Source organism: Centroberyx affinis, unplaced genomic scaffold, assembly GCF_046629955.1.
Source record: "Centroberyx affinis isolate AG114_WGS23_722 - 3 ecotype Tasmania unplaced genomic scaffold, CSIRO-AGI_Caff_v1 ptg002101l_1, whole genome shotgun sequence".
NCBI lineage: Eukaryota > Metazoa > Chordata > Actinopteri > Beryciformes > Berycidae > Centroberyx > Centroberyx affinis.
This window is the reverse complement of record NW_027280427.1, coordinates 18177-79382: the sequence shown is the minus strand read 5'-3', so window position 1 is coordinate 79382 and position 61206 is coordinate 18177. Positions and strand designations below refer to the sequence as shown.

The following is a 61206-nucleotide window of genomic DNA, read 5'->3' as shown; positions in this document are numbered from 1 at the left end:
CCAGTTTGAGTTTTAGACCTTCGGAGCGAGGACCTTTTGGCCAGTCTTCACTTCACTGATTCAGGTTTAGGGTTAAGGTTAGAATAGAATGAGGCTTAGGGTAAGGAATAAGGTCAGGCATGTAGGGGGGGGGGGGTTGAGTTTAGGGAATGAATCATAATGATAGAAGTATAAGGGTGTGTGTGTGTGCGTGTAACTGCGCAATAATCCCTCAGAGCAGTGTCATCAGTGATGGCAATGGACAGTCATAGGTAAGTATTTTGCATGTGTCTATTGAGTTTTATTTCTGAGTAAACTCCACACCATGAACTAGAGTCATGACTCCGAACATGAAATGCCTTGAACTGAAGGGTGGATGCAAGCATTGATTTTGCAAAGCCAATGGTTTGTTGCAAGAGGGAATGTCTATACAAGGCAAATATTTAAGTTCAGCAGATGTTACATTCTTCATGAGTGAACCCGGGCACTAAAACAGAAAGTAAGGCATGATGAATGATTCCAGGTATTCATCTTTATCCTCCACACCACTGAAGGATAAAGTGAATCTTTAATCTTGAACATAAACATTTTCTTTTCAAGATTTCTATCATAGTTTGTTCAGAGCACAGAATTTTGTGTCATCATTCAAAACTTTAAACTGATATCTATATTATGTGTTAATATTGCTTGACGTGTGGACGTTACTGAATCACGTCTGTTGCATTCCTTCATATGACCTGTCAGTGACCTAACATGTTTTCACTGTAAGGTTGGAATAAGGCTCTTCTCTTAAATGGATGTTAGTGTGAAAATATTATGACTGATTTTATTTTAAATTAAATTAACTATTATCTTATGGTAATTACATTGCAATCCCCTTTGGCATACTGTAGTGCAATGGCTGCAGAACAAAAGGTATCTATGCCAATGTCCATATTGACATGATCTTATTACATATGTGTTGATAATAATCATCTGATAATCATAATCATCAAGATTTACTATGGATTACTATGTTCTTTATTTGTGGTCTATTTATTTTTCATTCATTTTCATTAAATAAAATTTTCTTTTCTTTACTTATTTCTATTCAGGGTCATGCTGTGCTGGAGCCTATCCCAGCATGCACTGGGCTGAAGGCAGGGGAAAAGGTGACCAGTCTCCCATTCACACCTATGAGGAATTTAGAGTCTCTGATCCGCCTGACCTGTATGTCTTTGGACCATGCCACCCATATACAGTATACAATATGTGTGGAAAAAATAAAAAATTGGCAGAAGTACATCATTTACCAATATAGAGCGACCATCTTTCATTGTACCACCTTTCCACTGCTCCTGACATTTGACAATACTGTCAGGAGAGTAGTTCATCTGTGATGAGGCCATGATGTACTGCTAATGCCCACCTGAAGTACGTTGCTCTAAATACATCATCTTACATGAGTGTTGGCAGTATGCTCGCACGCACACACACACACACACACACACACAGTCGTATATGCACACAGGAGCCCAAGATGAATGATGGAGAGCAGGACGCTTCATTAAAAGCCCGCTGTTAGACAGACTGTGATTACCAGCTGTGATTTCCACCTTCAATTTGTTTTAACCTTTTCAAACGTACAGAGCCCCATTTCATTTTAATCACAATTGATGAGATGGCATAGAATCAATTAAGTCATGTTGTTGCCGCGCTTGTTTTCCTTCCCCACCCGCAGCTCCTGCTCTCCTCTTCTGCTCTTTTCCCCTCTTTCTCTCCCCTGCATGGCTGGTGTATATTGCTGTATCCATTTCAGCCCTGCCTGGGGGTGATCCTGTCTCAATAGATTGTGGGAGATATGCGTCCGTAATCAGATTTGGTCTCCTCAGGTCCTGAGAGTGAGTGAGCGGCCTCTGTTTGTGGACAGAAGCTGGCACGGCGAGGCCTCATACGGATGGGGGACTCACCGTGCAGAGTTGGAAGGAAAGGTCAGAGCCGACAGGCCTGGCCGCTAATTGATGTGGCACTATCGAGTGCCTCAATTTCACCAGGTGGCTCGGCTCACTCAGGCAAGACGAGGATGAGTCCTGAGTTCCACTCCACAAGTTAAGATCCAATCAGCCATTCATTTCACCAACTTTGAGGATATTCACCTACTGTATGTTGTTGAAGAGTTTGGCTTGTAGATGGAAGATATGTTATTTTTACAACTTTTTTAACACATTGTAGCCCAAACTGCGGGTGTATTTTACACCCAGTGTACACAGTCTACATTTGAGTGTGTGCCTGTAACCCTCCCTATACTCCCGCAACTACTCCCACTGGCCATTAATGAAAATAAGTGCTTTTAGTCAACTTGCCTTAAATGTGGCTTGAACAAGGTTCCACAGGTTTAGTGAAAATTTCACATTGAAACTCAATCTGTAAAATGTAATTTAAAGGGGCTTAATGGAATGAATCAACATTTTATTAAGCCGCTAAACCATCATGAGGTCTAGATAGGCCATGGACAATGTGCAATAAGGGAGTTCTAAGCAATCTCCCTCTTTCTCTTTTCTCTGCACACACACACACACACACACACACACACGATAATAATAACAGAGCTGATATGGCTGTGGGGCGGCTGGTCAAAACTATCTAAAGTAATAAATTAACTCTGATGGGTGTGTTCTTACAGATACATAGTCTCAGAGTTAATTAACACTGATAATTTTTTGCAGCCATGTCTGCACTCAAACACCCACCCACACACACACAGACACACACACACGCACATACACATCTTGCACCACCCGTGACTCCTGCGGTCTTGAACCTGGCAAGCGCTCTGCTAGCTTAGAGTTCAGCCCTTCAGGGTGGGCCTCAAAACCTCATTGTTAAGGTTTCCTCATCGCACCAGATGACACCTTGTTGATTCTCTATTCTATTATTCCATCAGGAAGGTGATTGTTCCTCATTTCCTGTGTGATGGTTTGGGAGAACAGTGAAAGGTCCGGGTGAGGGCAAAGTGTTTGGGAATGGTCTGAAACATCAGTGGTCCGCCACCGGTATGTGCTCACACAGATTTGTTTTCTTGCTCATTGTTTCCCATCTCTGCCAGTGTGTGTGTGTGTGTGTGTGTGTGTGTGTGTGTGTGTGTGTGTGTTGTGTGTGTGATTCTTGCCCAGATGACTGCTTGGAAGATGAACAGCAACTTTTCCTGTGTAATTATTAAAGGTTGGGTCAGTGTGAGGTTGGAGGAACTTTCATGGACTTTCATGAAGATGGATGTTTTGGCTTTTACTGTCCAGTGAAGGAGGCCAAAGCAGTGGCGCTTTATAAATTCCAAATGAATTTCAAATGCACTCCTGAATAGTCAGTGTGAGGCCCTGAGCCCGACACAAGAAAAAGCATGTTTAATCAGGGTCAGAAAAGTGTTCCTCCTTGGACTTCTAGGAACCAAGTGAGGAAAAGTGGTGATGATGCGTTGATGATTGTGCAACAATATTCTATTCGTCTGACATAAAAGAAAACCTGAAATTTGAATAGGGAAATATGGCACCTGTGTGTCTTACAGCAGGCGTGAGCTAAAAGTGGGGTATGGGTGAATCTGAATGCAGGAGACAGCTATGATCCTCATTCTGTACCTTGACACCTGTCAATCAATCAGGGATTTTTTTTTCTTTTTTCAGGGACTCTCAAGAGGACAGACAGCAATTACGCCTTATGAGAGAGCTAGAAGAAAACTCTGGTCTGTCAATCATCCCGCTGTCAAGCCTCCCCTTCTGTTTGCCCCCTAATTACTACCCATCACTCTAACTCGTACCCTTGTATACCCCCTATTGCTTCCCTCATTCCCCAATCAATCAGAAGTTTGATAGGTGTGACCTGTGTCTTCCTACCAAAAGATATAACCCTTTGAAAATAGAGTGTCTGCATTTTACCATGTTTCAAGCAACTACTTTGTGTCAAAATGCCAGAAATGTTTTAAATAAAACCCTGAGTGGTTTGGAAGTCTTATCTGTCCTCCACATTATAATTCTCTGTGCCTCACCTTTACATGAAAGTCAGACAAACTGTGACGCAGGGATCAGTCAACAGTAACGTTACCCTCATTGATTAATGTGGTGCTGCCAAAAAACAAGTACTACTTCTGCCATTATGCCCTGTTTTAACCCTGCAAGTTTTGCCATGGCGTCTCAAGTGTCTGATATTATAGTAGATGGAAGAGATTTCCAAACTAACCAGGTTCTTATTTGAAGCATTTTTTGTGGTCAATGAGACCACATACAGTATTTAAGCAGTTGTTGTTTAGGGACTGGCTGGAGCATGGCATACCGCTGAAGTTTTTATTGTACTGGCTTACACCTCTTGGTGGACACACACAAGCCACACTTTTCAAATGTGCTACATGCCTCTAAGTTAAGAAAAGTTGCTTTCCAAGACTGGACATCTGAATCCCATTGATTTTTTCTCACTGCATGTGTGCATGAATGAAATAAGACTTAACATTGCTGAGGTGCTTAAATCTTTACATATATCGTTAAAGCCCATGCAGAGAAGCTTATTGACAAGTGGGACACAACAAAACTTAAAAGACCCTCAAGGGGGTGCAGAACAAAACAAACCCCACTCCTTGCTAATACCATTGCCTATTTGCCATGTGGCTGTCAGCATGACCTAGTATTTTAAGTGCATGGAATAACAGCACAAGTGTTATTGTGTGAGTGACACTTAAAATTTTTCCTATGTTTATATCAAAGGTCCTCAGTGTTAGAATGTCTCTCTTTTAGTGAAATTTCAACAAAACAAGCACTTTCCAAATGTAAAACATAGGTTCACATACATAATTCGTACACACAATTTGTGTCAATAAAAAGGTGTCGTAAAACATCTGAGGAGTGGCTTAGTCATTCTGCTTCACACTGCAGAGTTAATAGGCTTTTTTTTCCAATGTGAGGTTGACATAAACAACAGAGTTAGCATGTATTACGGAGAGTGAAACTGTGAGGCCATCTAAATACTCAGAGCAGTGGGGGAGAGGTGATGGCGGTGTGTGTGTGTGTGTGTGTGTGTGTGTGTGTGTGTGTGTGTGTGTGTGTGTGTGTGTGTGGAAGGCGCGGGATTATAATTCCTTTGATGGCAATGGCTTATTTGGCGATGTAAAGAAGCAGAGGTACGTATTTGTGCACACATCAGTTTGTGTGCACTTTGTAAGGCATGACTGGGAGACTGAGAGAGAGAGAGAGAGAGAGAGAGAGAGAGAGAGCACGGGAAAAAAGTGGGAAAGGCAGAAAGACAGAAAGAGATGGAAGTAGAGATCTGTGTTGTGACCCCAAGCGGATGCCTGGGTCACATCCACAGGGTCATGCTGTGACTGCTGAGAGGCAATGTCTTGTCTCATTAGCCTCTACTCCTGAGGTCAACATGTGGCCCAAGGCTGAAGGGAGAGATGGGAGCACAGTAGAGGTCTTAAGGATTGTATGCAGCGAGAACAGGACCCCAGTGGATGATAGAGATAAAAGGTGAAGGATGACATCATTCTGCCTTGAGCAGTCCTGTATACCTCAAATGGTAGGCCACGGTTGCCAGGGTTAGGGGTTCAATTCCCACTCGGGCTTGCCCATTCTCAAAATGTACGCACTTACAGTTCTGTAAGACGAAAAGTGTCCACCAAATGGCGTATGCTATGTTCCTGTTGCCTTGGAAAGGGAGGAAACCCATGGTGACAGATGTGTTGTGGACTGGATCAAACAGGTTCATATTTAGGATCACACTCCCCAGTGAGGCTACCATCACAGTAGTAAGTCAAGCACAAATTCAACAGCTCTGCACACACAGTATCATTGGATTAACAAAACCTTAAAAATTTAAATTTACTTGACTACACAACACAAAACGCAGAGGAATACATCTGAGTCGAAAGAAAACAACACTAATAACACATTATCCTTCCTTATTACCTGGTGCTTTGCTTTACCATCACTTCAGTTATTCAATCTTCACAAACAAAACGCCCAAAACCAGCCCTCTTAAGGTTTTATAAAACAAGCACTGGAGAACCTTAAGAGGACATTCATTGACTTTAATGGGATGAACTGATCAACCATATCTAATAGAAATCGTTGCCCTTGGCAAAAGCTGGTGTAGAATCCAATTACACATGGAACACAGTGCTTTTACCGCTTCTTAGAAAACTCTAATTCAATCTGTTTAGTACAGAGAAGAAACAGATAAATAAAGTCAAAATTAAAACAGTTTTTAGAAAAAAAGTTTTCTTGTAATATGTGCAATTCAAGCACTAATATATAGAGCTAAACATAAAGAGATAGTAAGCTATGTATCTTGTAATATGTTAAATTCAAGCACCAATATAAAGCTTTTGTGTGGTTGCCAAAATGTTAACGTGGAAAAGTTAAAATAGCCTTTTCATCAAAAAAAATAAACAGCCTATAGCCTACAACGATATGCCATCAAAGTGTTCTGCATTGAATATTAGATTTGTAGAATATGTAAAGTCATCATTTCATGTTCCATTTTCCATGGATTAATCTTAATGCGCTCCCTGTGTCTGGTTTTGCAATGTGAAGTCAGGAGCAGAACTTCAGCTCAGACAAACAGCGGGCACGGCAAGTCGGCAACAAACTGGAGAAAAAGTGTTCAATTATAAAATATCACGTGGAAGAGAGAGAGGAAACTGATTTAAAAGCTCACATTTTATATCGTCTATGCTGGAGAAGGCGAGTCTTCAAGTTCCTTCAGAATGGGCAGTCTTCCCTCAGACGCATCTGGACAACAGCAGCGGCGGGTCATGGAGAAGTGTCCCTAGCTTTACAAGTATGGACTAAGCCTTTTCGACTTCACGGCTTTAAATGGCTTTAGCAACGATGACATATGCAACTAACTATTTACTTCTCTGGTTATCTGTATGAATAATGTTTTTTTAAGGTAATGCTTTGATTCAGTAAACTGTTAAAGGGCAGAATGCGCTCCATGCGCGCAGTGACGTTGTGAGAAGTTAGCTGTGGAGTACCTTTCACTCGGCACCTGCTATTGGTGCGCATTACAGATACAATGTTTCATCTTTTAATACTATACCGTTATTAGTTCAGTGATAGATGTCAGGTCTGTGTTATTTAGGAGGAAAATGTAACCCATTTCCCTCCTAACACCCTAACAAAATGTTTCTCCCTGTGCGTAATTCTATTCAGGGAAACTTTACGCACATCACCCCAAACCTCTCCAAACTTCTTGTTTCTCTTTCTCCCTCTTCAGCCCATGTATGCGGAGGTGTCAGCTGTATTTTCCGGGGAGAACAGTCGCTCATGCGGAGTTTGCCAGCGGGATTTCCTTCGTTATCACTGTTCAAACTCAGCAACACCGACATCACCCTCGCCAATTCCTCGGGGGCCGTGAGAGCACCGGGCCGGCGTGGGCTTCGTACGCACCGCAGAGAAGATGAACATCCAGGTTCTGCCAGAACATAAACTCTCGTCGGTGGCCCCGCTGAAACAGTGCAATGTGGAGAAAAAAGAGGTAGAACTGATACTGGTGAAGGACCAGAATGGCGTCCAGTACACCAGTTCCTCCATCATTCCCACCCCCAGCACCCACGCTGGTCCTCCCGGGTCCTCCTCCGAGGACGAACGGGAAACTTGGGGCAAGAAAATAGACTTTCTCCTGTCGGTCATTGGCTTCGCAGTGGACCTGGCCAATGTTTGGAGATTTCCTTACCTGTGCTACAAAAATGGAGGAGGTGAGTGAAACAAACTAAACGTGGGGTCTTAACTTTCTAATCGGTCTGTGCGCGCACACAAATAGCTCAAATTTTAGAACACAAAACTTTTTTTTTAACCTAAGAAAATCCTTTCACTATTGATTACAGACACACTATAAGTCCATATAGTAATATCATAGTGATTTTTCGTTAGGGGTGTTCTGTGTCTACTCTAATTTAGCGCTGAAGGACCAGCAATTTTCTATTTTTAGTTTCAAACGTTTCGAGATAAGGGTCAAAACCCCCTTTAGCAGCCTCCTAAATAAAGCAGCGGTGCTATTTTAGAGTTGCTAGTAATGTTGTGCCAATTGCAATTATTTTAATCCTGTAATAGCCTTAGGCGTATTAACGGGAAAGTGTCTTTAGCTTACATGATGAAGGAAATGCCTCATTCCGTCAAGTCATGTACATGGCAACCCCCCCCCCCCCCCCCCCCCCCCAAAAAAAAAAAAAAATCGCATGAATGCAGTGTAGTGAGTGCCACTGAAAGATTTGACCTGCAACCTTTCAGACCATAAGATGACTCCTGGCAAGTTTCAGCATCTCTAAGCAAATGATTCATGATTCAGTTCATGAAAAGCTGCTTTTGAAATAGACCTATTGTACGAACAGTTACCAAACAAGAACACGCTGTATTGTCAAAGTAATAAATGTATGGACAACAAACAAATGAAAGGAATCCAAGCTCGTTTGATGACAGATTCTTCGATGAAATCACAAGTGACCAGGCTTGGAGTCACTCAAAGTCCAAATACAAGAAGTTATTGATTGCCAACCAGGACTTCTTTTTTCAGAACTACTGAAAAGTGAAGCTGTCCTGTTGTGAAACTGTACTACTGTACCTATTGCATGTGTATTGAATGAACAAAGGGCCGTTTTAATCACAGTGCTGTCTTAGCCTTCAACACTCATGACAACAGAGTGCTCACTAGAAAGTGTGCCCCTGTCCTGTGATTGCCTGCATGTCCATTCACATGGCGAAAATAAACATGTTGTACTGAGTGGCCCTAGGGGTCAGCTCCACAGCCGGGCTGTCATACTCTGTTTGACCCTCACCAAAATGTATTCATTACCGTATATAATATGGCATTTGTCATGAACAATACCGTGAACAATTCAATTACGAGAGGTCATTTCCTTGTTGACTGATGTGCAACTACGCCATAGCATGAAAATAGCTGTGAGCGTTCCTGCTTGGACTATATGATGTATTGTTCTTCCTAGAATGTCAAAAGTTCCCCGCTGCTCTTTTTCCCCGCTGCGCACCTGGTTTTACTACTTTGTGTTGCCCGGCACTTATTTCATTAACTAGCACTTCTCTATCATACCTGATCTACACTTTAGATTAGGGAACACATATTAACTATTAACTATGGGTTTTCCCTCAATAGTTTAATAATTTCTCTCAATAATATGTGATATTAGCACCTTATAAGCCCCATACTGAGCAAAGCACACTAAAAGCCCAATTCATGTGCAACAACTTCCTTACTGACTGCTATAAGCACTAATTAGGAGGCTATTGAGGGAAAACTCATAGTTTATGGGGTATACTTAATGCAATAGTGCAGAATAAGGTGCAGAATAAGGTGCTAATAAGTGGTTTGTAATGACTAATAATGAACCAATACACGTATGGTTGCATGTTATGTACGTTATGTTATAACGTTATGTTATAACGTATTAATAGTTAAGTGTTCCCTAATCTAAAGTGTTACACATAGGGATGTGGGCGCTGTGGATCTGACCCTTGCACTCCTTACTATTGGTGGTTTGTAATGTTGCCAGTCCAGGGATTTAAGATCATTTTGCTTTTGTGCTCATTGTGAGTGTCGCTTTGGATGAGTGTAAACATCAAAAGTTGCTCAAAATGTATTTATTCCTCTCTCTCCAGGTGCCTTTTTGATCCCCTACATTCTGTTCTTGGTCATTGCGGGGATGCCATTGTTCTACATGGAACTCGCCTTGGGCCAATACAACAGGGAAGGGGCAGCTACAGTCTGGAAAATATGCCCCGTCTTTAAAGGTGAGCTGCAACACACACACACACACACACACACACACACACACACACACACACACATACACACACACACAGATACATGCACGTCTCTTCACCTCTGCCTCTCTCTCTCACCTCTTCACCTATGCCACTTGCCGCTGACTCATGTGCTCTTCTTGCTTTCTTTCAGTGTCGCGCCCTTCCATTTCATCCCACCTTGACTGTCCTTTCCCCTTCGCAGGTTCATGAGTGTCACCTGTAACTACTAATCTTCCTGTCACATCTCCCTTGGCTTAGTTTCACCTCTCCATGCTTTTCTGACCTCTCTCTGCTTGTTCTTGCAACCTTTTCCCCTTTTTCAAATGCCACAAAGAGATGAGAGTTGGGCCACACAGAGCCATGGTAGTGCCCACGGTATGCTGAGCAACAAGGTTGGGGTCAATTCACTTGCAAGTCAATCAATTCAAAATATTAACAGAATGTAAACTGCTGTTCAATTGCTAATGATAGCACATTAATTATCAATCATTTGTTAAAAGTTTAGATAGGACAACCTTCGTGAGCCAAACGTTTTAGAAGCGTTCTGCTGCAAAACTCTTTAAGTGTTGAATGCACAAACTTTCTCTTATATCAACATGTCGGTTAATGTGATTTATGAAACCTCCCTTATATTACTGTTTTTCTATATTCTGTTATCTTGGGATGGGAGGTTGGGCGTGGCAGGGAGATACCTTATTACATGTCACAAGAGCAGATATACACTGTGTGCACCTGAAAAAACACAAATAAGGGAATGTTAAAACTGTGCTCATCCACCATAAGTTTTCATATCACACCATCACTTACACAAGTGATGAGTGACATGACGAACATTATAGAACGGGTTGTTTCAACCACGCAGTCTGATTGGTCAGTTTCGACCGTCTCGACCGGCTAGCCATGCTTTATTAGCTGCTTGGCTAACTCTTGTGGTAACAGTGGGGGTAGTTAGCGAACTATCCTCTTTTCTCCTGGTTTTTATTCTTATGTATGTATACTGCTTTGAGGGAACCTTTTCAGTCAGTATGCATTCATTGTTAATCGTTGTGTAAAAGCCATAATACCTGTAAGTACATTCTTTACTGATTATTTGTAATTAAGTGATGCCAATATTACTTGAGTGTACCATATACCTAATGCATCACTGGGAAACCCATTAGAACACTAAAGAAGGCCCACTACAGGTTGGTCCAGCTAAATTTTTTTATAGGCCAACCTGGAAGTTAGCTCCGCCATGGTTCATTGGTGGCCGCCCCACTATAACTTCAATGGGCTTTTGAATGTGGTTTTGGATTGATGCCGAAAATAAGCTCTGTGATTAACACAGGCTTATGATATTCATTACGTTTTGTCATGTGCCATAATTTTCACAAATCAACACTGCCTTTACAAGTTTTAAAGCATAAATGTAATCGATGTTAGTAAAAAGCTAACGCTAGGCTAACCTGTGAAAAAATGAACTCCAGCAGAGGTCGCATTGCTCCAGCGTCACGAACATTCAAAGCTAAAGGTAACACATTAACTAGCTGGCTAACGGTACACAAGCTAAATCTATATCGGAATATCATTAAATTAAAAAGAGTGTGAGTAGTAGAGCTTATGGCTTTAAGTTGGACTATTCAGTGTAATGACAAGATAATTTTGGAACAAACCCACTGTAATTCAATTCAAGTTTACTGTAGTTCAAGACAGCTAGACATTTGTTAGCAACTTACTTATATATAAAAGCTTCAAACTTCACAAATTGGATGTTTAATGCTTTATTTTATCTCACAGAACGAAATGTGAAACTGTCTTAACTGTCTTACACAGACCTTATTTCAGGCTTTCAACCAAAAGCCCCAATCAAATCATAACCACTTTTCAGCCGGGGGAACCCATGGCTCAAACATGCTAACTCACTTCCGAGTTTTAGGACTCAAAACTGGACCGCTCTATTGCTAGAATAATGAACTGCAGGTGTAGAAACTACACAGTGTTGTACAGATGTTATAGCAGTACAGTATAAGACATGCAAAAACATTTGGTTAATAATGAATAGCATAGCAATAAACAGCATGGCAACAAATCACAGCATCATTTTGTTCTCCCCCACTAATAAGCCTGTGCTCCTCAGGTGTGGGCTACACTGTGATCCTCATAGCCCTGTATGTCGGCTTCTACTACAACGTCATCATCGCCTGGTCCCTCCACTACCTGTTCTCCTCCATGACCAGCGAGCTGCCCTGGCTCAACTGTGACAACAGCTGGAACAGTGAGAACTGCACCGACCCCAAGTACATCAATGGGTCCTTCCTGGGCAATGGGACGTCCTACGCCAAGTACAAGATCACGCCGGCGGCGGAGTACTATGAGTGAGTGATTTCCAAAAATGCCTTTTATTGCTCTGTGATTTGTGTTCTATGCCACACACAAACACATATACACAGACACAAACACAGACGCACACACAAACACACATACACAGACACACATGCGTGCATTTTCAGTGACAATGCTATAGGCATGTTCTCCACTGGCACTTTTGATGTGAGAGCAGTGGAGACCAAAACATCAGACTGGTGAATAAAGTCTAAAACTGACTCAAGCAGATAAGAATCAGACTTCTTAGAATTGCTACCTCATTGAATTATGACAATAATTCGATTGTTATATTGTGTCGTAAAAGTTTCCATATATATTCATTTTTTGTATATTTTTTTTGTGTGTGTAATTTTTTCATGGGGAGGATCTTTTTTCCTTTACCAGCACAGTTAGTCAAAAAAATCAATATAAAGAAAAGGAAAACAATTCTTTAATATTTTCAAAATGAGAATTAAATCCTGTCCCACCTCAACCTCCATCACCGCCACCTAGTCAAATGGTCGGAGGGCAATTTAGGAATCGAAATGAATCAGGTGGCAACCTCTGTAGACTATTGAAGTGATTCATAAATGGTTTCCACCTTTGGAAAAACTTGTCAACTGAACCTCTCAGAGAGAACATAACAGTTTGAGGGAGAAGTGGGAGATTTTCAGGTGAGAAGAATTCAAGAATATCTGCTTGTTCAAGGGCCAGGTGTTAATGAGGATCGGTTCCCTGGGACTCCAGAGATGGCAACCAAATAGCAAGGCTTCATTTCAATTTTGAAAACCCTCAGACCAGTAGTTTTGAATCCTAGGACAAAGGGCGAACATATGGCTACGTTTGCAGGGTATATTATGGCATTGGTAACATCTATTATCAACATTTGAGTATATTTCAGAAAGTCTGGGCTGTAACATATGAATCCTGTGTAAAACCTTGAATTGCATAAGCCCCAATTGGCACAGGAGGTTGTAGAATTATTCTATGGACTGCTTTGCTCCACTAGTCATCAGTGAATTCAACCCCCAGCTCCCATTACCAAGAGGCTTTGCTTTTACTTAGAGGAATCTTAGTAAAATATACGATACCGTTTTATATTTGAGAAATAAGTGCTTTCTGGTGAGGCTTGCACATAAAGAGATCATCCGTAAGTTGTTTGGGAGGCTGCGAAGGGAATTCAGGAAACACATTTACAACACTGTAAGTAGCGCGAGAGATGGGATGGGGGGCAAGCTATATTTGTCGAACAGATGGCAAAAAGGAATAATCTTTATATTATTTATACACAATGAAGAGACTGTTGTGTGCCTGCTCCACAGTAGGCTACAAGCAGCATCAATTGTATTTCTCATTTAACATTTTACATTTTAAGCTGATGCTCTTATCCAGAGAGATTTTGCAAAAGAAGTAACAAAATATAACAAAAATCAATTGCAATCATACTGCTATCTTAGTATTTCCGTTGCTCCCATGTAACTTTGTTGCAATTTATGTAGTGCTGCGATTTAAGACATGAAGGTTGAATCTAAACAGGGACACTATTTATAAAAATGAATAAGGCAAGGTATGTTGGGCAAGTGTCACAACGTAATGACCTTAATCATTGTAGCATAACTAGATTCTACTGTTTATATATTTTAATCACAGTATTTTCATGATCGCAGAGAGATCAAAGTATTGGTATGCATCTACAAGTAACTAGTAACTATAAAGCTGTGTATTTTTGGACTTTGGTTCATTGTGATTGTCTATTTGTAGATGTTTGTATGGTTACAGTCTGCCATAGGTTTGTTAATTTGGCTGAGTCAGACTGGTTAATAAATATTGAATACAATACGGCCAACAACAAACACTTCCACATGGAAGAGATGCTTTCTTGTTTTGTCTGAATGGTACAGGTACAGTTTGTATAACCCCACCCAAACACCCTCCGTGTGTAGAGGTGACTCTACACCCCAAAATTGTTCAGTGGTCCACCCATAAATGTTTGCATTATAAGAGGCACGTATATATAAAAAGCTCAAATGCAGTGTTTGAAGTGCATGAAAAAAGCCCCATCCGTTTGCACTTCAAAGACGGCAATTCTGTCTCAGCTTGTGTGAAGATTGACTGTGCGGCCCAGAGGAAGTCTGTGGGATGAATGGGACAATACAAGGGACTTATCCTCAGCTGATGTGCTAAGAGTGGGGCACAAACAAAACACAGAGCGTGCGTCAGAGGCAACAATTGAGCACATTAAAGTTCCACTTCCATACCGCTGTGCTGCATTGATGTCTCACATGTTTATTTAATTCATATTCCTGGTTTCCCTTCAACTTTCTCTCTCATCAAACCCCTCAAAACTTCATATAGTGATGCGAGAGATGAGTAAACCAGGTCTCACTGCACTTAGTTGGAAAGTTCTGCCTTTACTTTAACGCTCCATCCTTGAGAGTTAATGTGTGTATCATAATTCATCACAGGCTTTGAGAAAAGTGATGTAAGATTGCTCAAAGAACAGAAACTACCATGGTCCGTAGTGTCAGTGTGAGTACTATTGATTCCAGGTGGACTACAACCCTCCATTCATAGAGATCATTGCAGTAGATGTGGTCAGAACAGGCTCAGGATAATACAGGTGCCTTTTTCTGTGAAAGCAATAGTAATCTCAGTGTACAGACCTTGTATGGGGCCCCGGCTCTGTTGGGGACTACAAATCCTCCTGCTCATGGCAGGCTTGGAGTACAGGAGCAAGGCCAAGGCACAGCATGGGAGAGCAGGGACAACCGAGTCAACAACTAACTCTCTCGCTTCATCTCCTACTCTGTTACAAACTCTCTTGTGCCCAGTGTTCTCATTTGATTCTAATTTATGAGAACATTCAACAGTAAAACTTTTTACTCATGATATAAAATGAAACACCCTTTAGTCCAAGACAGGACAGGTGTGCTTTGCAAGTGCTTGTTGATTTTGAACTCATTGAGCAAGGTTGCCCTGTGCTTAGAATTTACAACTATTTGTCTCTTATTCTAGCTGATAGTCATACATGAGCTATTAGATCGGATCTAGATTATTTAAACAGTAAACAAACCAAACAGAGTATACCTACTTAATTACCTCAGCAATTTGTGTTAAAATTTGACTGAGAGTGGCACATTTATCAGTTAAAATTGTATCTTGACCAATGTTTTCATATGTCCCATGCAATGGCATACAGAAGGGAGTATATTTTGTACCAGCAACAATGGGATACAATGGGATATGGGATACAATGTTCACATGCCTCAGTATACCTGCTTATATAGCATCATATCTCAGCTACCATATCGTCCCAGTCAGGCAAAAACTAATATCCAATACTAAATACTAGTATATCCATAATGTCAACTTTTCAGGAACTAAAAGCCTTGTTTTTAGCTTGACCACCATGCATTTTAGAGTTTTTTCCAGTGGGGTTTTGAAAGGGTTTCATAAGTTCAAGGTTTGTAGAATTTTCTCAATCCATAGGGGAGCATGTAATGTAGCCTAATTCAGTTGAAGTGAAGAAATGAAAATGATCAATGGAATTACAAGCTTTTCACATGACAACTATATTCAACAATTCAACAATTTTCCAAGACAGATCACTAAGTTCCTACTGGTTTGGTCAGAGTTGAGTTGATTTTTGCATTTTCTGCAGTATTCGGTTAGGGAAGCTCATTCCCCAGCTCATTCATGGAAAAACATTCACATTGCTGCTTTTGGATGTTACTGAGCATCATGCTTTCAGTCCTGTTTTCAAGTGTCAATCAACATGCCATTTTGTTTCTTCAGCTGTGTGTTTTATCCAAATTGGGTAACATATGTCATTCTTAATATTAGTCCCCCAAGATTCACTTCACTTCACGTCATATTGTTGTAACCAACAGGGAATAGAGGTGGCAGTCTGTGAAAACTGCAGACGAGGTCAAGGGCCAACTGCAGTTTTGAGTATTGACTTATGAACGTTGCCTCTGTAGAAATTTCCAGAATATGGCTAAATAGTAATATTCTTTGAGTAGTCAAATATAATTTTGAGTAGACTTTTACTTTCCTTCACCTTAAAAGGAAAAACAAAAAGTTTCCCAAGCTTTTGATGATCACTGTTGTCCAGCTGACACTCCACTCCACTTGTCCTGTCATGCTTTCGTTGAGCACATAGCTCTGGCTCTTACTTATCAGTCTACTTTGATGTGTGTCCTCCACTCCTCAGCTGTCTGAGGATGGGCTAAGACCTAATGTCCTCTACTATTAGGTCTTTATTATTGGCTTCATTGATCACTGCTGCCCTACAATCTTTTGGTGGCACATTGCAAATGGCCTGTGAGAACAGTCATTAGTTCTCATGTCCCGCTCTGGGGCAGACGCAGAGCAGGTGTCACTTACAATGCATGCTCAGTCACATACAAAAGCACTAATGACAGACTTGGAATCATAAAGGAGAACATAAAGGAGAACCACAAGACGAAACCCAGGAGCCACACAGCAGTCTGTGTTGAAGTGTCAGACTTTTAGAGAATATAAAGTTTATGCAATTACATTGGCTTGCTTGACATTGTAAATGTATTGGACTTAATACAAAATCATTGAAGAGGCTAATGAAAGGTTATTATGATGAAAGATCTAGTAATAATAATACTGCTTTGTGATTCGCGTCTTGTGGCACTGGTTGAAGCACCTGATTTATTAAACTGCATGTTTCCCTTTAATAAAACCCAATCAACTTGGAAATTTGCGCACGTGAACAAGCCTCACTCCCACCCTGTTAAGTCCCAAAATTAGCCATTATTGAAAAACACTTAATGAAAATTGATATGCATATACAGTAAATGTGCTTGTCATTCTGTTCTCTTTGTGTGAGAAAATGATTTGACAAAAAAAAAAAGAAAAACACATAAGACTTAAGAACAGACTTAAGTTTTTAGATTTTTTGATTCCTCCTATGGACTGTAATAAATTACAAGTCCATGTAATTTGATATGGAGCATTAAGAATTTTAAAGACTTTATTTCTCTGCTTTGACATCGACGTTTCCATTTCACAGTGCGTCCAAAATGTGCGTATGCACGGGTCTAAGTGGACGCACATTCTCACGTCAAGTTTGTTTTTTATAAATTGCGTGGAAATTGTGTGGAAAGTGCCATACGCATCTTTCAAGTCCCAATTGTGTGTACGCAACATTTATAAGTGATGCTACTGGTGAAGTAATTGTTGAGTTGTTGGTATTGATCAACAACCCTATCAACCCCCGCAGATATATTATGATCATTTTGTGCTATGGGCCAGTAAAAACCTTACTTATTACCTTTTTAAGCAAACTCTTGTATATTCTCTTCATTATGACATTCAATTAAATTCAATTCCATACTTATTTTAAAGCAAAATATTACGTATTTTCATTAAGTGTAATGTGTTGGGACTCAGCAAGATAATATCCACCCATGAGCGCTGCATGAAATCCCCTAGTTTGTCCCCCACACTGCAATCTGTGGAGCAGTTGGGATTGCAGTTGGAGCAGCGTAGCACGGCAGAAGCAGCTCTGCAGGATTGGCTTCACCGCCTCCGCCTTCAGCTGTCCTGAAAAAAAAAAAAAAAAGATCTTTGGAAAGTCTCCAAGCAAAAAAGGAGGGTGATAAGCAGCGCAATAAAACAAGAATAAACATGTTTCATTAGGGGTGTCCTGGTGGCTCAGTGGGCTAAGTCGCTAAACACAACTTACTGGGTTGGAATCGATCTTTGTTTCATGTCATGCCCCTCTCTCTTTCCTGTTTTTCTCTACTTTGAACTGTCGAATTTAAATGCAAAAAAAAAAACATTACAATTGTGGTAATATTTCAATAGTATTGCAGAGTCAGCATGGCAAGAAGCAATAGACTTGGACAAATATTGGATCCTAGCTATAAAGCTGTATTATTTGTGATTCATGTGTCTTCACTGAATCATGTTTACCATCGGACAGTAACATTGGACAGTAATACCATTGGACCATTGGACATGTTGATAAGAAAAGACAGGGAGTCAATAGCTGTATATTGCAATAAAAATTTGAAGCATACAGGCCTAAGATGCTACTAACATTTCATGTGTAAATTAAGCAAGCAATGAGGATAAATAGGTCCCTGGTTCTTTTGCTTGTGAGTTCAGGATGAATTGTGATAATTACCATTGGAGTTAGGTACTATAATTCCTACAGGCTATTCTCTTGTGTCATATTTAATAAGTTTAATAACTTTTATTGATTTTGATTAATCCTCAAAATGATCAAATTCAACCAAATGATCAGAGCAGCTCAGTATGGCCACTGTTTCTTAGGGTTTGGGTTGGTGACACATTTATTGCTATCATTAGAATGTATCACCAATTTTGACAGAATTTTATTTGAAACAAATCCTATTCTTAGAAACTTTACATCATTCACAAGCTGTGTTAAAATCATCAGGAAGCCTCAACCAAATTCAATTACACATTTGACATTTCTTTTAAATGCTGTTATCATAATACAAAAGGTTAAAACAACCAGGCCATTTCTAATTGAACAAAGAAGCTGTTCTATAATCAATACCTTGTGTGCCATTTGCAAGCGCAAAGCACTGTAAGGTGAATGCAGGGATCATCCAGTACCACCAAATATGTCCCATAATGACAAGAAAACTAGCGCAATGTATCAATATGAATTAGCAGTGTATTAACTTAGCTGATTTCAAATGCATTGACCAGTTATAATGCGGGACACATAACTTCTACAGAGATTTTCACTTCAGCCCGGTATTTCACTCCTCAATGACCTATGAAGTCTAAGACCATCTGACCCCATTTAACTCATACGCTGATTTCATCCTGTCCTCTCTCCTCTAAAAGCGATCTCATACAATAGGTGATGAGAAGGTTTATAATGATTTACACCATTGTAGCTACATGTAGCGTTAAAAAGCAATTAGGATTTTGCATCAGTGAGGCATCACAGTCTTTAATTTCAATTATACAGCATTGTAAAGTCTGTCAACGGCTTTCATTGTGGGAACATTTTGACACGCATTTAAAAGGGTAAATTACACAAAGCATCAAGTCCACCATTTTGGAGCAAGTTACAGACTAATACATGTTTCCTGCTCTAACAGGATATTTTCTTTCTTTTCAATTGTCCTTGCTTTGAAAAGGATTAAAAACCCAGACGATGTTCCAGTGAATATTCTCAGTCAAAATCATTGTGACCAGGATGAACAAGCTGGTGTGACTTCAACATAATAGGTGTGGATTTAACATATTCATACAAACTTCCAGATGGCTTCACTTTCTGTTTGAGTGATAGTTATTATGAAAGTGAATACCAAAACATGTGACTGGGTTTGTTTGGAAGATGTGAAGTGGAAGAGGCTATGTGAGGACAGCCAAAAATCTGGGCTCTGCCAAAAAGCTGACCTGGGACCAGAGGTTTAGGTATTCCTCTGAGACTAATTTGACAACTTGCCACGAGAGATGAATGAAACCTCCCAGAATCTGTTGTTATACCCCACAGGGATGATTCATAGAACAATCTGTAATGTCTTGCCGACTACTCTATATTATATCTGTTATTTTAATAACTTTACAGAATTCATCACACGAGAGGCCTGAGGTTTTTCAACATGAAAACTATTTGAGTGCTTAAAGCAGAGGTATACAAATCACTAAGCGGTTGGTAATGATGCGCGGATCGGCTCTGACGCCATCCGAATCCGCATGTACGCATAAATCATCCACCCGCCACCCACCCGAACAAATTATTTTCTACGATTTGTAGACCCCCACCCGCCCCGCACCCGCATGGACATTTCACTCCACCTCTATATTGCCTTTTAAATTATGTCGAGCAGCATGAGCTTTCTATGTGATTTCTTTATATTGTGTTTGTTGTATTGATATATGAGTGTTTTCTTAACGATTTAATTTAAAGATTAGAGAGGCTGCTTTCAGTAATTAAACGTTTCTATTGTGAACTGTGCCTTTGCAATACAGTTTCATGTTTATGCTGCGGTCCCGTTTCTCTCTTGTGTAATAACTGTGAAATAATTATTAGTGTCTACACAGCGTCTCTCTTAGTGGGGAGACGCGCTTATCGTTTCTGCTGCGGTGGGATCGCTGCAGGTATTTAATGAACTCAGAATTTATTTATTTTTTATGCGCACCCGATCACACATTACCATTATTTCTCAGTGGGATATATGTAAGCATGATGATATGGTAACATATTACACTGAAGTAGGCTGGTTTTAAATAAATAAACATTTATTTAACTTCTTCTTTTTTGGTAAAATGAAAATGGCAACAGGTATTTCCACAATTTTAGAGAATGTAATTAATATTTTCCTCATTAATGATGTATTATTTCACCCACCCGCAACCCATCCGCTATTAATCAGAATGTTAATTTTTATGACCCGACCCACCCGATCCGCGGATTAACCGCGGTGCCCGCGGATATAGCTGCAATCCGCGCATCACTAGCGGTTGGGGTGGGCTTATCACAAAGGTCACAAGGAGAGGTCAAAGGTCAGTCTCAACATTTGAAAGACCTTAAAAGGCCTAAATCGGGCATATAATTCAACTCTTCTGATTCATCTCCAAGCCCTTTTTTGTCCATCACTTCCTAATGACAGTTGTAATCAATCAAGTACATATAATGTATGGCTTTGATAAAACATGTCAAAGAACCTTGGCACTTTGAGCCAAACTGCATGATCTATATCTTATGGTCAGACTCTGATATAACCAGTACTTCCACAATAGTCGTGGCATACTTTTTAGCAACATTGAAATCAGGTTACATACTATAAACATCCCATATAACATCAACTTGTCTCATCAGCACACAAACCTTTTCTATAGATCCCACATCCTGAAGCAACCACATCTGCCTTAACGTCAGGCATAACTGGACTTGATAAATGGCCTTCATTAAAAAGATCTAATTGCATAGACTCTAAGAAGATTGCTTTGCTTTCACTTCAATCTCACACCCAATTTAACATATTTTGTTGAAAGGATTACTTTTAAACTAACAAGGAGAAAATAATTGGTATTAGATAAATCCCATCAGCTGTGTTTTGATAGTCAAGAGGTTCAAGTCTGCATTCTGTTCTTTTTTGGTTTCTTTTTTTTTTTTTATTACATGCCTTGTTTCCCGCTCTGTAACCAACATCAAGCCCAGGTTGCATGCAGTGGTGTGCCAGCCTACAGTACGCAGATACCAACCGAGCAGCAACATGGAGTGTTGGGATAGCAGCATAACCAGCTCAGGGAGTGCAGATAAGAGTGATTATGTTTAGAGTAACTGGGCCAAAGGGACATGGATTGATGTTATGGGGAGCATTTACTGGCAGTGCATTATCAGATGAACAAGGAGGCCTTGGGGCATCACAACACCAACACTTGGCGTCCGGGCCTAGTTCAGAGCGAAGCATGGACTCTATGTACTCTCCTTCTCAGATGAACATACTTCTTCACTCCTCTATCTGCCTCCCTCCAGACCGTATAGCTTTGAATTTATTATCAGTCCAAGGTAATTAAATAGGATGCTGAAGACGGGTCTCACAGATCCCATGGTCCACTGGGACTGAACATAGTTTGCGTGTGACTGAAGTTTTTCGTGACGCGCTCTTGTGTAAGCATCCTGAGTATCAGATCCAGATGCAGATCCTCTACTTATCAACCCAGAACGTCACACGGGGGAACAAAAGTGCATGAAAAGGGTCCACTGCGAGATATTGATATGCCAATAAAATGCAATCCTTTCCGCAGTGCATTTGTGCTTTTGAGACACATCTGAGAGTGAAACATCATGTCTTGTCCCTGATGTCTGTCTTTGCTGTTGGATCCACGCATTGCTCCTCTTTGCCTTTTAGGAGAGGCTTCAGCTGGACGGACAGATCTCCATGATCTACTGCATCTGCTTAGGGGTTATAAATTTAACAGAGCGTGAACCATTGTGTTTCCCAACTCATTTTAAGATTTCCCTTTCTTTCTTTTTTTCTGATGCCATAGGACAGCTCAGTCAGTATTTGTGAACAAGTCAAACATCAACAAGTTATTCCCAACGTTAGGAACAAGGGAAGAAAGATTTTAATATGTGACACCAACCTGATTACAACTCCATTGATCATGAGTGGGATTCATTGATGTGAGGACTGGTTCAATGTTTGTTGCATTTAGTTAATCCACTTGAGCTATACAGTATTAGCATCAGTTTGAATCTCTAAGATGTATCCCTGTCACCAGAAAAACATAGTCGGTACTATCACAGACACCTTTTTCATTTTTCCTAATGTAGGATCAGTGTGACATAACATTTTAGGATAAACTCTCTCATTTCTAGTTAAGGGAGACAACAGCGTATGTCACTAATGCATGAAACATGTATTCAGCTGAAATTCTGTGGTATTCCTCTTCTGAACATGATTACATTTGACACAGTAAAATGATGAGGCAGCCTGGCAAGCGAATGCTAAAATTTCTGCAGTGGCTCCATAATGTCACCAGACAACAAGACAATAGACTGTCTGACAGCGGCTCCTGTCTTAAGTGGCAACAAAATTGTTGTGTCACGAATCTCGTGAACTTTGCCCCTTCTCTCCATTCTGAACTGAAGTGGCGTGCTTCCTTGCAGCACTCTGACCAGACATTCGAGGAATGAGCTCACAGCCGGAAACAATATTTAGATAGGGAAGGAAGAGACACCATTTGTCTCCCCTTGGTTATTTATGTGATGATAAAACACTTGAACCTTTGAACGCCCACCCTCATCTGACAGTAGGTGTTCGCCGCTGGGGGAATGGAGTTTGTTATTGATTCATTAACTGCCAAAATATTTCAGTCAAAGCACTGTGTGTGTATTCTCTCTTTGTCTCAGAGAAAGAGAGAGAGAGAGAAAGACAGAAAGAGAAAGAGAGGTTAACTCGGGCCAAATCCCAGGCAAACCCCATAGATGGCTGTATGATCCAACCTCTATCATTTGGCTTTTACCAAGTCTGATACCAGACACTGAATCAAATTTACACTTCTTTCTTTAAAGTCCTGTATAATTTAATGCTCAAATCAGGGGATTTTATAGGGTTTATACAGGCCCCATTGCAGTGTTTATTCAGATACCTGACAAAGGTCACTTGACGTTGCGTCTTGAAATAAAATTCTTGTAAGTGAAGACAGTGTCTTCACTTACAAGAAGCACTTACTTCAAGAACTTACTACAAGAATCAGTTATTTCACTTCAGTGACGGAGTCTACAGAAAAGTGAATGGTTTGAAATGGTGGTAGTGGGTGGAGTGCCGTTATGCCTGTCCTAAGAGGGCCTCTGTCCCAGTCCTGACACATTCTCCACCTCAGGCTCCTCAAGCGTGGGCTGCTCTGTTGAGTCTTCCCCAGCCAAGTGTAACCTGGGTGGGCCCACGAGACAAAAACACAATTAACTGTTAAAGGATGGCCAGGGAAAATAACCTGCCATACCAAAAAAAAATCCACCACATGATGTTTTGTAGTAATAAAAGTGCATTAGCTTAGAAATACTTACGTTGCATCGCAGAAATGTCTTTGTGTTCCCAGCATTTTTGATTGTTTTTTAACTGTCTAATCATGGTGTGGCCTTCTGCAGGCGGGGCGTGTTGCATCTTCATGAGAGTAGGGGTATCCAGGACCTGGGCTCACCTCGCTGGGAGCTGTCCTTGTGCCTGGTGGTGGTGGTCTTCATCCTCTACTTCAGCCTATGGAAGGGTGTCAAGTCCTCGGGCAAGGTGCTGTCCTGGACCACTTATAACCACACAACATGTCTTTTGCTTTCTCCAATTATTTTCTCCTTCTGAAGAAGAATTAGAATCTAAATCACTTTCTTATTCCAACTACAATAAATGTACAGGAATTTGTCTTTGTGACACTGGGGCAGAGATATTTCGACATGCAGAGAAACTTACTTATACTGGCATACTGTACATGGTTCAGGGACATTAAGCTCTCACATACAATGCAAAGGGACAGTGCAAAACATACTGGAGATTGCATAGTACATATCATGTATGACTGTGCAGATTTATGTTTATTTCTGAGCCACAAATCTTTCTAGCAATGGCATTGGCTTGCTAGAAGGTAAATGACATCAGAATAAAATGGAGCTAATATCACGATTAATTTTTCTGTCCTGCAATACATATTGTCACATTTTTGTATTGCAATATATTGAATTTTGATATATTGTCCCATCCCTACATATTTATTATATTAGACTGTGTAGCTACTTGCATTCAAGCTTGCATTCAAATGTAGCATACAGTATGAATACAGCCGTAAAGGGAAGTGTAATAAGTCACCACTGTTGCCATACATGAGTGTTTTGTGCCCTATCATGCTCTCTTTCTCTGTCTTTCTTTCTTTGTCAGGATTTTGGCATGCTATGTTAGTTTAGCACATAATCATACAATTCATGGAGTGATGGAGTCTGTGAAGGGGAATGGGAAATGTTTTTGTTATGATAAGCTATCGGCCATGTCCTGTGTCTGTGTGTGTATCTAGTGATAGAAGGGTGGAATAAGAAAAGGGCAATATGACTTGTTTTTGATACAGTATTGGCCATTTACCCATTTATTCTGTGTGTGTGTGTGTGTGTGTGTGTGTGTGTGTTCAGGTGGTGTACATCACAGCCACCATGCCCTACGTGGTCCTGTTTGTGCTGCTGATCCGAGGCATCACTCTACCAGGGGCCATTGACGGCATCAGGGCCTACCTCCACATCGACTTCAAACAGCTCAATAACCCCAAGGTTAGAGACAGGGCTTGTTGGTCTAAAGAGCAATGCTACCTATCTGCTGTAAAGTATCACATACTGTACCTTTCAGTCACACTCCTCTGTGGAGTTATTCACATTAGTGTCTGTGTGGATTTAGAGAGGCTTCTTTATGTTTTCCTGTAATCCAGTGGGTAGAGTATGGCACCAACAACAGTTACAGTCTGAAAATGTGTGCATGCATGGTACTGTATGGTACTTTAGATAAAAGCTTCCACCAGGGTAGCTGATGCATATGTGATAAGTTAGGAGAACAAGTACACATTCAGTCTTGCAGCGCATCCGTAGCAATGATGTATAGACTGAATTCAAATGTTGTAAAACAGCCAGGAACCAGGGATTCCTAGGTTCCACTTGACAGAGGCTGCAAATGCCAACTATGTGTTTGGAGCTGCAAGCAAAAGGTCTCCAAAGGAAACCGACTGGGGTTTTCAGTTTTCATCTGGTAAATCTGACAAGGCAAAAAGCACAAAGACATATCAACCAAGTGGCCTGATCCATTTACTTGATGTTGGAAGTGGGGAGGACTGACAGCCAACAAATCACCACCATGTTTCCTTATTTTTCATGATTAAGAGATGCAGGGAGCATTGGATCAACCTTACATCACTTAGCTATCTGACTAGCTGCAAGACCCTTTAACCATCTCTATATACATACTGACAGCAAGCATTCCCATACATAAATGACCATTCATTGATTAAAACACAAGCACCCTTACTCATGATATTAATTAAGTAGCAGTTTATATGAATATGATTTCAGCCCTCTGGCTCCCTAGTTGATCAGCTGCTTTAATCTCATCTATGGAGAATACAGTATCCTTAGGCTACTTGACTTGCTAGTTAATATAGTCAATGAACTGTTCGCAAACATAGTTGATAACATATTACATACATACATAAAAGTGCTCCTTATACAATGTGCTTTATTATAAAATGCCAGTATGTGTTGTGTCATGATGATGAATATATTTATATATACTGTATGTTTCTATCTGTCAGTATATTGCAGTGGTCCATGCAAAGTAACTGCAACAAAAGAACCCAGAAATGTTTTTAAAAGTAATAGGCAACCTGGGGCACCCCGGTGGCTCACCGAGTAGGGTGCATACCACATAAGGCTCAGTCCTTCCCGCAGCGACCTGGGTTTGAATCCGGCCCACAGTCATTTGCTGCATGTCCTCCCCTCTCTCTCCCATACCTTCCTGTCTCTCTCTCACACTATCTCTCTGTCAATAAAGCATAAAAATGCCAAAAATAAATCTTAAAAAAACTTTCAAAACAAGGCCAAGCTCGCTTACAGCTGTATCCACTGGTTGGTCCAAATGATGGGCGTTAATATTTACATTCACATGTAAATATTCTGGGCACTCAACTTAATGGCGCTGCCTACCCTCATTTGAGTGACATACTGTATCTGGCAACCAATAAAATGCTACAGTCAAAGGTTGACTGTATTCTAGCTATTGTTTAGCACCATCTCAGGTTTCTAGACCGTCACCTTTCAGCTAGAGCTGGATGGGAGGTCAGTTTGCTAGGCTACTATAAACCATGATGACGTTTAAAGTGCACAGCTATAGAGGAGTGAAGGGTCTGATGCCTGACTGACCTACCAGAGTCTGTTGATGACATTAGTGATGTGGGAAAGACGGCACAATGAACATGAAGCCTGCTGCAAGGCAGTAGGATACACATACAACAAACTGTTTTGACCCTTCAGAGCATAGTGTGAGCGCCAAATGAACATACTTTCTAGGTATTAAGATCGAAGTAGAGCCAAAAGGTGATGTGTAATTAGGGTAAAGCTGTAAAGCTGTTTCGGAAATGTGCATTTTAAGCACCTTAAATCCTCCTGAGAGCATCCTTTTTTAGGATTTCTGAGACTTCGGAAGCAGTTGTTTTTTCCCACATTTAAGCTGTTGCCCTTTGATCTTTCCCTAGGTGTGGATTGATGCTGCCACCCAGATCTTCTACTCGCTAGGAGCAGGATTTGGTGTGCTCATTGCATTTGCCAGCTACAATAAATTTGACAACAACTGCTACAGGTAAGACCTTACGCTGTTTAACTTCAAACGATGTCATTTTCGCTATCTTGAAAAGCCCACAATAAAGCCCATAGCAATATAGCCTCCTGTTGTTTCTTATGCAGTCTCTTTTCCTGTGTTTAACTGGATCAAGAAGCAGGAGAGGTGATGTCAATCTATCCAGCTGACCCCTCTGGCCAGGTGTTAACAGGATAGATAAAGTGCAGGCCAGACAGGATTGCCAGATTATAGCCAAAGGCTGTGTGTTTACTGTTCTGTCATAGTACTGCTCTCCCTTGGAGACAGCAGGTTGTGAGGTTGTGAGCTCTGCTAATCTTTTTCCACATTAATAGGATACAGCAGTACTGTGGGAGGCAGATGCTGCTGGCAATACAGCAGTTTGACCTATCCTGGTGGTAAATATAATGTACCCAGTGGACCAAACACGTCTTGATAGAGCTATTCCGAATGTCTATAGGAGATAGATAGTGCTGAAATGTTTTAATTGCTGGAGCACCCCCAGCTAAGTCAGTAATCTCATACTGGGTAAAGTGTAATGCAAAGTCACATCACAAAGGGTTCAGTGTAGATCAGTGTGTTTATTGTAGTACAGTATGTTGTAAGCATTGTGGACCTCTCCTCTCCTGTCCTGCCCTTTCCTCCACCTTCCTCCAAAGTTGAAGTGAAATCCCACCTGACTGCGGCAGGTGGGATTTGCATCACTCAGAGTGACAAATGACCTGCGGGTTTGAATGCCCAAACCAGTTGAGAAAATCTGCACAGGGAGTAGAGCAGTGAATCAGTCACAGTGTCTCCCCCCTCAGCAACTTACGAGGTGCCCTTAAGAAAGACACTGAACCCCAAACTGTATTCCAGTGGAGTTTCTCAGTGGTCAACAGTGGAGGTCTGTGGTTGTGCTGGGCAGTTCTCAGTTGTTCTCTATTGTTAAAAAAAAAGAATATATCCAAACTTAATGAAAGTTGAATAGTGTATGGTCTGTCACTTATAATATACTAACTGGTTCAGGAACTGTAATAGAAATGCCATGCCTTTATTAAGCAGCCTTTAAACAGACAACTCCTTTTTGCCATAAACTGTAGCTGTGCAACATACATCTGTCATATCCATTTAGCTGATGGTACCACGTGTGTGTGTATGTATTTGTGCATATGAGTGTGCGCAGGAGTGTGTAAGCATGTGTGTAATGACCTGGGCTAGAGTCAAGATCTGGCCTGGATAAAAACTGAAATTTTCTGTCAATGCCCACACGCAATACAAAAAGAATAAAGAAGGGGAAGAAAAGACTTCATAGAGAGGTTTCCTCTGCATCAGCCCACGAGGTGGCCGAGGTCAAGTTGACTTTGTTCATTTTGTCAGGCAATCACAGGTTAGAGCCCACAGAACAGCACACTAATTATAGATGAAACCACCAACCAGGGGGAGAGAACACAAACTCCTCATTAACCTGAAAATCCACCAACTCCTCATTAACCTGAATAGCTCCTCTGAAAAACACAGTGTCTTGGCTGAAGATCAACCCATGGAAAGCATGTAAGACATCAAGTAACACAAATCCCTGACCCTCATAAAAAAGCTTCTAAATGTACCGACCTTTTAAAATCACAGAAAAACAGCAGTTCAGTGATTTTAGCAATGGCTCATAAATGTCAGTGAGACAAACTGTGGAAATGTTTCTCTTAGCAACTGTTACTGTTACTGTTAGCATGATACTGGCAGGGTGTTTTTTATGGGAGGTTAATAAATTTTGCTGCAGGAGATTTGATTATTTTAAATCTTGATCTCTTTATTTTTGCAACAGCGCTCATACAGTACAACACATTCTGACAGAGTGGAAAAGCATGGAAAAAATAAAACTGTTCTTCAGTCTCTTTTTTACATCCAGCCAACATTTCCAAATCTGCTCAAGAGCGTAAGGTTTGGAAAAAGTAGGAATTTAGAAGCTCTCTTTCAATCTACTTGTTGTTGTTTGTGTGTGTGTGTGTGTGTGTGTGTGTGTGTGTGTGTGTGTTTTCTCTCTCTAGGGATGCTCTCCTGACAAGCACGGTGAACTGCGTCACCAGTTTCTTCTCAGGGTTTGCCATCTTCTCTGTGCTCGGATACATGGCTTACAAACACGGGGTGAAAATAGAAGATGTGGCCACAGAGGGTAAGTGCTGATCGCACAGACACAATACACTAACTACTGGTAACACTGCTACCACACTACTCTAACACAGATTGGCTCTATATATTAAGATATCACATGCACACATTTTTTATCTATTTGCACACTTTCTTATGTAACTTGGGCACACTTTTTATATATTGTACGCAAACAACGGTAGGTCACATGCACAAATTAACACTTTGTTTTTCATTAAATACATTTTTTCCCCTAGAGGATGGACACTCCCGAGCTCAGTAAAATTACATACAAAATGTGCAGTATTTTCTCCACTATCCATTACTGTCTTATCTTTTTTACGCCCAAAACATGGCCTGATGATGAGGCCAAGTGAAGGGCAAAGGCTGCTTTTTCTCCAACATCTTGTCAAGCAGTGTACTTTGTATATGCCTCTTTACATGTATTCAGTATGAGAAATTATGTGGCATGTTTATGAAAGTCATACATTGTGTGTGTGTGTGTGTGTGTGTGTGTATGCGTGTGTGTGTGTGTGTGTGTATGGGTATGGATATATGTGTGTGCATGTGTCTGTTTGTATTCGTGTCTGTAAGTATAGGGGCAGGACTGGTGTTTATCATCTACCCTGAAGCAATTTCTACACTGCCTGGCTCAACATTTTGGGCTATCGTGTTCTTCATCATGTTGCTGACCCTGGGTATCGACAGCTCGGTGAGTTCAGACCACCACCTGACACTACCTGATGGCTAGTGTGTGTAGAATAGAATAGAATAGAATAGAATAGAATCTTTATTTCCACATGACCAGAGTCAGAAGAAAAGCTGTTGGTAAGTAAGTAAGTAAAATTGTATTTGTACAGCAAGATGAATGGCACAAAGTGCTTTACAAGTTAAAACATGAAAGACATACACAGTGAAAAAACAGGCAAGACACATACGTGCATCATAAATTAAAACAGAATGGTACAGCATGATGGAGTGGACAGGAATAGCGCTGCTATATCCATGGACACATACCAATAAGCTGACACAAAGCATAATTGGTAAAAAGCAATTTACAAAACTGAGCAGGTAACACATTGTGGTACAAAAACAAGAAAAAGGTGAAAGATGAATGGCAGTGGTAAAATATGTCAGTACTGTAACATATACTAAGGTGCAGACACTGGTATTTAATCTATTTAGAAGACAAACAGCTTAAACTTAGTCCAATTATAGTTTATCAACCTGTCTCTGACCCTGTTTGGTTGAAAAGAAAAACAGTGATAACTTTTCCATACACATACAGTGGAGACATACAGAAAAATACATTAAGATCCCTGCAGGGTAATAATGATATCCATACATCATGTTGGAGCACTTTCCCAGCGAGGTTGCCTCACGCCCTTTAACCCCAAAATATTCAGTGGAAAATTCTGTGTTGTATACTGACACACACAGAAACCTTTCTGGGACCTTTCTCTCATACACAAAGCAGCCATTTTCACTGTGAATGAGATGAGCATATGAGTTGACATGTGCACGCTTAGTCTGCCATGACATGGAAATAACACAGTAGAATCTGAATCGATTACCAGGTGGAGGGCAAAAGTAGTTCTGATTGAGGAAAATATATATAGTGTAAAAATGTTTTCTGTTGCTGTAAAAAGATCACTGATGTATATGCAGGTCTGTTGATTTTAAATGGGATCCCAACTGGCTGTTCCTTTTCCTCTAATGCATATTGAACTCATGTATGTGTAAACTTTAATGTAAGTACCTGCTGAACTGAAAGTAGGAGGCACTGTCTGCGGCTACCTGCACATCTAAACTGCATTATGAGCCCCTGTTGAAAGTGACAATTTCTGTGGCTTAATTTTTCAGTGCGGTGGTTTGAAACATTTTTCCATTTAATTTTTTTGTGTGATTTAAAATGTCCATGGAAGTGTTCTCAGAGCCAGCATAGTTATATCAAGTTATCTGGTTAGAGTTATTGCTGCAAGGTACATATTGGGCCTCATGCAAGAACCACTCGTATGAACAGATTCGTTCTTAAATCACTCGTACGAGCGATTTAAGAGAACTTTAAGAGAACATGGCACACTCGTACGAGTCCACCTTTTGCATGAGGCCCAATGTTTGTTGGATATTCCATTAAAATGGTTGTTGGATGTAGGTTTTCCTAATTTTGTTGAAATATACCAGTCGCCATTGTTGTTCACGGGCCATTGAGATAGTTTGAAAGTGTTTGGGGATCTATAATTTTTGGGGATTGTAGGTTAACGTTAGCATATGCAGGTGACGTTGTTGTTGTAAATTGTTCTTGTTGGTGTGTTTTTCACCATTATTTTGTGGTTCTCCAAGCACCTCAGGTTCTGGAATGCTATTGTTTTTGTTAGGATTCTTCTTCCTTTTCCCACGGTGCAGCCGAGGGCATCACGAGGCAAATTCAGGTCAGGCAGTCAGTCAGGCATCTGTCGCTTCGAGAGATGATGCGCTTCATGAGATGGCCTATAGAGGGCATCTTTATTTGGTGGCTGATATTTTACCTTAAGTATCAAGTGGCACAATGCTACTTTGTGTTGTGGTGGCAAATTGAAGAAAAGTAAATTAATGGCAGGCATGTAATGGATGTCCTAATTTATTAAGAATAAATTGGTCTAAGGTGCATACCATGTAAATGTGATATCCTGGGTTCAAAAAGGTCAGACCAGGACCTTTAACTGCTGCAATGCGGGGGGCAAGTGAGAGTGCTACGTTGTTCCAATTTAAATTGTCTTCAGTGGTTCTGAGGATTTGAGTGAAATTTAGATTAAACAAGTCTGGAAGGTTGGAGGAAATATCAATGCCAAGATATCATTACCTGTTGGGATGTTGACAGAGTTTGGAGGTCAAAGCATTTGACTGATCCTGCTTGTTTAGTGGGGGAAAAATGGGTTTAGACCAATTGATAGAATATTCAGAGATGGCATAAAATGTGTTGATGTGACTGAAGATGGCTGGAAGTGATATTTGAGGCATTTGTATGTATAATAATAAATCATCAGCATATAGGCTATCTTCATGAGCGTAGTGATTAAACGTAGTGATACCAGTGGCAGGGCAAACAACAGAGGTCAGAGTGGACATCCTTGTCCAATACCTCTGTGGAGTGTAAAACGTTATGAAACAATGCCAGTTATACAAAAATTTTGATCCATTGAACAAATGACTCCCCAAAACCAAATCTTTCTGATGTGGTGAATAAAAAAGAGCAATTTACACAGTCAAATGCTTTTTCCACATCTAATGATAAGATTTCTGTGTTATTGTTATGGTCTTTGGCTATACTGATTAGGTTGAATAGGTGGCGCATGTTGCTAGAGGAATGCTTGCCTTTAATGAAACCTGTTTGATCAGGGTGTTATGGATTATAGTCTTAGGGCCAGAGCCTTGCTGATGATTTGGTGGCTATGTTAATGACAGATAATGGGTGATAGCTTGAGCAGAGAGTTGGGTCTATATTAGTTTTAGAAGAAGAAGAACTGAACTGCTGTATTCATGTAGGGTGGGATGGTAGCAAAGGTCCAAAATTCACTGGTCATTGTGATAAATAATGGTGATATTGTTATCCAGAAATGTTTCTAAAATTTTGCTAGGAAACCATCTGATCCACGTACTTTATTGTTGGCATCAAAAGAAGTGCTTTCTCCAAGTCCTCTGGTAGGGGGTGGTTTGTTTAGAGCAGTTCCATGATTTTTTGTTAGCTTTGGAAGTATAATACTGTCCAGAAATGTTTTAGTTATGGAGGCATCTGGTGTGCTCTCTGATTTATAAAGGTTACTATAAAAAGAATGGAATGTTGCTGATATGTCCTTTGGAGAGTACATGGTATTTCCACAGTTTTTAATGGCTGGTATAATAGTTTTTTTCATGTTGTTATTTGATTTGACCAGCCAAGTACTCTCCGGATTTGGTACAGTGTTCAAAGTGGTTATGTTTGAGTCTCGATATGGTGTATGATATAAACATAAAAGATAGAGACATAGAGAGTCCCTGGGCTCCATCAGAGTCTCTGGGATGTACTTCTGGGGATGCTGGAGAAAATTATGTTATCGCACATACTTCTGGTTTGTATGTCTAGAACGGTTTCTTTTGGCGGTTTGTTAACTTGTGATACAGATATTATCATGGATTTTATGTAGTTGTTGTTCTCTTACTGGGTTTCTTGGTATTGTGAAATATAAAGTGATCTGGCCTGGTTGACCATCATATTACCCAACCACTATCAGCATACATCATACTGAACACTTGACTGAAATCCTCAAATCGAAGTCTGGGACAAGTATGGTGTTTTGAAATGGAAAATGTGTAGGAACCCTGTCAACAGTAGAACACCTTTAGTGGATACAGATTTGTGACATTAATGTTGCTCTCTGTTTGTGTTCACCAGATGGGTGGCATGGAGGCGGTCATCACGGGCCTAACGGACGACTTCAAGATCCTCAAGAAGAACAGGAAGATCTTTACCTTTGCCACCGCCTTTGGAACGTTCCTGGTCGCCCTCCTCTGCATTACTAATGTCAGTCTCTAGGTTTATAGCATCACTTACAGCAGTCTCTCAAGTTTTCTCATTCACCTACCTGTAGAAGTCCTGCTTTTTTGCTGTTAAGTCTAGTTTTGCTCTCTTTTCAGTCATCAGCAACTACAAGGAACAGTCTGGCACCCAGTTGGTTGCCAGACATTAGAATATTGTTTTAGAAATATACTAATTTGATGCTGTATACCAATCAGAACTGTCAAGAGCTGTCTGTAGTGTAAATGCAGGATAAATGAGTGAACAGGGGTTTCTACCGCTGTATGTCAGCATTTGTGAGCGCCTGGAAGAGTCTTATGATTTTATGTTTTTAGTGTTCACTCCTTAAAAATCAGGTTACAGGACCTCCTGGAAAAATGTTCAAAGGAGCAATTGCATCATACTCTGTTGAAAAATTAGGATTCAATTGAAGCTGTACCCAGAAAGCAATTAATTTGTTTTGCTTTTCTCTGTAGTCCCCATTCATTCACATGGCATTAGTACAAGAGAAAAGTCCCTGATTACAGAACCAGACTTTGGAAACAGAAAGGCTTCATATTAGCGATTCACATGGTTTCTTGTCTTAATCTAATCAATAAAACTATTGCGAATCTGAATGTTGCCGTTGCCATTGCCATGCTGGCTCCTAAGCACAAGATTCAGATTGTGCCACTCAGGATCCAAATCAAAGCTTGCTTATACAAAAGACAGGCGGAATCCCCTCTTCATCCATGTGAGGCATTAGGATGGCTTGTCTGTTCTCAGGCTGCAACGTGGGGTCTGGGGACCACCAGGGGTCCTTGAGGGGGTTCCAGGGGGTCCCCAGCAAACTGATGAATTGTTAAACTTCACCGTTATTTCATTTACAAGAAGTTTGACACAATTAGAGAACTAAAGAATGTAGAAGAATGACTGTTTTGATCATAGTTTGACTGTTATCTCTCTATCTACAATACAGATAGTCATGGAATTCTGGACAAAATCATATCTGACAATAAAAATATTCTCAGATTTGGGTTTGAGAGACAAAATCTTATAAAATGGGGGTCCGGGGCTCAAATGTGGACTAAATTAGGGGTCCTTGAAATGAAAAAAGTTGAGAATCACTGGTTTAGCCTGTGCTAACTCTTAGCTGAACACTTCAAAGTGCTAAACAGACATACAGTACATTTTATAAAGTCTGAGGCACTTTTCCTCATTGACTGTCCAGCAAGGTTCCGCTTATCCACTTATCCATGGGTGAAGATTTACACACCTCCCACACACACTCTCTTATCTCTCTCTCTCACTCTCTCTCCCTGTAGGGTGGGATCTATGTGCTGACCCTGTTAGATAACTATGCAGCAGGGACCTCTATACTGTTTGCTGTGTTGATTGAGGCCATTGGAGTGTCATGGTTTTACGGTAAGAAATTCCACTCTAGATCGGCATTAGATCTTTTCTGAAGTCGACATACATATTTTTAATGAATATTTTCTATTTCCCTACAAAATCCAATTTTATCCCCTTCACCCTAACCCCAAAGGAAAAGTTAATCGAAACCTGTTTGTTAGCGAAAACTTTGGACAGCCCTCATGATGTTTACAGTGATTTGCTGGATAAAGCAATAAGCTGTGATGGACTTCATAGCTTCATCTCTTCATCTCTTTGTACCTTTACTTGTGCAGTACAGGGATGAATAAGATTTCCTTGTAAACTCGGTTTAACCAATATTGTAATAAGTCTCTTTGGCTTGCTGATGGCTTTATGAATATTCATAATGGACGTAGGCCTAAAGGGTGTTATGTGCTGGGGCTCTGTTCTCCTGTCAAATTAGACTGAAATATAATAGTCATAAAAATTCATCATGCAGATGGGTAAAATCATACTGTAAACATACAGTTTCACAGAAAGCATTAAATTATATCATGTTTCCATATCTCACACTGATGTTGGCAGGAACACAATGGAATCAATTCACATAAAATGATGCCGACTGTTACTATCACACCCCAGATACATGTGCAACACATCAAAATATACAGTCAGCATATACAGCAAAACCCATTAGGCCATGTGACACCACAAATGTAACTGTTGTGTCAGTTGATCAGGATGTGCATTGTGGTTGTTGATAATAGCCTAAGCATTACATCCCCCAAAGATACACCTTGATGCACAATTTCATCTACAGCTAATCAATACTGAGAAGGGAAGTGTTTACTCTTTCCAAACTAGAATTTCACATTGACAATAATGGTAATGCTAACAATAAATTCTACACAGTGTGTTATGCATATTGATAGGTGAATGTGAATAATTATTCTCTATTACCCCTGCAATAAAATATGACAGATGAGGTTTTAACCGTTTAAACGGTAATCATAATGTTAACAGTTACTCAAACAGTGATAACAGCTGTCACCAAGCTGGCTTTAGAAATATGCGGGTGACGTATGAACTTTTGTTGCATATTTGGCACAAGAAGCTCGCTGTAGCCTATATTGATTGAATGCTGCCTGCCTATGACGTTACTCCCCACAGTAACATTAGCTCTCTGTGTCTCCCCTCCAGGCGTGGACCGCTTCAGCGAGGATATTGAGCGTATGATGGGCTTCAAGCCAGGTCTCTACTGGAGGCTGTGCTGGAAATTTGTCAGCCCAGCTTTTCTGCTGGTGAGAGAAACGCACTGCAGAGGCTACTTTCAATGTTTAGGCAATTGGCGAATGAGTGCATCAGTACAATAATCCAGTTCAATTCAACTATGCAAATGTCATTCTACCTCACATAAGGGCACAATGATTTTTTTTTTTTCCTGAGGTCATGGTGCATTCCAAACAAGTGTAGAATGAAAAATAAAATAATGCAAGCACAGTGGCAACTAAACAAAACAATTCAATATTAACAATAGTAGTATGAAGTGACTGATGCATAGAATTTAAGTATTGCAGTTTTAATGTATCAGTATGTATGATAGAGAAGTTTTAGGTAAAGAAATAAGAGTCCGGATGAAATAGATTTTTTTTTAAAAGACAGATGCATGTAGAATCGGAAGCTAGGGGAGAGACAAATGGGATTTTAGGGGGAGAAGAAGGCAGGGAGCAGGGTATGTAAAGTGAAGACTGTGTTTTGTGAAGAGATGAGTTTTCAAGTTCTGACAGAAGCTAAGGAGTGGCTCTGTTGAGCTACAGTGGGAGGTTGTGGGGAAAGCAAAGAGCAAAGCACCTGGCACCAGGCTAGTTTTTGCCAACATAGTGTATTGATATCACATATTTTTCCTAATCAGTACTTTCTGAGTCCGAGATAAATCTGGATAAGATGCATTGGATTGTGTAGATTTTTGGTTTTGACAGTTTGATTTGTTTTCCCATTCGGTTAACTCCTCTCCATGTTGGTTCCACATTTGTTATCACATTATTTAATCATAAATTAGAGCCACACACATTCTGCATGTCATCGTGAGTGGTATTTTACTGTACACTCAACAATTCTTTAAATTCTGTTATTTGATTGTGACCATGAAACATCTCCATAATTTAAATAGGAAAAAAGAGGCAATGGAAAACATTTCCTAATTTAGTGTAGTTAAGTACTGTAGAAGTATTGCAACATTTATCATGAACTGCACCTCAGTGATCCATAATAGCAACATGAAATGTTGCCTCAGCCAGTATTATATCCCCAGCTGCAAGGCTGTCAAGCTGCAAATCCTAGGCTTAAGTTGGTGCTGAAGTCTTATGGCATGAAACAGACTCAGGTTCATTATCAGTAACACATCTAAGAGAAACTGCCAGATGTCAGGACAGCTGCACGCACCACTTTGGCCTTATCAGGGCTGGCATTTTGCGTGGACAACGAGGAATGTTGTGGCCTTTGATATTCAGTCGGAGGTAAGGAGGGGGATACTGACCTCTCCATGATACATAACTGCTAATGACGTTTCCGGGGGACAGAGTTCATATACAGTAGTTCAGTCATAAATTCAGTCCACAACAGGTGAATCAGGTTACAGAGAGGAAGAATAGTTTATTACAGTGGGCCCAAATCCCAGAGGGAAACTGTGCGTTCAGTCAAAACAGCGCACTGAACTCAGCTCAACTCAATCCAATTTCATTAATAATGTGTTTCAGAGGAATTACAGAGGGACCCAACAGACTAGCATCTGTTCTGATACGGATGTTTGGGTTTTTGACCTGGGTTTCACTCACTCACTCTCTCTGTCTCTATCTTCCTTTCTTTCATTTACATTGTAGTCAACTTTGTTATCCAGAGCGACTTACAATGAGTGTAGCAGCAGAATAAGCTTCACTTCCTAGATTGCAAGCATCACAAGCACAACCACAACACCCAAACAAATAGATTTAACACTCCATCTGTGTCTGATTCTCTTTTTCCTCTTCTTCCACTCTCTTTCCCAGTTTGTGGTCATAGCCAGTATCGTGACTTCTACAGGCCTGAGGTACGACGACTACGTCTTCCCTCAGTGGTCCAACATCGTGGGCTGGGGCGTGGCCATGTCCTCCATGCTGTTTGTCCCCTTTTACGCCATATACAAGTTCCTCAGCATGCCAGGAACATTCAAAGAGGTCAGTATCCAAACATCTGATCGGTGAGATGGGGCAAAAAATTGATTGTAGGCTGCTTTATAAATTATGCAGCTTGATATTTCATTGGTCAGGACCCAATCACAATCAGAATCATGATAACCACCAAGTACAATGATTTTACAGGTATTTGTCTTAGTGACATTGACGCAGACACTTATTGAAAGCTTGAGTTTCACAGTTCACACTGACGTACATAGTACAAGCACAACAGGATCTCATGTATAGTGCAAATGGACAGTGCATGACAGTAGCCTATACATGTCACTATACACACTGACAAATTGTAGGGTCGCAGCTGAAGAGGGATTTGTAGTGCATATGTTCTTGGTTTCAAACAAAAACTGAAAACAACATAATCTTTTTTGTAAGTGAAGTTTTTCCTCTTCAACTTGCTGATGTTGGCACTGTGAGAACACTTACAGTTGAATTGATGGCTTCAAAGCATTGAGAGTTTATGATCTTAATCATCAAAGCACCGGAGGGCTATTTTGATCCCTCAGCAGTCGGCCAGTGTCAGCTTCACTCTGCTGTACCTTGTTGTTTCCCCTCGTCACGCTGGCATTTCCCCTCGTTGCTTGCCAGTGTTTAGGCTGTCCCATGTCCTCCAAGACCGTCCTGCTCCTCCAGCAAATTTGAAATAGAAATATTTAGTGCAATTGGAAGTATCAACACTTTTACACTTTTACTCTAGTAAAAGGGAGTTCATCACAGTACCAAGAAGCACTCAAGTACTTAGTGAGGTTTTTTTTCACAAAAGCCATTGAGAATTTGTACCTGTTCCACAACCAAAATGAATTACACATTTTGGTATGATCCTTCAAAATAACTTGATAAAGTAAATTCATCCCAAGGTTTGGGGAAGGCTCCTTTGTAGCTCATGCATATCAACAAAGCTGTACCATCATTTATCAGAGATAAAGTTCAGAATTCATGTTTTACTATAGATGTTAGATTTGACTATACACCCGCTTATGTCTAAAAAATAAAACATAAAAGTGCAGACTTTAAAAATTGAGTAGTTACTTTCCACCTCTGATTTGATCATAAAGTACTAATTGGAGTTCACCAGACAGTTAGGATGGGCTAATCTCAGCCAGTCATCACTGCTTACAAAGTAAATGCCATAAAACCAGGCAAGCATTGCAGACCAGATAAACTTTGTTTGTTCTTGGGTACATCTATTCAGATAGATTAAAGGGCTGGTGTGGTTTATGTTTGCCTTGATGATGATAGGCTCTTTGTGTCAGATGTGTTGAGAATGATGTGATGTGTTGTAACGACTTGTTTTGCAGAGGATAGCCTATTGCATCACTCCTGAACATGAACATCATCGGGTGGCTGAGGGCGACGTACGGCAGTTCAGAGTAAGGAGGCATCTGTGTGCTTTTCTAAATGTGCTAACTTGAAGTGGCCTGAAAAAACTCAATTACTGTGACCTTGAACACATTGAATTATTTGTGAATTGACATGTGCATTGACTATTGATAGAGAATGTATGTAAAATTAAATGTATGAAGATTTTGAGTTTATTTGCAAATATAAAAATGATGAAAACAAAGAAGAGAAAAAGATACATTTAGGTTCAGGTGAGATAAAAAAAAAAAAATCAAGGGGCTTATAAAAACAATAGAATTAAAAGATAAAGATAAAAGAAACTAAATGACAATAATATTCACCAAGGTGAGAAACAGTATAATGAAAACAAAATTCAGAAATGAGTAAGGAAGTAACTAGCCTAAATGAAATAAACCAAACATTCCATAACAAAATATACCTAACATTTTCTTTTTTGTTTTTCAGCTCAAGCATTGGCTGGCAATCTGATGAGAAACACCCAGAATTCCCTCTTGTACCCTCACATCTGGTGTATTGGAGTCACTGTGTAGAAGACAGGTTCTACTCTCCAAGCCGCCAGTGGGAGGCCAGACAAGGAGAGCACCGGGCTCCAGCCTTTCCAACACACTCCCTCCTCTCCCTGTCCACTGACTGCCAATGGCTGTCGTCAACTCACTCAGTAGTTTCCATGCACTTTGATTTCAAAGTTATGCTTGTTACATTGTGAAACCATTTCTACAGCTTCATGCAATTCATACAACAGCGATACCCCATGCAGAGCATTTACTGATTGTTTGCCCATGGACATCAACATTCTTTTATATGTTAATGTGCATTTGCACATATCTTTATTATGACTTTGCAAAAGCTCTGCTTTGGTTAATGTCTACTGAATGGGCTAGACACTAAAATCAACACAAAATCATTTTCATTTCCATGTGTACTGCTATTTAGGGGAACCAAAATTGTTCACTTTGCTTTGGGTTTTTGGACTTTTTTTTTGGCCTATGATGATATAGAATTAATGACAGTTCTTGTCCCCGTGATAATGCTGTGTAGATGTACACATAATGTACGTCATTATTGGGAGAGAGTCTCTGTTTTTGCCGCTCTGTTGCCGGAGTGGCTTATCTGTGTCAGTGCCTTATCAAGCTAGACACTCCATGTTTCTTACAGTCCGTACGGCAAGAAATAAAATAAACTCCGTTGACTCAGGAACCTACTAAAGCAAACACAGTTTGTGGATGGCATCCTCTCGGTTTTGAACACATACTGTTCATCCACTCTGAATGACCGAGTCCTTTGATATTAAACTCAAAGAGTACAGCGCACCAAGGTCGAGCTACTGAGCAAACAGGAAACAGAAAAAAGGCCTGATAATAAGCTTTTGTGTCACCTTGTGTTACAGAAAAGGGAATAATGCATGTGAAGATTTTAAGCATGTATTGTGGTCGCTCCAAAGCTTTAAAACAAGTCCTGAGGAAGGTTTCATGAAAATAATTTCACCTCTTATCTTTTTTTTTGAAAGGCCAAACAGTCTCGCAACTAGGCTGTTTCTCAAACAAAGATTAAGCCTGTAGTAGTTCTGGAGTAAAGTTTTATTTTTATTTTTTTCTATGGGGGACCTCTGCTCATTATGAGTGATACAAGATATGGCTGAATCTGTGTTTGAGAAGCCAGATTTTAGGTTGCAGTAAAAATGAAGTTACTGTTCAGTTTTTGGGTCAGTGCCTGCTCTCCCAGTCAAGTGAAGGTGGAAAATTCAGCAAAACAAATGGCGTAACTGTTACTAACGGTTGTGTATTATTGTTGTGTGACTTTTACTTTCCAAATCGTTGTCTGGTCAATACTTTTGAGGATATCTGTGGCTTCTCCTCCAAAGAGTGTGTGTGTGTGTGTATTGGGGTTTTGTACCATATGCTGTTAGTGTACAGTATATGGAAGGGTGACAATTGTCTGTCTCAAATGCTTCTTTCATTGTAGAGTATATTGACCGTTATGTTTGGATGCATGACAACAACTCTTATAATTTCATTTGCAGCATATCTTGTCACGTTACTCTTATTCACCACCATAGAAGTGCCAAAATGTTTCTCTTAGCAATGTTTTGTTATCTTCTGGTTCTCTTGATCTGTTTTTCATTTTTATTTATTGGGACTAAATTAAAGTTGAATTTGAACCTTGAACCATAACAAAACACCCTTACTGACAGGAATAAAGCCACACAGAAAAAATCAAACATATGTGGAAAATATTAGAAGATATAAAAAATATATAAATATATTCTTTTGTTATATATCTAATCTTGTATTTATCAAATTGTTTATAACAAACCGTGAATGTAAAGTATTTTAAACGTAACTGTCTACTACTGTCATAACATGGTGTTTGATGTATAGCTAAGATGAACTATTTAGAGATGTATTCTTCAGCGTAACCCTCGGCTACTTTGCCACATGCGAATGTGGACAAATACGCCCTGGCTTTCCTGAATTATGTTTACAAAAATACTGTGTACAATACCAATGTCCTGTTGAACGTGAGTGACAACTATCTATGAAGAAGTCAGAAGTATTCACACTATGCTAATAAAGAGTTTCTTCTACACACACTCGAAGGCCATGTGCTGTGTTTGATGTTAGTGTGGTTATCAATTTATACCGATTTATAATGATAATCTGCGAGATTCTTGTTTTTGTTGATTTTGTCGATACGCAGTCATTGCTTTGGTGTTTTGGACTCAGTGTAGGCACTGGCCAATGTGACAATAAAGACAGTAAATTCAACTGGTATACTTACACCATAGCATCAAACTGGTTGAAAGAAAGAAACTTGCTCAGAAATTTGAACTAGTCAACAATTTATCAATCATCATTCAGTCATAGCATAGGATACAGGCACTATCCTTTACATATGTCTATGAAAGGTTAAAGGATAAGGCTGGTGTTTTTTAATGCATTGCTTACCGTCAACAAATCCTATGAAAATAACAAAATCAGCAATGATTTTGTTTTGCCAACAAGTCTCGTCCATGTAGCCGGTGCCCAATGAAGCCATGTCCCAGCAGCCATAGAACTCCATTGTATTAAAAAAACGATTAAAAACATGTCAAAGAGCCATGCAGTTGCTCTGGGCAGCATATTTCATCATCGCAATGCACCGGGCCAGCCAACTTTTTCCTCAAACAACTTAATAAGCCGGCTAAAAACGGTACGTGGGAAGTCAGAAAGGGGGAGTAGAGCAAAGGGGGAGTAGAGCAAACGCATTGTTGATTTTGTTATTTTCATAGGATTTGTTGACGGTAAGCAATGCATTAAAAAACCTTATCCTTAGCCTTAGCCTTATCCTTTAATTTATGGTTTGTCAAAGAACTTGACTACCACCGTTTTGTTTTCCTGCTGACTGAGGGCTTCTCATTATTGTGGCTGATGTGCCTTTCCACTGTCTGCCTTTGTGAGCCTGCGGCCTGCAGTGCCAGTGTCATATGGGCCTTCAATACCCTCTTTGGCCCTTTGACCTCCCCACGGCTGGCTGAGCTGCTGTTGTTCATGATCCCCTCTGTAAATATGCCATGCTTTCCCATTCAGTAATTGTACACTTGAAGAATTCATTTCCTATATATACATTTTGTTTAAAGTAATAATCTGCAACATTTTCAAACAAATGAACGTTTGCTCTGCAATTATCTATTGATGTAAGACAATATAGCCTAAATATCTAAACACTGAGTAGGTCTTTACTGGGAAAAATTATCTGGCACACACCATTTTGTTTCCGGCAGCATCAACAGTGGTTTGTTTGAAATAGTAATTCAACATCTTATAACGTTTTAAATTCAACCAATGTGGCATGTTTTTTTGTTGCAGAAGGCAGTGTAGTGAGTGACCAGCATTGGTCCAGTGTACAGTGCTGTGTAATACTGAATGGAATGAAATGCATGAGATATATGAAACGTAAGGAACTCTTTGAAAATGGTCTACAGGAGGACAGGGCTCGACGGTAACATTTTTTCATAGGAGCACATGTGGGCAGCTGCCACCAGTGGTTGTTTTTCTTTTGCCATGCTCAAGTCACGGTACTGTATGCGTTTCCTTCAGATATGTTTAATGGGAGTTCCCCTTCATAAAAGAAGAGTTGCCTGCCATCTTCAAATTGGCCTGGTAGTACTTGCAAAACAAGTTGTTGGTGAATTCTTACCAGTGGAACATCTTTTGCCACATGTTCTTCTAACTGGTGCAGCAGCACTAGTTGGCAGCAGCTAACATTAGCTCCATTTCCGCACCGTTTTCAACTTCTTTGTCACTTTGACTCGTCACTTCGGCTCCATTCCCCACATTTTCCTCATCCTCTTCATCACGTAGGTTTTCTTTACAGAGTCTGCATAAGAGTCTGACGTTATCCTCAAGGTATCTCACCCACTGAATTCTCCCGTGGCTTACAGCCTAATCTACTAAAGGCTCTGATTGATGCCCATTTACTCCCCACCAAATTTGGAAACTGTATTTATAAAAACAATGACCAACACATTGATCACAGCGGTAGCGTTTAGATAAAAAAAAAAAACTACAGTGTAGACAACGGTTAGAAGGTGAAATATATTCGCACAGGAGCTCATGTGTGATATTTCTCATTCGCATTTTTAGGAGCAAATGCAAGTAAAATGCTCACGCAACGTTGAGTCCTGCAGGAACATATGAAGCTGTCCCTTTTGCATACTAGAGGCATTTGAGAGGGAAACTCGTAAAAGGTTAAAGATTTGATGACACTGGTAATCCTTCATTCCCATACCGTCTTGTGTTCTGTTTACGATATGCAAAATATATGCAGCAAATGCTGTTGATTACTTTCACTATCAGCATCAAGTGAGCTCTATATTCCTCCCTGATGGGTCCTCGAATGTGCCTGTCTCTTCAGTTCAATGGATCTTTTGGCCAGGATTAATAAGACATTAAACGCAGCAGGAGTGCTCCTGAGCTAATCAGTGTATTCTAATCAAGTGTCATGGATATTAAGTGTCCAGGACAGTTTATTGGAATGAGAGATTTGCCAATAGGAAATAACTTAATTTCACTGGGTAGGATGATACAATAGCAGAATTTACCTTTACAGCCATATAAGTGGATAATTGAACACATCTATAGATACAAGCAGGATATGATCCCTATCGCTCTCTTTCTCTCTCTCTCCACTTCTCTCCCTGATCTGTTGTGATAAAGAAATGGTTGATTTGTCTATCTTTTCTGTCTGCAGCTTATCTGTTTGCTTCTATATGCCTCCAGTTCTACCTTAATTCAGCAAAAAGGTCAAAACCACAAACTTTCCTCAAATTTGTTTAGCCAATAAAAGTCAAGCTGACCCACCATAGACTGCTTCTTAATTGGCAGCTCTGTGCAGCACTAATGTGATTGGGGGAAAGGAAGGTTTTTTCTTCTTTTTTTTTGCCTCTTCAGACTGAGGACTTGTTCTATACTCATAATCCAATTGCCAGGCAGTAATCCATGTGACTGTGTAGTAAAATCCTTTTGTAGATGGCAGGAACCCCTTCATGAGGAGAACCCTGACATGGGGAGAACAGAGAAGGTGTTGTTATACAAAGATTAGTTAAAGGATCCTCTGTGGCGAGGATTATGCCTGAAATTTTGCCTCCTGTGACTACATTGGCAAAAATTAAAACATTGTTTTTAACTGGGGTCAGAGGCATGCACAGGATTGAAAAATCAGCCTGTCAAGCGGGTGTGAAGAGAGTGTGGGCTTGGGCTAATCTATACGTACACAAATGAAGGATTAATCAGTACCATGGACAACGCAATCAATTAAAGACAGCATAATGCACAACTGTGCCACTTGATAAAGACCACAGTGTTCACCCCAAATATAACCATGGCACTGCACTATGGCACTGGGTATTTTTCTAGACCCTGCCACACATACCTGTATTGTATGTTTTTCCATTGTTATTTATTTTTTCCTTATTTCTTCCTTATTGTGATTCGATCCAGCTGACTTTTTATAGAAGGGTTTAAGACCCAACTTCTTACATGAATTTAAGATTTCTTCTTTTCCTTAACTAAATACAAAAACATTTTTTTGAATGTAGGTTATGTAGTATTTTTTGATATATGGGATTCTGTATGTGATATTATGTTTATATATCTGATATACATGTATGTTTGATATTTTTGAAGTATGGCTTTTGTACTACTGTTTTTTGCTCTATGTATTTGTTTTCTATGTACTTTATTGATTTATGTTTTTTTGGATGTTTATCACCCTGGGCGGTTTGGATGGTTAACCACACCTGCCACCATAGAGCTTGTCAGCCTATGGGAGTGCATGATGTATAAATATGGGCATGGTTTCTATTTTTCAAACTTTTCTGACCTGATGAAGATCCAAGGAGGATCGAAACGTTGTCAACAGTAAACTTTTGTGGCATGGAGCAAGTGTGCAGGCGTTACTCCTTTTATTCACTGCACTATGACACTACCATCAAGTGAGACAACCACAGACCTTATAAAGACGACAACAGAGACTGACACGTCAATATGCCGAGAGAAAAGCAACCTCAGTTACTCATATACATACAGTAGATACCAGAGTTCTATTAAGAATCACGAGGGAGAGAGTGAGCGTGTGTGTGTGTGTGTGTAAGGGAGAGAGAGGCCCCAAGGCACCACAATCCAACAAGTAAGGTATACAATGCATATCAATATCAGTATGTAGCCTCAACCAAAATCAACAGTATGCCAGAAGCAACAATATTTCAAAACTACAACCAGCAGCAATGATACAAGCAGAATTATTCACTCACCCTTTCAAGTCTACATGCCGAGGACATAGAATAAAGTGATCCACTGCTTCCTTCAAATTGAGTACGCTGGTCAGATCGGCCTCCACTGTTAATAAAAGGAGTTGTTATAAGCGGCCTTGGGTCACGGTACTGCAAAGTCTATTCAGCGCCCGTTTCTTTGCGCTGAAACACCACTCTGCCGTCATCATAGGAATGGCAGCTAATAGCACCGGTAAGTGCAATGCAATCCATTCCCTGCCTTGCTGAACTTCAGCAGTTCAGGGAAGATGCCACAGTCCAGCGTGGAGCCCATACCAAGTGCCTCACAGTTCATACTCCATTTCTGATACTTTGCACTTAAATTCCATATTGAGTTTGATAAGTGCTTCCTTCCCTTCAATGAGCTTTTCAGTGTTGAGTCATTTCCCCATGAAGAAAGATGAGACTTTTAAAACCGCACATGCTTTTCTGATTGAATCTCCTCTCAGTCCCTGTGATAGCAGCATCCAAAGAGGGGAAATAAATGTCCTCCAGTGTACCGAAACCATGGGGTGCAGAAGTTGCTCCATAAAATGCATCCATTTTTTTTGGAGGTCGCCTCTTGTGCAGGGTTGGCATGTGAAGACCACAGTGGCTTGGTTCTCCATTTTGTAGAAATAGTTGTGGAACTTGGCTGTTGTTCTCATGCTTTGTAGCACCTTTGAACTGTGAACCCTGTTGATAGTGTAACAGGGTGAACTGGTCCACCTTAAGAACATGGGTCCGCCTTAAAAGGTACTCCCCTCCGAACAGGTTCCAGGTGTGTCTTCCCCCTCCCCCCTATATAAGCTGGCAGTTTGCTAGGCAGACTAGGTATGGCCTTTCCCTCAAACTGGGCAGCAGTACTTTTTTACTTTAAAGGTAATGTTTCCTGTGGCTGTTTCTTTGCCCTTCAGTTGGTGGGTTTTACTTATTTATTTTACTGTTCTTAATGTATTTTAGGCTATTTGTTCCCCTGACTCGCAGCAAACCTGCTGGAGTGTCTGTGGGCCCACTGGCAAAGGTATATTAAACATATTGCATGCACCACCTATTTCAAACTGGTCATGGTAGCCGCTCATATCTAACATTTCTTTAGCCTAGAGTGGATCGCAGCCCCTGCCCAGAGTACCAGACGCAAGGAGCGTTGTCTTGACCCTTGTGTGATAAGTTAAGGTAAAAACGGGATTGATGGACAGTCAGCCCTTACATGTTTGAGTTGGCATTGCCAGCGCGTAATCATTTCTTTGTTTCTTTTTTTTCAGCACAAACTGCTGTTTTGCCCATGTTTTTATATTATGTTTTTTTTAGTGTTTTTAAGCCTCCTGTCCTATGAATAGGTTGATAATATACTGTATGTTCACAACCATCTGCCGTGTTTTTTGTTTATCTCCCTTGTTGTAGACGGGGTCTTGCCTTCCAGGGTTTGGTGGCGGCCTAAGCCAGGGCCTATTACACCGATAGCCTCCCTCTCTCACTGCATGCTTGGCAATGCTGCATGTGTACCCTATTGCTGTGCTGCACTGTGCACTTTAACGGTTGAATGGTTACGTTTAGTTTTCTTCCAACTAAGCTTGGCCTTTGATTTCCCCCATCCCCCCCCGGCTCCAGCATACCACCTGCCTTGGTCGGTAATTTCCCACTCCAACTAATGCAATTTCTCTTTATTGGTTAAATCATGCTTATATTTTTAACTGTTTTATGCCCAAATAAATGGTATCTTTTTCTACTCATTTGGTCTTCCCCTGCAGCATATTTTGATCCTTTTATTCCTAAATAAAAGTATCTTTTTAACCTTGGAAACCTGGTCTCTGCTCCTCCTTTATGAACTTGTGTTCTCTTGTGTGAGGTTTTGGTAAAACTAACTCTCTGGGTGCAATTCCCAGGGTGGCGATGTCAGGTTTATGCCAGAGGTTCCCTCTGTTCGCACCCTATGGTCACAATGGCACAGGCAAAATCCATGCTCTTGAAGTAGATATATACTGGCCACATGCAGAGCTCAGGACATCAACAAACATGATACAGGAGATCAGGCTGTGCAAACATGTGCCTCTGAAGACACATTTGACTTTGTGGTGCTTTGTTGGATGATGTGTCCCTAAATGGGTCAAACTGTTCATCTTTGACTTGTAATGTACAAATATCAGAATACTATCTGATGTCATGCAGGGCCTGTAGCCTCCTGACAGTCAGTGTTTTTATTTACACTCAGAGTGTCTCTGAATTCTGCATGTCTATGGATTTGTGTGAAAATGGTAGAGCGACAATTCTGTTATGTCACAGTTCTCATTCCCCTGAAGGTTACTTGCTCTCTTCCGGACACATTGAGTGTCTCGTCAAGAATAACAGTGTAATATTTGGCCGTTGCCAACTTGCCTCATATCCTCAACTGTAGTTGCCAAAACTGAGATGATGTCATTCTGGGAGACAGATTGGTTGCACTGCTGGGCATCTCAACATTTTTCATGAATGGATCACAGCAATTCAAACAATCAACAACCTCCAGAAAGATGCACTTCTTCTGTTTTGTTATTCATCGTGGCCTGTAAGGGGTAAAGATTTTCCCTGTTCATTTTATGTTTTCACAGTGGGTAAATTATACCAAGCTGCTTGGACTGGTCGTTAATCTCCATCGTAAATTGTGTTAGGTTGGTGAGGACCTTTATTGATTATGCATGATAGGCAAACTCTATCCTCTGAATATAGAGACAGTGTGTAAAATAGGCCACACCCATCATAGGAGAAACCACTGCACCGCACTCCATTCACCTTGTGTGACTGAATGTACATCTGTCATTATTCCCCAAATTAAACATGCCTACAAGCTGTTGTGTGGCGGACTTCACAGCCAAAAAACTTAAAGGCCGTGAATTAAAGTTTTTTTGTGTTCCCAAGCAAAACATGGGAGCTGTCAAGAAGAATGTGGATCCAGGCCATAAGGAGAGGGGCGCTGACAGCGGTACATGGTAGAAGACAGGGGAAACTTTGCGTCCCCAAGACTAAGTATCCTACACTTATAATGTGGCCAGCATTTTGTCACTGGTAAGCAAGTTACCAGCAATTATCTAGTTATATTCTTGTAGAACCTGTATGTTAAAATGTGTTTAAAAGCTACGATGCTGTCCTAACATTAGGTTGCTACTAAGCTAACATTAGTGAGCCAATTCCTCTCTATAAACAGATGAATTGTGTGTTCACGTGTGGGTCTCAGGATATTTTGCTCTGTTGACTGCCATTCCAGGGTGCAAAAGTAATGAGAAATCTCCAAGAGGGTCCAGCTGCAGACCTCCCTCCTGAGGCAAGGAAGTTCCTTGAGCCAATGAGGGTTGAGCATATCTATGACGATATTATAAATCTAATTATAAATATATGAAGACTATCTATACTGTAATATACATTACAAATATTAAAATACATCAATATTAGTTAATAATTGTTGATGCGCAAAAACAAATACCCATGTATTAATATATTAATATGTATGAGTGACTTTTCAATCATTCCAAACTACAGGGGATAAATATGAGCTCTGAAGCTCCACAAACTTCAATTACATTGATAATTGTCACTCCAGTTATGTAAAACCTATCAGATTAAAAAATGACAAATTCCAGTGTAGCTGCAGGCGGTGATTGTAGGGGTCATAGCACACCTTGAAAAAGAGAAAACATTCACAACACAGTAGGTATAGGCTAATGGTTCCAAACAATTTTAAGCCCAATGTCCATCAGATGCGGCACGTAAGCGGAACGGCCGGGGCACAGGATCGGAACGGCTCCGGAACGGAAGGCAATGTAGACCTCACGCGTTTGATTGAGACGGATGCATCACCCGCAAGTCAATAAAGTGCATTTTCACGCTTGTCAGACGCAAGCGGATCCGGAGTGGCAGAAACTGCCGTGCGAGTTCCGGACGGCTTCCGTGCCGCTACCACAACGCATCTGCACCCGGTGGATATTGCAGCGCTGATTCACATGGGTGCGAGTCTGTTCCAGCACACGCACAGGACATTGGGCTTTATTCTACCATTACATAACAGGTTAATCTTTCTTCCATCTTCGTAACATTTCCAAAATCCGGCATATTAACAATGTCTGAAACCCTAGCACACGCATTTGTATCGTCTAGACTCGACTATTGTAACGTGCTATTCTCTGGTTTACCAAGTACCAGCGCAAACTTAGTGACACAGCTTCAAATATACTGAACAAAAATATAAACGGAACACTTTTTTTTTTGCTCCCATTTTTCATGAGTTGAAATAAAAGATCTAAGACTTTTTCTATGCACACAAAAGGCTTATTTCTCTCAGATTTTGTTCACAAATTTGTTTAAATCCGTGTTAGTGAGCACTTCTCCTTTGCCAAGATAATCCATAAAGCTGGTTAGCCAAAATCTGTCACAGTGCCGTGATCACTCAGTCTGTGATCACTTATTTTGTGTTTCAACATAATGTATCTTTAATGTAACACAATACAGGTGTTGTCACTGACAAATCTTTCTGTTTCTGTTGCCTGAAGACTGCACCACTATAAAAAAAAATTAAAAAAAATTGATTGATCAAGGGTCACAAAATGCTAACAGTACAGAAATTAGCGTTAGCCAGTTAGCATTTTGTGACCCTTCATCACAGTTGTTTCGTCTGACAACAGAAACAGAAAGATATGTTGTTTTATATATCGCGCTACTACAATGGTTAGGTAACAGATCAAAGACAGAAAATGTAACGTTAGATCTGACTTCAGCAGAGCTCTCTCTCTTGTGTGTGACGCTAGCTTCTGGGTAGCAGTGTAAACACGGAGGTATGGAGAGATCGCAAGTTCTCGTTGATCTCAACTAGGGGCACATGTACGCATCTTCAAGCTCGTGCACCCACTTCAGACAGGGTGCGCGCTAACGTGAATGCAGCTTTGAGCTCAGCGGCTACAGTGAAGATTTCGGCTAAAAAAAGGGTGACACAGAAAGACAGACTTTTAAGTCAGGTACCCAGCAGCTTCGGTTGTTTAGGATAATGCTGCAACGCTGTTTTGCTGTGAAGCTCCAGGACTGTTTTGTGGACTAAGAAACTTTACCCAACTTTCCATCGGCATGGGGGTGAGTATTTTCATTTTTGGGTGAACTATTCCTTTAACGGCAGTCCTCAACTACCCCCTTGCCCTTCAAGTTTTTGCTCTGTCTTTACTCACATTTGATCCAATTAAAGGCCACACTTTAATGCTAGTCCTGTTCAGGTAGATCTGTTTCTACTGCTCCACCAATCAGCATTAAGGCCTTAATTGGGTCAGCTGTGCAAGAGTAGAGCTGGAACAAAAAATTGCAGGACAGGGGGTACTTGAGAACTGGATTGGAAAACACTGTGATAGACCATCCAAACTTCACATACTTGTTTGCAAGGGCCCCAAAGTGTCAGACCACATTTGCTGAATCATGAAGAATATCACTTGCCTGGGTCCAGACTTTTGAATCCGCCCACTCCACGGAGTTGATTGATTCTGGTCTGGCATCGTGACATGAAACAGCGGTTTCTCGGTTGAAAAATGATCGGTCCAATGAGCGTCGGGGGGGGACTAACGATTAGCCAATCAGTGCCATGGGCGGGACTAACGCCGTTGTCAAGCTGTTGGAGGAGTAATAACAACAATGGCGACCGCTATAGACAAGATAGACACTGCTATCGAGGCTGTTCTAAATCGATTAAACGTACCAACAATTACTTTGAAGTCCGAAATACTGTTTTTACTTCGCTCCGTGTTGTCAAAGATGCTCTATACTTTCTGAAATGTCTCTGGTGTTGTCATGGCTACGCATCAGTGTCGACTTAAAATGACGTTAGATTCAGGCGGATACGTTGGTCTCTGGTGATTGGTTAGGGAAAATCGAATCCCCCTCCCCCACGGAAATCGGTTAGAGTGGAGGCAATGTCAGACTGAAGATGGAAATGGAGTGCAACGAGTTGACAATTCTGTCTGATATCAGGCAAGAATATCACCACCATCAGGACAAATTGGCAATATTTTTTAAATGGCAATATGTCAGGCACCATTTCACCCGCAGTTGCAGGACTGTCACCGCAATGTTCTATCGATGAGATGTAGAACTTTTCCAAAATGATGAATCAAGCTTATATTCTCACTTTCAAATCATTTGCCCCATTGACTTGGAGCCCACTAATGGATGTTCGCGGCCATTGTAGTTGTTGTTTCCAGAAATTGACCTGGTATCAAACTCTGCTAAGTGAGATGTTTTATCTAAAGGAGCAAATGAGTGCTCTGGGGCTTTTATTAACTGTTTTTTTTAACCTATTACATTTAGTTGAGTTGGCCTCCAGAATAATAAAAAATTATAATACTGAGAATATTTTATTCATGTGAGAGGTCATAAATAAATAAATTCAACAGGTACGATGTTTCATGTTGAGGAGGTGGCGAGTGCTCTGGCTGAGGGTCTCAGGCAACATATGCGCTCTCTTTCCTGTGATGGAGTCCCATGGGAATCTCTCTATATAATGTGAGCTCTCTTCTTTGTTCATACAGCTGTGATGTGTACAGCTAAATGTAAGTACTGTTGACCAATATCAGAGAGAGGGTCACTGTATGGCTTTTCCTAGCAAGTTGGCTGGGTGTAACAGAGGAAGTCAGGCATCAATGCTTCTCATTGGTGCTGTAAATATTCTCTTGTTTTTCTTGGAAATGGGGAGGAAGCGCATTGAGGGATGAGCTTTTCCACTGTGCTGTCCAACTGAGACCCCAGAATCAGTCGACGCCTGATGGGTTCAACAAAAACATTTATTGGTACTTTAGCAAGTGATTGTTTTTCTATTTTGATGGATTGCATGTCCCATTGGTTTTTTTCCACATCTCAGTGCCAAATATGCTGCGTGTCACAATATCAGCACCCACAAAGTAGGCAAAAATGTTGTTCTTGTGAGGTTATACTTCACTGAATTGAGTAAAGGGTGAGGGGGAGGAGAGGAAATTGTTCAACTCATGAAAAGTATGACATATTGTTTGGTACCCAACCTACAACCCCTGGTGCTCCATCTATCAAGTGAAATGGGAAATAAGATTGATGATACCCCTACTCCATAAATTAGCTATTCCTGAGGCCCACCACACATCATGAATGTCCCCGGACATTCAAGCAGCATTCCTAATATTTTGTACAGTTGAAGATTAAGGAGTTGTGGTCACATTCCATTATTCAAAGGGGGTCTCTGAAGTTGGGTAGTCTGTGACCACATGACTAACTTGGACACACAACAGCCATAGAGCCCTTGTGGGCACAGTTGATGACCAGCATTCCTCACTGCCAGGAAACTCCTATCTTCCCATGGGCACACTCTGTTGGTGATGCATTTCCTGTTTATTTCCTAGGCCACCTCAACCACTGTGAACACCATGAAGAACCCAGATTAAGTCTAAATAATCTCCTCAACAATCTGAGAACTGTTCAAACTGTGTGACTTTTTCCTCATCATTTGTGGTTTCAATCCATCCTTATTTATCCATAGCAGCAAAGGTTTCCATAAAAAAGTAGTGGCTGTTTCCTGCCTCGCTAGCTAAGGCAGACAGGACATCTAATAGACGCCAACTTCTGATCCCCATACAAGATATGGGGATAAATGGCCAAAGCTTCTCAGAACTCCTGGTAAAGATCTGACTTATGACCTCAAGCCACGGACGTAACACTGTAGCCTACACTATTTCATCTCCACTGTCCTTCAAAATATTTCCAGCCAACATGTCTACAACGTTCTGGTTAAAACATAAGATTATTTTAGGGGATTTTAGAAACTGTTCTTAGCAATAAGCTGTGGGCCACTTCCTTCTCCCTTCCTCCATATTAGTTTTATAAATCCCTTGTCAAGGTAAGAGGCTCAAAATCTACACTACAATCTACCCCTTAGCCTCAAAATACATAATTTATGAACTAGACTAGAAGTAATGTTTTGCTAGCCACATAAATCCTGCCAACTTGCATCACTTCATATTAAAAGCTTCTTCGAGTCACAATGTGGAATTGCATTTGTTTGAATAGCTAACTTTTCTAAATTATCCTATACTACATGTTTTCAAGCAAATGATTAAGCACTTTTCAAAACAAACTGGTTTTAAAAATGTACATTTTGTGTATTGCTTTGACAATACTGTTTCTGATAAACAGTCTTGCTAATAAAGTAACTGGATTGAAGTGAACTGAACTGTTCTAACCCTATTTTTTTGTAACCTTGATTCGGGAAAGGGTTTTGCTTAGCTTACATTTTTTCAGCACTGCTATGCTTCGCATTCATACATTTGCACAAATCCACCACCCACCCACCGCCACACACAGACCTTTGAACCATCAACCATCTGGTCATCAGCCTGTTTCTTCAACCTTTCAGCTACTGCACAGAAAAAGAATGGGAGTAAACCATTCACAGTGGACTAGAGTTTAGAGAGGTACTATATGTACATGGTGCACAAGAAAATGTACAACAGCAGCATCTACCTGAATACAGGGTAGACAAAACCCAAGAGACATGGAGTTATTTCAGTTTATACTGTAGTAAGCTAATCAGCAGCCATAGAAAATCATTCTGAGAGCAATCAAGATTCTCTATGCATGAAAGGCCCCATGCTTCGGTCTTCTACATGTTGGGCAAGACCATACACATTTACATGCATGTGTGCACTTGCGCAAGCACACAAACACACACACACACACACACACACACGCACACAATTCCACTGAAGACCACAAAAATCTGATACAAATCCTTTTGGGAGGGTAACAAGAGGTTCATGGTTAAAAATAGACAGTATGTTGCTCTCCAGATACTGCATTGAAAATATGTTTACATGGTGAGCTAACAAATCACTTATACTGAGTATATATAGGCTACACTTCAATTAGCAAGCCTTTCTGCACGACCTGGCCTCGCCTAGTCACCTTTGACCATGACTTGGTTGTGTTATTCCATCATAAAATGTTTGGTGTATTGGTGCTAAACCAGTCCTTTGCCTGGTTCTCCAACTATCTCTGTGGTAGAACTCAAAAGCTGAGCATCCACTGTCTCAGCCCTTGTCTATTAAGGGGGTACCAAGCCTTGCATATAGACACTATATTCAACTCCATGACAGACAGACACACACAACATTGAAATGTTAAATCTGTCAAAGAATCCTTGAAACAAACAAAACTAAAATGTACTAGCAATGATATGATCATTGGGAACGTTTAAGTGTGATCAAGTTTTTGCTATACCTGCTACCTTCTCAGTCCTCAGTTGATGGGGGAGTGTACTCTTAGGGCAGGGAACTGTACTTTCTGAGAGGGTGAAAAAGGTAACATCACTGTTGGTTATTCTCCTGACGGAAAGCTGGTAACAGATACATGCTGCATTCATGCCTACGGTGAATACTGCTTAATTCTGATAAGACTATTGAAACACGGCAAACAACTATACCAGAACCTAACTGAGTTAATGTTAGCTAGCTTATTTAGACAGCCTACAACCGTAAGGAGCTCGAGTAACATTTGTGGACAAACTGACTATGCATGCATTAAAATGCAGGTTTATTGAATTACACACAATGTCACATTGTGAATACCTGTGTTAAAATGCTAGGCTAACTCCTATCACCCAGAAGCACAGCTTGCGCTCTTTTTTTTTTTTTGAGAGAGAGAGTTTCTATTGGGTGCAACCATTTTCACCAAAAAAAAGGGGGGAGTTTTGAACTGCCTCTGTTCTGTGAGACAATGCCCTTTTTATAAGATGTATAAGATGATGGAAATCACTTTGAAAATATATGTATTTTAACAAAAAAGTTAAAAGGGGCACTTTAGGACTGAGAGAGGGCAAAGAGGCAGGGGCTCTGTGCATGTGCTTGAATTAACAAGATAATGCGTAGCCTTCCAGTCTACAAACACAAATAGACTGTTACATCTCTTAACTTTCAGCTAGAGCTGGTGAGCTTGCTAGTCTAAATTATGTAACATTAGTTGAGTCTACCAGCATGAAAGCTGAGTCATAAACTGTCAGCCTTTAATCCCCTCCCACCTCTCTCTCTCTCTCTCTCTTTTTGTCATCCAGATTTTTTATTTTATTTATACTGACTTATTTATTTATCAGCTCCTGATGCATGGGGGAGGGTAAAGTGTCCCAGAGGGCTGTCTGAATTTGATACACAGGATGAATGCAAACTTAAATTCAGACATATTTTGTCAACAGATTTTGTTTAGTATTTTGATTTTTGTTCATAAATATACAATTAAGGACCACAAAAGGCATTAGTCCAGACACAGGCAAATAGAAACATTCATCTTTATTTATCACTGTTTCAAAGAAGTATTTTTAGTAATATACATTTTAATATACTATAGGGCTAAGTATTATGTGGGCTACATATTATATAGGCCACATATACTACCACCAATATTTTGTAATATATTTTCCTACATTTTAAAATACAAAACTGAAAAATCTTGTTAATGCAAATTTTGCAATAATACAATGGGATTTTAGCAGGCTTCACTTGGCTCAAAGGTCATGGCACTCACTCAACACATGCACAATCATGTAAGCTTTCAATTCAAGGAAGAAAAACAATCATCTTTGAATTACTGGAGTTTTCTTGCTTGTACAATTTTATAACATCTTTATTCTATAATATTTGAACAGAGTGCATTAAAAGTTAAAAATGTAGTAAACTAGGATGTTACTGTAATACTCTAATACTCTAATACTACTACAGGAATAATCTAATACTAAGGTACCTCTAAACTTTGGGCACTGAGCAATTGGTAAATCACACGCATTTCCAAAGTTTGTGTAGCTGCTCACGTCATTTCCGAAACAGCTGTTATTTGTTTGCTCCACAACTTCTTGTTTTGTCTACTGTGAGATTTGCTGTTGATATATTTCAGAGGTCAAGTGCCATGGCTGTGGGGCAGCAATGTAAATCAGCAAAAGTAATCTCATGTCAGCAGTTTGCAGGGCGTTGTGTCTAGTGGAGCTGACAATGCCTTCTTCCTGCTCACTCAGGGTGTCAACGTACGAAGAGTTGATTTTCAAAAATGTACTTACCATAAAAAAAAAAAAATAAAAGTATAAAGTATACAAAATATTCCCTGAAGTTCATCACTCAGTAACACTAACATACAAAAAAGGGTCCAGTCTACCATTTATATATTAGGCTATCAATCATTTTGTTAGACTGGTGCATATCTAATTTTGAACAAAGCCCTTCCTTCAGATACTGAGGAGCAACTTTGTGTTTATTCAATGGAGTAAAACTATGTTAAGAATAGGAGCGAAAATGATTTCTGCTGTACCCAAACTTGTTGTGCGCATCTTATCACTGAAACATCAGTATCAACAGGAAATGTCATGGAATTCTCCCTTGTTTTTTCCTTGACACACATAGAAAATAAAAAGAATCAGATCTGAGTCAGATCTAGTTATATTCTGGAATCTGATGTGCGTTTGAAACTTAAATGTGTCAAGTCTTCATGTCTTCATTTCTTATTTTAGTGAATAAGTTGATGATACTTCTGAAAAACTGTTTCAAAGTTTATGTTTGTAATTTTTTTCACAGTAGGTTCTCTCACAAGGACACACAGTGAAGCTGCATTGCCTTGTGTGTGTGTGTGTGTAAGTGTGTGTGTGTCTGTGTGTGCGTGCGTGCATGCGTGCTTGTGCCAAGCAAGTTTTCTTAAAGGCCAGTGCCTGGCCCTCGTGAACGGATTTGTGATTTGTATCTGTAATCATTTAAAATGGTTTCACATGGCTACAATAAATTTCCTAAATGGGTAAAGTAATGTTTACTAGCTAAAACCTAATGTCTAAACTATACAACTAATTACACTTTATTCAGCTGGTGAAAAGATCCATTGTAGCCACAAAGAGCAGACTCTTCCCACAGAAACATAATCAAAGAGGTTTCCTAGAGGAAGACAAGACTTTGAGGAAAGTGCTGAGATAAGGGCACGTATATCTGTATTAATTTCCCACATCTAATGGGGTGGCAAAATGTTATGTAACTTGTTAAAATGTTGAACTCTTTGAACCAGAGCACAGCACTACAGTTGTTTCCTATGTGGAACTTCACAACAACATCCGTGAAAGTTTCTGCCAACATGCAACCCAAACAGGTAAAGGGGGGCGGTGGGAAGAGGTGGAAGGGAGGGAGGGGGATTTGCAGAATGACAGATGGAGCTGTTGTAGGAGTCCCTCATTTTACTGCGTGCTAGCCACTTGAACTCTTGCTGCACTTTTGCTCCATCCCCGAGAGGCACTGTTTGGAAAACTCAAGTTTTATGCTCTTTTCTAGCAAGTGGAACTTCCAAGGAATGGTTTGCCAACTAGTTGGTTGAGAGGCATTAGAGTTTTCTTTTAGGGTATACTCATTTGTTTCTGCTGTAGAATATTTAGGAATGTTTGCAGTATTAATGCAGGATAGATGCAGAAGGAATGCATGAAGGGCTTCTGCAACAGCTATGTTCCACTGTAGCTTTGATGCAATGAAAGGGTAAACCCACCTAAACCCAGTTTACCAAACTAGGAATTTGTGAAACAGAGCTTGCTCAAATTTTTAAGTTGATAGAAAGTTATAAGATTCAAATACTGGCATGTGTCATACAAAATGCTATTAAACAGGTGTAAGTTACTTGAAAACAAGATTATTTTTTCCAGAAAATGTGACATGAATTAATGAATTCATTTTGAAAATATAATTGTTTGGTGATCACCTACTAGGGTTCATAGTGGTCCCACTGTTTTTTTTTTTTTACCATTACACTATGCTGATGAGAACAGAGGAGAGAAGAGGCGCAATGGCAATCTACAAAGACAAAGCAGAACAGAGCAGGACAGGGCAAAAACAAACAGGTCCTGTGGTGAGCGGGGAGGGAATGTTTGTTTTCCTAACCTAGGGCTAAGATCTCCATCTCCTCTCATCTCTCTATCTCTCTGTTCTTTCTCCATTTTCTTTCTCTTTCTGTCTCTCTCTTCCCCCTGTCTCTCTTTCTCTCTGTCTCTCTTTCTTTCTCTCCATCTCTAATCCTGTTTGGGCTGGTTCATAGTCTGCAGTCTGTCACAGGGGTATAGACTTGATGTTATCATGTCCATCTGCAGTGAATTTCCTGGGAGGCCCGGTGTGTGTGTGTGTGTGTGTCCTTGGTGGGCCCATCCTAAGCATCATGTTACACAAAGGAAGTAAAAAAGTTGTAGTAGCAGATTACACATGGAATTGAATCAAGTTGTCAATCATGCAATATGCACATATAGACTATAAAAACAGCAACTATGGGCTGAGGAGAAACAGTGACTTGCTCAAAAAGAATAAACTTCCCTTTATGAGGAAGTTGGATAAGAAAATAAGCAAATCATATCTATGCTAGCTGGTACATTTTTGGGGCAAATTCCCTTTTACTTATACATCGGCTCTCTTTTTCAGGAATTGACCACATGTGCTGTGTATTCTCCATCAGAGTGAGTTATCCTCCTGTGCCAAAGTGCCTCTGTGATAGGACTCAGCATGTGCATTAGGTGTGTGAGCAGAGACATTAGGGCTACGTTATCTGTGCTTTGTTTCTTATCAGGCAAATTTATGGTCTCAGCCAGGGCATCTGGTGTGGGAACCAGTCCGTAGAAGTTATGGGGGGACAGTGACATATAGAGGGAAGTGGATATAACCTGAAGGATAGATTTTTTTTAATTTTTTTTTTACCAGAAGGCGTGGGTTCAAAACAACAGGAATATCTCACACACACACACTCAAACACCTCACCCCCGCTGGACTGTATTTGATATAACTAAGGAGGGGAGTGGGAAGGTGACGGTGATATGAACTGGCAGGCAAAAGGAGAGGTGGTAGGACTAGGTTTGCCACGATACTAGAATTTCTAACTTCGATACAATACCCAGGAAAATATGCAATACCATTTTCGATACCACGGGGGGAAAAATGAATTTTCAATCTTTTTTTTAAATATTGTTTTCATGTTAAAATATAATTTTAACATGAAAACAATACGAGACAGATGGACGGACAGACAGACAGACCCACGCTTCTCCATAATGTAGCTAACGTAGACGCACACTTCTCCATAATGTAGGCCCGATAAAACTCATTCAAAACTTTGCACTTACACAGCAGATTATCCCTGCACTAGCCATCAGCCTATCAGAACACTTTTAGCTTGTTGAAGCAACAGATACCAATGACAGGGAAAAATCAGCAGGGCTAGAGTTAGTGGATTATTATTGACAGAATGATTTTAATCGGACATTTGAGTGTCCGGTCGAGCCTTCTGACCGGGCCCGGACAATGCATCTGAAAACCGGACAGTCCGGTCGAAAACCGGGCATCTGGCAAACCTACGTGATAACGTTAGCTAGCTCTGTGTAGCTTGGTTAGCTAGCTAAACTAAAGCGGATGATGTGCAGGGTACGTTAACGTTTATGATAAATGTTGAAACGGGAGCTTTCGCTAACCTCTCGAAATTCTTTATGAAGACTGTGGTGTCGGTCCTTAAGGTGCTTCGCCAAGTTTGACGTGTTACCCCCCTTCGTCGGCACCACTCTGTAGCATTGTTTGCTGACTGAGGCAACAAACCAGCTGACTGCTACTAGTGAGAGGAGGGGCTGTGGGCAGCGGCGCAGGGAGTGTGTGTGTGTGTGTGGCTAGTGGAGGCGGAGAAATAATATGTTTGATTTTTCATTAAGAGAAAGCACTGCTGGTATCGATACTGTTGCAAATGAGTATTGTATCCGTTTAAAATTTTTAGTATCGATACTGTGGTATATGCTTGTGACTGCATAATATATCATAGCAGTAGGCGGTGGTGTAACCCCTGACTAGACTGGGTATGAAAGATGTGA

At 40.4% G+C, this 61206-nt stretch overlaps 1 protein-coding gene across 1 annotated transcript; it reads left to right on the top strand.

Annotated features, from left to right (window-relative positions):
• The first annotated feature begins 6681 nt into the window (after positions 1 to 6681).
• slc6a2 (solute carrier family 6 member 2) lies at positions 6682 to 42136 on the top strand. Its single transcript, XM_071531596.1, has 15 exons — positions 6682 to 6780; positions 7219 to 7699; positions 9615 to 9746; positions 11878 to 12115; positions 23728 to 23866; positions 24751 to 24885; positions 26853 to 26956; positions 28978 to 29102; positions 29677 to 29789; positions 33489 to 33617; positions 34916 to 35015; positions 36165 to 36265; positions 38009 to 38176; positions 39490 to 39561; positions 39998 to 42136. The coding sequence occupies exons 2-15, from the start codon at positions 7402 to 7404 to the stop codon at positions 40019 to 40021; spliced, it is 1878 nt and encodes a 625-aa protein (XP_071387697.1). The 5' UTR covers positions 6682 to 6780; positions 7219 to 7401; the 3' UTR covers positions 40022 to 42136.
• Positions 42137 to 61206: the final 19070 nt, after the last annotated feature.

What these genes read in the sequence shown, in the direction of transcription:
- slc6a2 (XM_071531596.1), top strand. Translation starts at nt 7,402, where the DNA reads ATGAACATCCAGGTTCTGCCAGAACATAAACTCTCGTCGGTGGCCCCG. An exon ending in TCAGCCCAGCTTTTCTGCTG is followed by an intron (nt 36,266 to 38,008) that starts GTGAGAGAAACG and finishes TCTCTTTCCCAG; the next exon opens with TTTGTGGTCATAGCCAGTAT. An exon ending in GCGACGTACGGCAGTTCAGA is followed by an intron (nt 39,562 to 39,997) that starts GTAAGGAGGCAT and finishes TTTGTTTTTCAG; the next exon opens with CTCAAGCATTGGCTGGCAAT.